This window comes from Tachysurus fulvidraco, chromosome 1, assembly GCF_022655615.1.
Source record: "Tachysurus fulvidraco isolate hzauxx_2018 chromosome 1, HZAU_PFXX_2.0, whole genome shotgun sequence".
Classification (NCBI taxonomy): domain Eukaryota; kingdom Metazoa; phylum Chordata; class Actinopteri; order Siluriformes; family Bagridae; genus Tachysurus; species Tachysurus fulvidraco.
Window position 1 is genome coordinate 23,780,645 of NC_062518.1, and position 72,089 is coordinate 23,852,733.

General features: G+C 37.5%; 1 long non-coding RNA gene, 1 other non-coding gene and 3 gene segments (V, D, J or C); all 5 read right to left on the minus strand.

Annotated features, from left to right (window-relative positions):
- Positions 1-19,090: 19,090 nt before the first annotated feature.
- On the minus strand, positions 19,091-19,893 carry LOC113664085. The segment is given in 2 exon segments: positions 19,091-19,672; positions 19,830-19,893. Coding segments are annotated over 2 exon segments (381 nt in total).
- Positions 19,894-21,959: 2,066 nt separating this feature from the next.
- Positions 21,960-22,041, minus strand: trnal-uag. The gene has a single exon. It is a non-coding gene; the product is annotated as a tRNA-Leu (tRNA).
- A 3,620-nt stretch (positions 22,042-25,661) lies between these two features.
- On the minus strand, positions 25,662-26,417 carry LOC113633902. The segment is given in 2 exon segments: positions 25,662-26,162; positions 26,260-26,417. Coding segments are annotated over 2 exon segments (399 nt in total).
- Positions 26,418-34,496: 8,079 nt separating this feature from the next.
- LOC113633908 lies at positions 34,497-35,032 on the minus strand. The segment is given in 2 exon segments: positions 34,497-34,831; positions 34,987-35,032. Coding segments are annotated over 2 exon segments (354 nt in total).
- A 14,780-nt stretch (positions 35,033-49,812) lies between these two features.
- Positions 49,813-51,405, minus strand: LOC125145921. Its single transcript, XR_007144395.1, has 2 exons — positions 50,630-51,405; positions 49,813-50,526 (listed from the first exon to the last, which is right to left on the minus strand). It is a non-coding gene; the product is annotated as an uncharacterized LOC125145921 (long non-coding RNA).
- Between the last annotated feature and the right edge of the window lie 20,684 nt (positions 51,406-72,089).

Consider the following 72,089-nt stretch of genomic DNA (forward strand, 5'->3'; position numbering starts at 1 on the left):
TTTTCTGGTGAGTATTCCCTCTGATGCCCTTGCAGAGATGACTGCATGGCTAATATCAGTGTGCTGGATTAAGTGCTATTCTATAAGCTGTAATTAATAAAGAGTGAAGTCTCCAGATAACTAGTGTTAAAAATTAGTACCTTAAATTATTTACATACATTTTGTTATTGAACTTTGTGACCTTGTGTTACTCAGATCTCCAGATCTACCTTCTTTCTACTTTACAAAGTTTGATGGATAGTCATGGGTCAAGTTGTTCAGCTTTAGTGACACCATCTGTGGATTTATAAATCTGTGGATTTATTCCTTTGGTACTGATTGAGGGTTTTTTCCCGATACCAATAGAGATAGAGAGCTGATTGTTCATATGTGCATGTCAATGTGATGTTGCTGCCTTCACCTGAAAATATGATGGTTTGGTCTCGTGTAATTCTGCTGTCAACAAGATATTGTAACAACAAACATTTCTTTCATTGCTTAAGGACATGTTTAGTAACAGTACAAATCTCCATCATCCTCCTAAAGGTTATGTATAATATAAATGACTTACCAATATTTTTGACAACTATCAATACAAAGAAGAATAATATGATTGCTCTGTGTTTCTCTTGCAGTAGATATAAATGTCAGTATCTCTGTGAAACTGTCTAAACCAGGGGTGTCAAACTCAAATTCACAGTGGGCCAAAATATAAAACTGAAATAAAGTCACGGGCCAAACTGAATATTTACTGAAAAATTGACTGCCACTGATATGAAATGTTCAACATTTTTCATATGGAAACATACTTTAGTTTTGCTTAAAGACAGGATTTGGAACAACCAGAGCTTGATATTACAAACACATAAGAAATTAAATATGAAATAAAAGACACATCAGTGGTGTTCATTTCGCAAACTTTGACCATACACTTTCTAACAAACTCTCCCTCATTAAAGGCCGGGCAGATTTTGCAATCTCTGCTGCCACAATAACGCTAGCCTTTATAGCAGCTTCACTTTTTGATTTTGCTTTCATGAACATAGTCTGCCGGGAAACCAGACCTTTTTCATCTTCTCCGCCTTCTGGAGCTTTTGCTTTACGTCCAGGTCCTAATAGTTCTCATAATGTTTCGTTTCATAGTGTCTTCTTATGTTATATTCTTTCGTTACAGACACGTTAGCTCCACACACTGGTCTGTCCTGGCAATTCTTTATGTAAATGAACATGAGCAGAGCAATAGGAAATATCAGGGATTCATTAACCTCCATTGTGCACAGTCGTGGCTATAAACATGTTTCATGAAGATGCCATTAACTTCATACTATTGTCTGATTTCTGTTAAACCCCAACACTTTATTCACTGCTTGGTATAAGAGCTGAATTAATGCTACTGTTTGTTAGAAATTGGTGAACCGTGTCATGGTAAACAAAGAAAATTGGAAAAAAACATAAAAGTATTTTTCCGAAACTAGGTAACTTTATCTTAAACCTATGTTACAGTTATAGTGGGAACAGAATAGAGTTAACATCAGAGACATCTGTAATCTTAGGGTTTTTTTACATCTGGTCACTTCATGCGTTTTCTGTGATCCGATAGCTATACGATCGTAAAAAGACCAGGTGTAAATGCCCTCCGAAATGGTTTGGAGACGGATATAAATCCGATTGCTCAAACCACTTCAGGAGGTGGTCTGGGACTCATTTCAGATGAAACTGGACAGGTGTAAATGCATGTGGTTGTTCAAGCCACATACGTCAGCGCTATACTTCTCCCAAACTATACTCCTCCCAGGTGACTCGTGAGTCGTGCATCGCGCCAGAAAGAAATATGTTTTCCCACAAGTGCTGGCTCCGATCTTTTACCATCTGTGTGTTCTGAGTTTGATGACAGTACAGTGTATTACAGTAAAGCTATTGATTTTTTAATTTGATGAAAAATCATAAAAAATCAAGAAAAAGACATTTCTCCAAAATAAGTGTTTTAGTACATGTATTAGGACATCAGTGATGTGTGAACTGAGTTTGGTGATAGTATAGTGTATTACAGTAAAGTTATTGATTTTTTTAAATTATGAAAAATCATAAAAATTAAAAAAAAAGTCATTTCCCCAAAGTAAGTGTATTAGTATATGTATTAGGACATCAGTGATGTGTGACCTGAGCTTGGTGACAGTACAGTGTATTACAGTAAAGTTATTGACTGTTTTTTGTATTCGCTTTTCGGGGTTTGCACTTTGCAGACGGTCCCTTGGAATCTGTCTCTTTGGTGTTCGCACATAGAGAATTATGTATTTTGTCCAACGCGGAGGAAAGCTGATATTGAGGAAGATTAGGTTGTAGCTGCATTGTAGCTGCCTCTCTACATTACTAAGATAAAAAAGAGGTGTTATTCGTGTAGTAACACCCTTTAGCTCAGGAGCTATTGACTCAGGAAAATCGAATCTGGGAATATGGGGCCAACTTTACTTAAGTGCTACACAGTACAGTTTAACGTTATTTACGTGTTAGATTGATAAATGTACATGAATGAGAAAATCGCTACATGCTTTAGTTTAAAGGGAATATACTGTATGCAGTAGGTCACTGCTGTCTGTAATGTCAGGAATTGAGTTCCCTTTCAAAGTTTATTGCAGTAAAATGGTCAAATACAAACAATGTATTAAAGTTATACAATTGATGCGTGTGTAATCCGTGTATTTGGTCTTAAAGTGACAGCAATCATTAAAGTTATTCTAACAACAAAAGAGTAAGAAAAAAAATCGCACAGAAGTTATTCAGACTTATTCAAACCATACCTACCAGCAGTGGTGTAGTCTAGTTTTTTGTAGTGAGTATACTGTGATTTTTTTTTCAACCTCCCAGCCTCATACACACCCATTCTAGAGTGACACCCCATAGGCACCACCACACTCACTAATGCATAAAATATGCATCTACATGTAATTTAGAGAATTATTTAAGACTGCTCATGTGCCATCAACATTCCAATTTATTATAAGCAACAAGACAGTTATACAGCAACAAGATAAAACCTGTGCTCCAGGTCCCATATCTCTTAAAGGTATAGTTCACCCAAAAATAAAAATTGTGCTATTTCCTCAACCTCAATTTGTTCCAAAACTATGAGTTTCTTTCTTCTGTTTAACACAAAAGATTATATTTTGAAAAATGACACAATTTTCATTTTTGGGTGAACTATACCTTTAAGAGTTACATTTAGCCTTAAATGTTATACAAATATGGGCTTTTATCAGCTGTCAATTTTCAATGTACATAAGAGAGAACAATAAACATTTGTTCAGTTCTATCACCAACACTCTTTCATTGCAGAATATTGTAAGAAAGATTGCCAATTGGAATTTGGGGTTGTTTTAAATTTACCCGCACCCAATACTCGTTGAGCTTCTGAATTAACCCTGCAGAGTACTCGCTGAGGTGTACATCAAGGTCCCCTGTTCCCAATGCCTGTTTGCCTCTTCGCCAAGGTTGGGGAAATGGTCTCCCCATCACGAGCTCATAGGGAGACAGGTGATCCAAAGCCACTTGTACGGTCATTCTCATATCTGCTAAGACGAGTGGCAGTGCACGTAGCCAATTTTTGGAACCGGATGTGTGCATTGCTTTACGAATTTTGTCTTTTATTGTGCGATTGGCTCGCTCCACCATACCTGATGACTGTGGATGGTAAGGAATGTGGAAATGCCAATTGATCTTTAACTCTTTACACAGAAGCTGAGTGACTTTAGATGTAAATAGAGTTCCCTTGTCCGAATCAATTCCTACAGGGATGCCATACCTAGGAATTATTTCAGTAGTTAGCTTCTGTACCACAACTCTAGCATTTTCCTTACTACAAGGGAAGGCTTCTACCCATCTGGAGAACTTATCAACCATTACCAAAAGATATCTGAAAGGAATCAGTCGCACCCTGACTAGTCCAAAATTCGCGGTCAGCAGGCGAAGCTGAAGCCTGCAGCGAAGGGAGATCCATGTCAGGTAGAACAGCACTGATCATGGTGTTAACAGAGACCATGGCTGGAGATAGGCTTGGGGGAAGTGGGCGTGAAGCCGCAGCCTGTTTAGCCATTCGGTCAGCGAAACTGTTCCCTCTCACTTCATCGGTGTCACCAGAGGAATGCGCCCTAGTTTTAACAATGGCCACAGAACGAGGCAGATGACAGGCGGTGATTAAATCCTGCACTAACGAGGCATGGGAGATAGGCTTGCCGTCAGCTGTAGTGAACCCACGAGATTGCCAGATGCGGCCAAAATCATGAGCTACTCCGAAGGCATAACGAGAGTCAGTGTAAATAGTGACGTCAGCAAGAACACAGGCACGAGTGAGAGCGAAGAGTTCAGCTGCCTGCGCAGAGGAGAAAGGGAGAGAAAAAGATTCAAGGACAGTGTTAGGTAACCGACAAACAGCATAGCCACAAAGATAAACACCATCACTAGGTTTGGAGCAAGAGCCATCTACAAAGAGGACATCAGCTGTCTGTAGGGGAACAGAGGAGAGGTCAGGGCGAATGCTAGTGGCATGGACTATTTCAGTAAGGCAATCATGATCAGAGTCACCCATACAATCTTCCTGTGCATTAAGAAGGCGCTGCAGGGCATGCGCTACAGTGTCAAGAGAGGATGATGGACGTACAGTTAAATGCTCAGTGGCCAATAACACGGTCTCCTGAACGTCGCTGGGATGACATGTGCTATGTGTTTAAATTGCATAAAATTTGCGTTACCTGATGTGAGGTGTGTAAGATCAAAGGATGAGATAAAACGATCTTTTCAGCATCAGTTACCATCAGAGCACAGGTGGCAACAGCACGTAGACAGGCCGGCAAACCCTGAGCCACAGAGTTGAGGGATTTAGAAAGAAACGCACAAGGTTGCATGCCCCCCCATGTTCCTGGGCAGCACCCCAGAGGCTGTTCCTGGCTGAGTCGCAACATACAGGTGGAAAGGGAGGCTGTAGTTGGGGAGTCTCAGAGCAGGAGCTGTACACAGGGCCCGTTTCAAGGCCTCAAAAGCAGCCCGCATTTCTGGAGTCTGCTTCACCGCAGCACACAGACATTTGTCATACAGAGAGCAGTCTGGGATCCACTGGCGGCAGTATTTGATGAGGCCGAGGAAGGCCTGTAAAGCCTGTTTAGTGGCAGGCCGCTGAGTGTCCATGATAACTTGTATTCGTTCAGCAGTTAACTTCCTTGAGCCCTGAGAGAGTTCATAACCCAGGTAGCGGACAGTGTTCTGGCAGAACTGCAGTTTTGACTTGGACACCTTAAAACCTTTCTCAGCCAGGTGTGTGAGTAGAGCAAGGGTCGGCAGGTGCTTGGCAGGTGTCATAATCGGCTGCAGCCACCAGGAGGTCATCTGCATATTGTAAGACCACTGAGTCTGGGGGAAGGCAGAGGCTTGACAGGGCGTTCTTGACCGTGGTCGCGAAGACCGCGGGGGAATCGATGTAACCCTGTGGCAACCTGGTTCACGTATACTGCTGTCCCCTGTGTGTGAAGGCAAAGATTGGCTGTGTTTCCTTCCCTACAGGAACACTAAAGAAAGCAGAACAAATGTCAATCACAGAAAAGACTCTATGTGTACATGGAATAGAGGCTATAATTGAGGATACATCAGGGATAATTGGAGCTACAGGAATAATCAGTTCATTTATTTTACTCAGATCTTGGGTGAATCTCCAAGAGCCATCTGGTTTTGGAACAGAATTGACAGGAGTATTGTATGGGCTAACATGGCATTGCCACTCCCTGCTGTAAAAGAGAATAAAGAATAATGTCAATTCCAGCGGCTTTCTCATGAGACAGAGGATACTGTTTAATATACACAGGTGTAAGGTGTTTAATTCTGGCCTCATAAGGAGGACAGGAAACGCAGTCCATGTCATCCTTGTGTTCCGCCCACAAAGAAGGAACAGACTCTAGAGTGGGAGAGAGAGCAGGGAGAGAACAGATAGCGTTAACTGCAGCAGCGTTATGTGGAAGTACACAGTCAGAGAGAGTGAGAATATCTGGAACAGAGGTATCGAGCATTTGTACAGTCATGTGGGAACCTCTAAAAGCTATAAAGAGTCCCAGGAGACTCATAAGATCACGGCCAAGGAGGTTAAAGGTCGAGCACCATTCCTCCTAAATGTTGCCACACCTAAATCGAGGCCAAAACACAGAGATGGACTCTCCCTTTTCCTGCTTACAGTTAGTAACCTGAGAGAGATCACGATTAGCATGTTTAATATTAAGCAGATATTTAGTGAGCTGCCGACACAATTGGTCTAAAGCATCTTTATTATCCTTACAAAAATACGTGGAAACAACTTGAGTTTCAGTTCTTTTTCTTCCTCTTTTTTCATATTTACTACTTCATCATTCTGAGGTTTTAACACAGGAACTTGTTCAATTAGTTTCTCTTCATCATACTGGTCGCCTAATTTATTCTGGAGAATAAATAGATAATCTGCTCCTGTAAGCTGATTAGCATATCAACAATGTAATGGTTATCTGGCGAGGTAGGCCGATTAGAGGCCAACGGGACCTTTTTCTTTTTCTTTAGAGTAAGGTGGTGGTTCAACACTCCCACTGTGGATCTCCCATACCCTCAAAAATCATGCGGTATGCGGAGGCTAAATAACCAAGATCAAAAGTACCATCACGTGGGTATGGTGGAATCTGAGGATTGGCCTCAGTCCAGCCAGCCAAATTCTCAACAAATGGTTGTGCATAATATCCTAAACCACATCGTATCATCCAATCATACGGTGTTTCACCAGGCATAGGCTTGGGATACGAGTTCCCCATTATGAACAAACAAAATATTACAACAGGCAAAGAAAAGAGGCGCGGATAAGTCAAGAGAGGAAATATATATATAGTGCACTCTGCTTAGCTTTTCCTGCCAAAACTAAGGATAACCCTCTTGGCTTTCTCAAACGAAACCAAGGATAACCTTCTTGGCCTTCTCAAACGAAGCCAAGGATAAATATCCCGTCAGTATTGGGATAACTTCTTCCTAGTAATACTGCCGACCATGTAGTCAATCAAACATGTTTTACCTAATCGAGAGTATCACGTCGGGGTATAACCTTCTTGGCCTTCTCAAACGAAGCCAAGGATAAATATCCCGTCAAAATGGGATAACTTCTTCCTAGTAATACTGCCGACCAGGTATTCAATCAAACATGTCTTACCTAATCGAGAGCATCACGTCGGGGTATAACCTTCTTGGTCTTCTCAAACGAAGCCAAGGATAAATATCCCTTCAAAATGGGATAACTTCTTCCTAGTAATACTGCCGACCAGGTAGTCAATCAAACATGTCTTACCTGATCGAGAGTATCACGTCGGGGTCACCAAACTGTAAGAAAGATTCCTCCTCGTACTCATCCGCGTCTCTTTACCTCCGCAAACAATAGGAGCGCTCCGGAGCACTGAGAGAACAAACCACACGAGTGAAATCAAATCTGGTTTATTCCAAACAGCTGCTCAAAGAACTGAGCTACAGAACAGAATATATACGCAATGAAATACAGTAAGCTATGGTGTATGAGATAAGGCGGAGGCCAAGTTTTGTCAACATAGATAGGGGTATGCTAGAATGCTGCTTCCTCACAACTCTTATGCAAGCATTGAAGGTCAGAAGGCCTGTACATGAGCAAAGAGAAACTGAGTGTCCTGCGAGTAATCTCACAAGCAGGTCAACCTATCTTGTCTTTTCATCTGGTCAAGAGCACTAAAGGAACAGGATAGATTCAAATCAAGAACATTAAATCAGAAGAGGTGAAGATGACATAACTTATAACACAGAAATACATTTTTACATGACAGAGAATCCTCGTTTTCTATTCCCTTAAGATTATGGTTACGTTATCTGCAAGCCTTACCATCCTGCTTATGTTTGCAGAAACACAGGGTACAAAAACAAGAAAGCAAGAACACACTTATCACAGGTCAGGATGACCAGAGTGGGGGGAAGAACCCATTCATTCCGACATAGAAAGAGAAATGTGGGAAGAAAATGAAATCACAAAAATTAATTACCATAAAGAAAATTCATTTTAACAAATATTATTTTACAAAGCTTTCCAAATACATTTGTACTCAGGCATCTGAGGAGTGCATTGCCTCCTTGCTTGTGTGGCAGAGCGATGGCTTCTCAACCACGATGTAACATACTTCATTGGCTCAAAAAGTCTTAAAGGGGGCCCATTGATGCTGATCATCATCAAATTACTAACATTTGCCAACAACAGTGTAGATCTTTTGTCTGTGCATACATTGTTCATGAGACTGAAGCCCCTTTCACACTCGGCAGTGCTGCAAGGGAAGGTCTGCATGCATCGTATGAGTGGTTTTAGGCTTTCAGGCTCACTGTCTGGGTGCTCAAAGAAATCTCTCATACCATTAACTGCTTGCTCTTCACAAAGATTGAACCGCCTACACAGTCGTTTCACTTGTGCCTCGCCATGCCGTATGCCAGGTGTTGATGGCCAGTTGTCTCTATCCAGAATGCTGAGATCGTGAAGCATTTCACCTTCGAATGAGAGGCGTTTCTCCATGTTGTTGATCAGACTTTGTAGGAACTGCTTTGCATTGATTGGAGTGAGCTTTGAATTGGACACTAGGGGAACTGATCCAAAATGTCTCAAAGCCTGTGCCGTCAGTGCCTCCTCTGATTTCTCTCCTGGGGAGTCTTTGAATGATGCCAGTACTCTGATGGTGCGCTTCAGAAGCTGGTCTGCTCTCAATAATGTGATTGAATGGGCCTGGAGTTGCTGAGACAGGTTTGCAAGTTCAGACAGTGCATCGTACATTAGTCCAAGGTCATACAGGAATTCCTTGCTTTGCATATGACGTGCCAGGCCACTGTAAGTTTGTCTCTCTTTGCCGTTTCTTGTTTGGTCTCCTGCAGCATTTTCAAAGTGTCTGTTGAGTGCTTCATATGACCTCCACATAGCCTTTACAGAACGGAAACTGCTGGCCACCCATCGAGTACTCAAAACTCTGCTAATTTTCTGGACTTGTGAACCCTCTTCTTGTGCTGCTTCCAGAAGCTCCCGGGAATTTTTATTGGACTGACTGTAGAGATTGTGGATCTTCTCCATGAACGCTTTGAAGTGGTTGACTGCCTGACCCTCATCCACAGCATCAGATACAGCCAGTTCCAAACGTTGGTTAATGCAGTGCCATGTGAAGAGGTTAGGGTATCTTGCAGTCAGCCTGGTTGCCACACCAGTGTTCTTGCCTAACATGACACTGGCTCCATCAGAAACAAATGAGACCCAGTTATTTTGAAGCCACGCTTCACTGAAGCCTGCAGTGTCCAAACAGTTAAGTAGAGCTTCTTCTATATCCTCTGCCCTTTGGCTCTCCAGCTCCACCAGTTCCTGGAACACAAATTCATGAGTAGCTCCATCTACTGAGGCTTTCACGTTGACAATCAAGACAGATTTGTGGCTGAGAGATGTAGCCTTGTCAATGAGAACAAACAACGTGCTTGAAAAAGACACAATACTGTGAACTATTTTATTCTGCATCTCTGTTGCTATGTGTTCCACAATTTTTGTGGAACTGTACCTTGAGTGCAGACTAGTGCCCATGTTGACACCATTTATTTCCTGAAGCTCAATGAGACTGTCATGGTCAGTGAAAGGTCGGTTCATCTTCACAAGATAGTATGATGTTCTGAATACAGCATCTGTCTCAGCCAACACTGTCTCTGACACAGTTCTCACTAAATTTCCGAGTAAATCCTGTCCACCCTTTTCAGTGAGTTCCTGGGCTATTTCGTGTGCCCTGGATGTCTCATGTCGTCGTATCTTGTTCCTCAAAGAGGCCAGAGATGTTCTGTTTGCGTTTAAGGACTGGATCTTAAAATGCAGCCACTCCTCAGATATGGACACTCTTTTTTTCTGTGAGGATGCCTGTTGATTTTATTGCGCTGAAAACAGCACAACCTGCAAGTAAACAAAACCATGACTAATTAGCATCATCATAGAAGTTTTGTATCTATATTAACAATAACATATGCTAAACAGGGCCAACATTTACTCAAAAGTATTTAATTAACTGTTTACAATCATCACACCATGGCTGACAAATGCATGAAAAGCATGTGAAAGGAGAACAATTTTCCACTCTTTTCAACAGCTAATTACTATAACTATTGATAACTAATATCACCATATAGTAATTTATTGGTGTAAATGTTTTAAATTAGACATGTGCCAGTATCTGTAATACAATATATATATATAAGGATAATGAACATGCACTATATTGTTATCGTGGGCACTTCAAAATATCGTAAATAATTATTTATTACACATTATTTAGATTTTTAGAACTCATTATAAGAATACATATCCCACATTAACCTTTTAAAATGCACAACACCACTGTATTCTAAGTAATTTAATTACTTGGAATGGCAACATAAGTGTTGACCAACACCAATAAAGTTATACTTGAATGTGTGAGCTTATTGATGTACAAAACATTTAATTGTAGGGCTGGGCTCATGTATGTGATATAGTCACATTATATTTCGGCAGATGTGGGTTACTGATGAAAATGCGATCGAGATGTCCGTACAGTGTGTATGGCTAAAATAGTCCTGTTAGCATATGGGTGATTAAGCAAGCACAGTACCAGGAGGGACCCGAAGTTTCATCATGCCATATAAAATCTTAAGCAATTGTCGCACTATAAAAAATAATTGATACCATCACATGGCTGTTTTAAATTGATGGACATTTAAGGTGACCATGAATTAACTCTCATTTGCAGTCACTGACAATGATTTTTAATTGTTTCTATCAGATTTGCATGTGTGCCTATATCTACCTAACTTATTGTCCCTCCACTCACTCTAACCAAGGATGCCTGTTTTTAAATTCCATAGCCTGACTTTCAGTCCACAAGGCTGGCCAGGAGTTCTCATTTCTCTCATCATCTGAAATAACAAGGAGATATAAAAATTGTATTCCACAATGTTTACCACGCACACACACACACACACACACACACACACACACACACACACACACACACACACACACACCTATTATCTCCCCTCTTCTGCCACATTAATTGATCCACCACACTAACGGTAGTGAAGTTAGCACGTTCTGGATAAAATTCAATATACCAACAATCCCCTGCTGTTACAGTTACATTTAATGATAACATGTACTGTATGCTAGCTTTACATACCAGGTAACGTCACGATAGCATCAGCCTTCTTCTGCAGCTGAAGTGTCACCCGAAGCTGCTCTAGCTTTTGGTGCAGGCTTCCAAAAACACCCAAAGAGTGTAGTTTGAGTCTGTTTTCATTTCATCTTCTTTTTTTTTGCGTCAAAAAAGACCGCCAAGCAACTGATTTTACTCTTTGGTAGGTGACTTCAGATCAGGTCACAGGCCACGGAAGCCCCAATGGTCCAAAAACGTTAGTGATTCGCAATCGCAACCACAGTCTGTGTTCGCAACACAGACAGAGTGAATTTATGAATGGAAGTTCTGTCACAAAACGATATTGTTAAGTATCCTCACGCTTTTTAAGTGGGTATACGGAAATCCTTGGCATTTCCTAGTGGGTATATGGCGTATACCTGCGTATCACGTAGACTACACCACTGCCCACCAGATTATTCATTTTCACAAACGTCTCTTTTCCTAAATGTAAATACATTTTATTGAAAGAAGCAGCTAACATTAGTAATGTCATGTGTTGTTTTAGTTTTAAGAGGCCTAGTCAGATAAATTAGTTAGCTAACTAGATTATGTTGTTAACCATGTTAGTTTAACTAAGCATAGTTCAGGTGTAATTCTGACCATTTCTCCTCTAGAAATGGTAGGAAGAGGAAGAAGGGAAAAGAGGAAGGCCAGTCTAACTGACTATTTTGGAAGGTAACTAAATGAACTAAACTAAAGGAAATATAGCAAATAGTGCCTTACATGTTGGGTGTTGATCTGTCAGCCATCAGAAAACTGTTTATTTTCATAATCTGTGTGTCTTCAATTATTGTCTTAAGAAGATTTGAATTCTGATTTCTAATCATTACATGTTGTGATATATTGTCCAGAGTAAGAGAAGCAGTGTAGGCCAGTTGTTCTCCAATTTATTAGAAAAGTCAGAAGCAGAGTCCAGCACAGGCCAAAGTCAGAGCAGCAGAGCCCAGACCTCCAGCACAGTCCAAAGTCAGAGCAGCACAGCCCAGAACTCCAGCACAGCCCAGACCTCTAGCACAGGCCAAAGTCAGACCAGCACAGCCCAGACCTCTAGCACAGCCCAGACTTCCATCACAGGCCAAAGTCAGACCAGCACAGCCCAGACTTCCAGCACAGGCCAAAGTCAGACCAGCACAGCCCAGACCTCCAGCACAGGTCTCTCCAAAGAAAAAAACTAAATTCAGTTCATGTCCTCATGAGTAGAAAAGTATTATATAGTTTATTATATAATAATAGTACCTAATAATACTTCTCTCAGCATCACAAAGGTTGTGTGTTCGATTCCCAGGGAACAGAGATACTGATAAAATGTATGTAACTCAAATGCACTGTAAGTTTCTTTGGATAAAAGTGTCTGCTAAAGGCATAAATGTTAATGTCATGTAAATGCAAACATTGACTTCTGTGTGTTGTTATTGCTTTTCTTGTTTTGGCAGTGTGGCAGGGAACAGGGGGTTAAAAGGGGCAGAGGTGGGCAGGGGTAGTAGTATACCACTTTTTTTTTGAGGACTACACCACTGCTGTAAACATATTGTGGAGCGTTTGCTTCTTTGCTTCTTTATTCATTTATACCACAAAATGACCACAAGAATTGTTTGTGTCTGCAGTTAACTGATAACAGGTTGGTAAAGGGAGGATCTTTGATGTGGTTTTATAAGTTTTTGTAAAGCCTTTCACTGACTGTATCACTGTGTTCCAACTCTTAGAGCACAATGATAGAGAGCAGAATCTGAGAGCTTTAGACCACTGATAGTAAGTTCAGTAGAGTCCCGGCTTGTTTCTGTCTCTAATCGAGTGTCAGTAGGATTGCTTGCATAACTATATGACCTTGCACCTTTATACAGTAAAAACTTTGGTGCACTGTTAGGATATTGTTTGTACCAGTAAAGATAAATGTATTCACTGCTTGTCTCATATGAACATTTCAGAGTAACAGAGTCTGTTTCTTTCACCACAATGTCGGCATCTTCATCCTTTGGTCCAATTTTATCAGCAAAACTGCCTGGAGTGAAAAAGAATATAAAGAAATAAATCTGCAATGATTTTTTGCAATGAACAAAAGCAAAATTAACCTGGTAAATTAGGGAATTACTATATGATTTAGAAAACAAACAAAAATGTTATATAAAGTTAATTATCTGTAACTAGACTGAGAATCAGTGGTGTGTATCTCACTATGTACAGTAAGTTGTATAGTTGAGCCATTTCTGAACACAGCTCTGTGACGATTCTGTATAATTGTGCTGTATGTGCTGAACTTTACATGTCTGTAGAAGGCCACACCCAGGAAGTGACACTGTTGTGTTGTAACTTTGTACAGATCATCACTTCACAGTATCAGAGATAATGAACTATTTCACTTGCTTTTTATTCTGAAGTATTTCAATCAATGTCAAAAGCACACTGGTTAATCAAACATTCTTATTATTCAAGACACAAGACTAAAGTAAACCCGCAAACATGTTAAACACACACACAAAAAAAAACAACATATAAAATAATTAAAATATATTATCATAATTCCTGTAATGGTATGGCACTTCGAGGCATTTCTATCTTGTCAACTTTACACTGTTATTCACTAATGCCCTTTTTCCACTGAGGCAGTTTGAGTGCTGGTTCGGAGCCTAATTTAGAACCAATTCTTTCTTTTTCGACAGCCAAAGCACCGGCTCTGAACCTGGAAAAGTGGTTCTTAATTAGCACCAAAACGTTGCAAAAAATCAGCATCTTATATTATTTAAATACATATTGTTAGTGTAATTTGTGTTACATTTTCACTACATCAGGAGAATAACAATATAACAGCATGGAACTTAGAAGAAATAATTGTTTTTGATTAAAGAATAAAGGATTTATTCTCTGATATTTAAAGCAAATAAACATTAAAGTCTGAGAATTAAGAAAGAATCTGTATTTGAATGAAACAGGTAAACAGCTCCCCCTGCTGAGAAACAAATATCAAGCTTGACTTTTTGTACAGTCTGTTAGAGTTTTGTGTCACTGTGGGCTCCATGGTGCAGTAGTACAGTGCAGAGTCTGATACTGCAGCAGGAAAGATCTCCAGATCTACTTTATTCTGCTTCTTACGCGGTTTGGTGGATAGTCATGGGTAAAGTTGTTCAGCTTTAGTGACATAATTTGTAGATATAATAATCTGCAGCAGAAACTCTGGTCCTGATTGAGGTTTTTGTTGATACTAGTAGAGATAATCAGCTGATTGATCATATGTGCAGGTCAGTGTGATGTTGCTGACTTCACTTGAAGATACGATGGTTTGGTCTGGTGTAATTCTGCTGTCAAGAGCACCTGCTGTAAAGACATAGCAACAACATAAACATTTCGACTTTCATTGCTTAAGAACACAGCATTTTTTTTTCAAGTCAAGTAGCTTTTATTGTCATTTCAACCATATATAGCTGTTGCAGTACACAGTGAAATGAGACAACGTTTCTCCAGGATTAAGGTGCTACATAAAACAAAGACAGGGCTAAGGACATGTAAGTAGTCTTAGCCACATAAAGTCCAACTGTGCAACCTGGTGCAAACAGTGCAGGACAAGGCAAACAAGACAGTGCAGGACAAAAAACAGTGCAAGACAAAAAACAGTGCAGACATAAAGTTACAAGACAATACAAAAAGTACAAAAAATGCAATACACAAAAGACAATAAACAGTAACAGAAACAGCGCCGACTGACCAGTGTAAATACTGAATGTTCAAACAATATTTCGAGCAGGTCCTTTGGATAATATATAGAGTTGTGCAAAAAACTGAAATATCAAAATGACAAATATTGTAAAGTATGTGCGTAATGGCTGAGATATAGTACAATATGTGCAAAAACAGCTGAAATGTTGGACAGTATGTGCAAAAACAGCAGAAAAGTGTGCAAAAAAGTGTGTGTGTTTTGTGAGGGTCTATGCAGTCCATACAGATGATGTGTGTGTATGTTGTGCTCAGTATAGTACAGTTCAGTAATAAATAAATCATCATGTTTAGGTAACAGTACAAATAATCAGCATCCACCTAAAGGTTATGTGTAATAAAATTACTTACCAATATTTTTGACAAATATTAATACAAAGAAGAATAACAGTGTCAGTATCTCTGTGAAACTGTTTAAACTGTATCTCACCACATCTAGCTCCACCTACTGAGGTGTAGTCATGTCAATTCTGACATCAGTCCCTCAGCCTAGAATTTACTTCTCATGTCACTTCTGACCTCATTTACACTGATTAATTTTAATCTGTTTATAATCCAATAATTCAAATAAATATTTAATGATTTATGATTTGTGTTCATTCTCCTGATGTTTGCACATTTTTCTAAATCTTCGAAAATATTATTTAAAATGCTTAAAAGAATTATCAGCACCATTCCTGTCTTCAACAGACCTGCAGACTCATGTATTGTATTAATCTTGTGTATGTGTAGTTTTGTGCATAATAGTGCATATCTATGGATTTACACACGTGGGAATGTGTGTATAGTTACGCATTCTCTTGACCATGTGTATGCAGGTAGAAAAGTGACATTGCAGGTATGATTCTAAGCCGCTTTCCTTCCACTAACTGTAAGTCACATCAACATAATTTGTATTATTGAGTATATAGTGATTTTGAGTTAACACGTGTTTTTAAGAAGTGCAGGAACTTTTTACTGAAATGAGCTTCTCTTTTTAGATATTCTGTTATGTCTACAGCAAACAGTAACCTAAGCAGCCTAATGGGGAAGTTGTTTAGAATGTTTGGTCATTTCTTTAATGTAAATGAACACAAGCAGAGCAACAGAAAATATGTAGGATTTATTAATATACTTTGTGTACAGCTGTGGATATACACATGAAACATAATAATACTTCAGCTATGTATGTTGGTTGTTAACACCGTTAAATCTCATATGCAGTGTGTTAGCTGTAGAAGATGTAAAAGCCAGACAGTCACAGTAATTAACTATATGCTAGTGAAGGAATATTGACTAATTGATTAATAATCCTTAATTATTTACTAACAAAACAAAAGTAAAAACTAAAAGGAGTCAGTTGTGGGAATACATTTTAAACCTCAACAACTAAACTTGTCCATTGTCTACTGAGAAATCTATCAGTTCACAAGGCATACTTTTTGTCCTATCAGGGGACTAAACACACAAAATTCACTTTAAGGGAAATCTCTTAAGAGGAAATAGTTTAAACTGATAGCAAAGAAAAAAAAATCAATAAAATAGCTGAACTAATGAATGTGGAAGTGAGTGTGCATTGTAGGAAGTGGAGTGCAAAAAACTACAAAAAAAAATTTGTAAAAACTAATCCAGAACAAACCAGACTCTCTACTTTTTCTTTATATAATGGCATGCCGTTTAGGAAATTATTCATGAGAGAATTGAATGAAAAGTCTGAATATATTGAATGAATCCTGAATATATCAAATGAAAAGTCTGAATGTATTAAATAAAACGTCTGAATATATTGAATGGATCCTGAATATATTGAATGAAAAGTCTGAATATATTAAATGAATTCTGAATATATATATATAAATGTTTAAAATCTTCCATTTTTTAAAATGGCATTTGCAGAAATACTTCAATACTTTGTTGAATTGGAAGATTTTTTTGCAACAGCTGATTGTAATTCAAGGGAGGTAAACCATCTGGAGCATTTCTCACATCACTATGAGGATCATATTTCTATTATTGCAATGTTCATTATGAGTAATCATGTTGAACCAAACAATGCAGAAACAAATTTGCATGTCATTCTTGAAGGAATGGATACGGAGTTAAGGCCAATAAATCTCTTGACTGGTGATGGAAATCATGGAATAGACCTTTTTGTCACAGCTTGCAACTTGCTTCAAGTAAGGGCATAACCTTAGCTTAAAAAAGGATTTTTCTCGATACTTTACACTCCCATCATAAATCTGAGGTCAGATGTTATTTATTTGCAAAATATTAATTGCATTATTGGAGAAAGGTCAGGACTGTACAGGGGAGGGGATATGGCAATAACTACCAGCTGAATTCCTGTAATGTGAAAGTGGTGTTTGTGAATGATTGCATGTAGAGTTCTTACAGATGCAACTCTTCCACAAGTTTGCGGCAAGTTATCCATTGATTTAAAACAGAGGTATTCAACTAAAATTTAAAGAGGTCCAGTAAGAGAAAATTACTTGAAGAAAAGGTCCAGAAGATCATAATGTCTAACTAGTTAGTGTGATATATATTTAAGTAGCCTAGTAGTTGTATCAACATCTGCAAGCAATCAATACAGTACCTTACTGTCAAATCAAATCAATTCAGTACAATTCAAAAACTTTTTGACAATATTTATTGTCACGTAACATAGAACTGAACATATGTATGATTGCAGATATGTATAATGTTCTCTCATTAAATAAATAAAGGTAGAGCCACATTTCAAAATAAGAGAAAATAAATAAAATGTGAAAATTGTGAATGTTTAAATAAAGTGCTTAACTTTCCCTTTCATATCTCAGTGAGAGAACTGAGTTCTAGCTTGGCTTGGAAGGATTTTAAACCTGGGCTTGAATGGAGTCAGGGTCGTTCTCATACACGGAGGTGCTCATTAGTGAGCCTGGAATAATATTTAGTTTTGATTATGTCCATTGTAGAGAAAGCTGCCTCGCAGTTGTATGTAGAGCCTAACATGGTCAGGATGTATAGGGCTACTTTCCTCAGACCTGGGAAAGCTGCCTCATGGATCATGATCCATGTCTTCAGATTTGAGTGGATACAGTATGTTTGTTCAAAACCTTTGTTTTGTCTCATAATGGCGTTTCACATTGCCACTTTTAATAAGTGAAAAAAATAAAAATAAAATAAAATACAAATTTAGTGTCCGCAACACTGTTTATAACTCATATTTATTGGATTATTAAAAAGCAAGCAACGTTTCGACCCTGGGTCTTCTTCACTTTAGCAGTTTATTTTGTCCAGCACCTGCCAGAAGGTGGGATGTGCACACAATTACTTGTTTAACCCTTTTAATAAGTGCCACAGTTTCTGAACATATGAGACACACTGGTTTAGTGCTCCCAGTGGGAAGTATGGACAGAAATCAGTCTGTATTAAACACAAATCAGTTACGTATTAAACATACAACATTAGTACATGCACTCAGGGTTATTATAATAAAAGAAAATTGATGTGTGTTTATTCTTCTGATAGTTTAATTCTATGTGCTCATTTGGGGTTAAGATCACACTTGTGATTTGTAGAAGATGTGGAGTCTATATCACAGAGGGTTTATTGTGAAACAGATGTAAAAAGAATGTGAGCAGGTTTATATGGTGCTCTAATATATATATATATATTAGCCTAGCACCATTACCTAGTTTTTTTATATTTTGACTGTTAGGTCTGTTTAAAAAAAGCACCAAGCATATTATATTTTTGCTATGGTTATTCCTTTGACAGCATTTCATCTTTCTTTGGTGAGTCTAGTCTCTATGTTGTCCTGGTTTTAGGTTTGTCAGTATAATTCTGTCAGCCAGCAATCCTTAAATTCTGTTTTTCTAGCCCTTACCCTAGGTTTTTGCCTTCTCTGGGAATGTTGAACTCATAAATTATTACTTTTTTCAGGTAAACATATTTTTTTTATTCTTTATTGCATAGTTAAACACCAATTTTCTAAGGTATTTCAGTTAGGTTAGGAAAAACATCTGCTGATATTGATAATACTATGAAATAAGGTGTGTGTAGTTCCTTAAAGGTAAGAGAGACCCTGATGTTTCCAGAGGTTTTTACAATCTGCTGTAGGTTCTTGTGCTCTGAGATTTTAGGGTTTCACATATTAAACAGTGGTGCAGCTTTTCAGGATGCTAGCAATATTTTCCTGAATGTGGTGATGATGATGGAAGGGAGGTGTGTGTTGTTTTGTCTCTGCAGAAAATCTAAACACTTTTAGATTTGGGTGACTTCTGGGATTACTGAGAAAATATATCACTCTAATGGAATCAGCTGTATCCTAATAATCACACATGTGTTACAAATCTAAACTATTAATAACAAGAGAGAAAGGATTTCCAATATGGCCAGTTAATTTAAAATCATCAGTAGAACTGCTTTCAATATAACAAAACTGTTTTAGTGTTTGTACAGTGCAGCTAGATTTCCTGTCACTGTGGGCTGCAGAGCACAGTAGTATAGAGCAGAGTCTGATACAGCAGCAGAGGAGATGATCAGATCCACTTGTTTATCATCAACTTTAACAGACATTCTTGGTAGAGGGTCAGAATTGAAAGCTCCACTTTGAGTAATATAAAGAAGGAACTCAGGTTTAGATTTTGGATATTGTCTGTACCACTGTAGGTTGTTGCTTCCTAAAACACTGTTAAATGTGTATCTACATGACAAAGTAACATCATCACCATCATCTACAACTTTTTGAGTCAAAAGTGTCTCTATTGAATCTGCCATGGAGTCACCTGTCATAGAGAAGAGAACATAATGTTTTTAACCTTTAAATAATCAACAGGAAATACTTAAGTCAGACCCACACATTTTCACACTACATCACCACACAGACTAATATTTAATATAATCTACTTAATATATAATAACAAAAAGTCAATGTTAACTCACCTAGTGAAAGCCACAGATACATGAATATAACAGTGAACATGATGACTGGTCTTAGCTCAGTGAAAATAGCCTAGATCTTTCTGTAATCTAATATGTTAACACCATAAAGCTTTAAAGAGCTCCACCCCACAGCATCACATGACATTGTCACCAATGTTGTTGTCAGATTGTTAATTCTTACTGAAACATTTTGGCTTTACATTCAGATTTCCAGAGAAGTTTCCAGTTTTCAGTGTTTCTGACACAGCAGGTGCTTTTGTATGACAGAGAAATGACATTAGATGAGTATTTATTCTTATGAGAGTTTAGTCTGAAGTGGACAGTTGTGTTGTTTAATCAGAATGGTATCTCTGAAATGAGTTTAGGCACTATTAACCAGGGCAGGGGTTAGGATATTATATCAGCCAGAGCCGATCGACCTTATACGCTCACTACGCAATTTGAGTAGGGCCCCGCAAATTACGCAAGGCCCCACCTCCCCCTGCCTCATTTTACAGCGCGTGTTAATATTTACTGTGTAGATGACAATATAAAGCGGAGCTATCCATCTGGCAATGAAAAGAAAAAAGGAAACAAAATGAGATTGAAGTCCAGGAAAATCAATCAGGTAAACGTGTGTTCTCTTCAAGTTTGATGTCAGCAAGAGCAAATAACAGTAAAGTTAAGTTGACTATCTGACTAGTTAAATTAATTATTCAGGGCTTCCAGTGCATCTCTTTTCCTGTCTGTTTGTCACACAACAATTTATTGCGTGAACATTCGCATGAATAAACGCCCGTGTTTATAAATGGCAGCTCGATAACAGTGCCGCACGTGAATGTGTTCCTATGCGCGTGCAATTGTGCACGAAATGACACGCGCACTTTCCAGCAACATCTGTGTGGGGACCAGTACAAAAAGCAGCGTGATAGCACTCCTAAATGACAATGTTTATAGTCTCTTAATTAAGGTTACAACAACGTTAATGCAATATGGAAACCAATAAGAATGCACATCCCTCAGTAAATAATAACCATCATGGATCAAGTATTGCTCTCATGCATACTATAAAACAGTGATACGGTATGGCAAGCTATTTTAGCTTTTATACATTCACATAATATGGATTTTTGATATCAAGAATTCAGTTTTCAATACTTAAAATGTAAATATTAAGAGTGTGATTTCTAGTAGTAACCATATTTTTTATATCATGAATTATATTTAAATTCACTTCAACTCAAAATTCTATTTAAAATATTCCATTCAATAAAGATTTGTTTATCCCTTGTACATTTAATTCTGTATTGTTTTACTCTTTGACCGAGAGATGGAGCAAATTTTTTTAAAAGAAGGGAGGTTTGTAGTGTTAGCAGTGGGGTGTCAAGTGTGAATGCGTGGCAAATGGTTTACATGGCTCACGGGTCAGGTAGGAGGGCCCCTTAGCAGAACTTTGCTTAGGGCCCCAGGGAGGTCAGGATCGGCTCTGATATCAGCAGTATGTATGATAGAACAACATGTATACTCTATGACACAAAAGTTTTAGTGTGAAAAGTAAAATCCATCATCTCAGAATGTGAGCAGGTTGTGTGGTGCTCTAGTACTTGACCCACTATAATATAAGTGACTGCACCATCTTGTATTCACTGAAGAGAAAAACCTTAATACAGTAATAAATAAAACCCTGCAAACAAGTCATACAGCCTCACATGTATGCTCTGGATTAACCATTTTATATTAGACCTTATAATTAAATTGTATTTACAACTCCAGGTAGTTTGTGGTATCTTTATCACATTCATGTATTTCTCTCTAAAGGAAACTGTTAAAATGTAAAAAAAAAATGTTAAAGATGTTAAAATTACTTGTAAAACTCAACAATTAAACTGATTACATGCACTGTGCATTCTTCCATAACATAACACAGATCATTTCTTGAATCCTGCACACAAATTATTGTAAAAAACATGTCCATCTTGGCATTTACACAAAGTATTTAAAAATTACATAAAGTTATATTTTGAAACTCCATTGTGCTTTGTGTAAGTTACTGTGCAACAAAATTATACCATTGCAAATACAAATACACTGACTGAGCAGACATTTAGGTGACATAATAAAAAACTGTCTAAAAGGAATATGCAGTATCTTTGGTAGCGGTGGGATCTGAACCAACACCTCCAAGGAGACTGGAGCCTAAATCCAGCACCTTAGACCACTCGGCCACGCTACCCAAGGACAAGGAAGCATCTGTGTTCAACCAGCATGGAAATATGGCCCAAAGTTGCAGACACAGTGCTAACTTACAGTAGTCCATCACCTCAACCTCTCGGACACCTATCAGAAAGAAAAGCTTCCAAAACATGCTATGAATGCATGGGGTCTTTAAATGTATCTCTCAGACCCACTTTCTTTTCCAAATGGGCTTGTCGAGAACACCAAGATAAGAAGACAAAAGAGCCTTGCTAAGTTTATTGGCACTCCCTAGCCAATTTAGCTTGAATATATGAACGCACACCACCTGTCTCCAAGCAAACCAACTGCAGAAATCCAGGATTGAAGCAAGGACCATTAGATCTTCAATATAACACTCTTTTTTTTTGTTTTTTTTTTTTCAAAATTTTTCAAATTGTTTAACAAATTATTTATATAACTGTGCATTGCATTTACAAGATTTTTCCCAATCTTATTCTATAGAACTATGCCACACACACTGTCTCATGTATGGATACATTTCACCTCAGCCAGTGTTGTCAAAATGTCATTTTTAAAAAAAATCTATATTTGATTGACGGTTATAGTCTTATCACTAGTAGTAACTGACTTCAGGGTAGAGGTCTTCTCGGGTCTAAAGAAATGTACCCGACCCGAAGTGACCCGAATCACTTTTTCACCCGAACCCCACGTGCAATTTTTTTTTTTTAAAAAAGACCCGACCCAAGACAAACCCGAAAAAATTAGACCCGAGTCCGACCCGACGGCAATTTTTTTTTAACCCAAATGTTGCATAACTCTACACTAAAATATCCGCTACAGCATGGATTCAAAATTGATTGACAGGTCTGTTTCAATGAAAATTAGCTTACCGCCAGCCACACGTCACCAGCCACATGTCGCAAGCGGTCTTGGCAAACAGAGGAGAGGTTGCAAAAGGAGTCAAGTCGATGCACACACGCGAGATACAGTAGTTCGGGTCTTCTCGGGTCCGTTCGGTAAAAACACATTCATTTTAAATTGCCCGAGACCCGATGCCGCTATTATTAGACCCGACCCGTGTCCGAGGCACACGTGAAACTTTTAGACTCGAACCCGCTCGGGTCTCGGGTCGGACCTCGGGTTTTTCGGATCTAAGTGGAGCCGTGAATACCTCTACTTCAAGGTGATGCAAGTAAAATTTATACACAATACACAGACAGATGAAACACTGATAAATGTATAAACAAATTATTTCTTAATTAATAATTAAATAGTAAAGGATTATTGGTCAAGAATAATATTTGTTTTAAAGATTTATGTTTTTCAGGAGTCTATGATAAATACAATCTTCACCTCTTTGCTCGTGTTAGAATCTGTCAGTTTTGAACTGATATGAGGTTGTGAATCCTGTCACTGTCCAATCTTCTGCTGTAAGTCTGTTTCCTGTTTAACCTCAGAGTCCTGTTCTTCATTGACAGGAGAGAAACCTGATGTCTTGTTGCTTAAACACAACAAGAATAGACATGTTGTGATTTTATATATGCTTCTTTTCTCACTGTATTGTTAATTATTTATAGACTGTTGTGCATGAAAATCCAGAAGATTAACAGCTTCAACATGTTCTATCTGGATGATCAGACTCACATCTGCTCTGATTGTTTGTAAAAAGTCATTGTCTTAGCACACATCCAGCACATAACACATGAACGAAAATTAAAAATTGAAAATTCAACAGAACAGAAAATGTCAATAACGTTCATTCACAAGAACACTGCAACAATGCCTGACCCATTTTTGCCTGAAACATGTAGATTTGTGAATGTCTTATGATTTACTCTGTAGTTTTCATGTTTCATGATTTATGAATCTGCAGCAGAAACTTAGGTGCTGATTGAGGTTTTTGTCGATACCAGTGAAGATTGTATGCTGATTTATCATATGTGCAGGTCAGTGTGATGTTGCTGCCTTCACTTGAAGATATGATGGTTTGGTCTGGTGTAATGCTGCTGTCAACAGCACCTGCTGTAAAGACATTGTAACAACAAACATTTCTTTCATCGCTTAAAGACCTGTTTAGGTAACAGTACAAATCTCCAGCATCCACCTACAGTAAATGTTATTTATAATATAAATGACTTACCAATATTTTTGACAACTATCAATACAAAGAAGAATAACATTATTGTTCTGTGTGTCTCCTTGCAGTAGACATAAATGTCAGTATATCGGTAAACCTGTCTAAACTGTATCTCACCACATCTAGCTCCACCTACTGAGGTATAGTCATGTCAATGTTCTGACATCAGTCCCTCAACCTGGAATTTACTTCTCATGTCACTTCTGACCTTATTTACATTAGATTTAAATCTGTTTAAAATTTAATAATTCAAACAAATATTTAATGATTTATGATTTGTTGCAGTTTATAATTTGTGTTCTTTCTCCTAATGTTTGCACACTTTTCTGAATCTTCAAAAAACTTTATTTAAAATGCTGAAAAGAATTTTCAGCACCATTCCTGTCTTCGACAGACCTGCAGTCTCATGTATTGTATTAATCTTGTGTATGTGTAGTTTTGTGCATAATTTCTGCATATCTATGGATAGAATGTAATCTATAAAGATCCTGTGGGTGGGAATGTGTGTATAGTTACGCACACTCCTGACCATGTGTATGCAGAGACCTCTAGTGGTAGAAAAGTAAAATTGCAGGTATGATTCTAAACCGCTCTCCTTCCACTTACTGTAAATCATATCAGTGTAATTTGTGTTATTGAGTAAATAGTGATTTTGATGCTCACAACGTTGACAGTTAACACGTGTTTTACTGATAATGATTTATGCAATAACTGCAGCAAATTATTACCAAACTACCTTCAATTAACTCAAAAGGTAAGTAAACTTATGATTATATATATTTATGTACAAAGGGACATATTAAAATAACTGAGTATATGTAATAAAAAAATCAAAAGACAATAAAATAAATAAACCTGTTGTGTATATTTTTCTAAACAGACCCTTTAAACTATCCGCTCAGAGATTTACAGGTTAGATTTCAAAATAACTCACAGAAGATGTAAGAATGTTACACTAAATTACCTTATAGTAACAAACCCCAGATAAACAATGTGATGATATTCAGTTTTAAACATATACTTAAGTCATTTCATGAACATAAACAGTAGCATTAAACGCCAAAACTCCAGTTAAATAGAATACTTAATATCAGAATTCACAGACAGAACACAAGCGTGTGCCAACACATCAGTTACCCTATCCTGTTGCAGGCCTGTAACGTTGCTGGGGAGCGTGTGGTGGCCTTCAAAACAGTAAATGGCCTCTTCACGCTTATGAGCTGAAATAAAAGAATAAACAGATCATCTGAACGTCTGAAATTTGACTTTGAAACAATGCAGTGTGTATGAGATAGGAGAGAATGAACTGATTATACTTTTGAAATCCAGCAGAGTGATGCTATTCTGGACAGGACATTTGGAGTGTGTGAGCTATAGCATGATGGATCTAGATGACAGGTTTGTACAGAAATATTCAGTTTTGAGCTCAGGTAACTTTGTGGAGTTTTAAATGTTTTCCAAATATTCAAATTCCTCCCAGTGTTTCCAGGAAAGTCTCTGGTAAATAGTTACTGAAGAATGAATGAATAAACGAAAGAAAGAAATGTGTCAATAGTGTAAAGTGTAAACTCTTTAAAAATCACGAGAAAGAGACTTTTCTAAAAAGGTCAAGTGAAATTCTCTAAAGAAATGTCAGAATATATGTTTCAATATAACGAAACTGTGTTAGTTTTTGTACAGTGCAGCTGGATTTCCTGTCACTGTGGGCTGCAGAGCACAGTAGTATAGAGCAGAGTCTGTCACAGCAGCAGAGGAGATGACCAGATCCACTTTCTTACTTGTTTTATCTCGATCATTATTAAGTTTTATAGACAATCGTGGATGAGGTGGTTGAGCTGGTGTGACATGTTTACTGCTTTCAGCAATGAGCAGCAGAAACTCAGGTCTTGATCCAGGTTTGTGTCGATACCAGTGGAGACTGTAAACTGATCCAGTATACGTGCAGGACAGTGAGATGTTGCTGCCTTCCGTTGAAAATACATTGGTTTGTTCTGGTTTAATGATATTGTCGGCAGCCTTTGCTATAAAAACATAAAAATATTGAGATATTTTAATCATAAATGACATTATGTGTCTTAATTAGAAAGAATCCTTTTGTGTGCAGTGTATTTGACTTACCAACATCAGCAAGAGTGAAAAACACCATGAAGAGGAGCAACATTGTTTTCCTGAGTGTCTTCTAGCTTTAGAAATAAATGTCAGTGTAATAAAATTACAGTGTTACCATTTGATGTACATCTCCACCTCGAGCTCCACCTACTTGTATTTATGCATATTCATGACAACTGTGCTGTTCTGTATACTCTTTGTAGAAATCTCTGAAGAAATATTTTACACTGATAATAAAATGTGGTCCTTGTCTTGTATGTGTTATATTCAGTTTGCCAGTTTGTGTGAGTAAAGAAAAGCAAGAAGAGAAGTAACTTTGTTATCCTGAGTGTTTAGTTCAGGTCTCTAGCTTTAGAAATAAATGCCAGTGTTGTGTATTTGAAATGTGCCGTTGATATCTCCACATGTAGCTCCACACACTCAGATTTATTCATATCCATGACTATGATGCTTCATCTTACACGACACAGGTACAGTAGGTGAACTACTGCTGTATTAAAGATTACTTATTTTTCTATTTTCTTCTAATTTTTTCACCATTGGAAATGAATAAGTAAATGCACTGGGGGGGCATGAATTCACATGTTTTATTTACTCTTTTCCTATGATATTAATTTTATTAATTTTTTCATCATCATCATTTATTCCTATAATTATCACAGACTACAAAATATATATAAACCCCCATCTATCTTATTAACAATATAAGTGGCCAGAAAAGGCAAAAGAATTCATAATTGAATTCTATATCAAATGCACTGAGTAACAACTGACACTAAATGTTCTATTAGCGCCAGATAAAATATAGTTTGGATGATGTAAATGTATATGAATTGACTGCAGTATTTGTCATTGTTTGCTTTTCATACTTCAATTTCTTTTCAGCTGCATGTTATCACAAGTGTTATATGTGTCTGTGTTTAACTGGTAAACTGGCAAAAATAAAAGGAGAGTAAAGCTGTAATGAATTCAGCAGCGATTCCCTCACCAGCCCACCAGAGGGAGCCCTCACCTGAATAGTAGTGCTTAAGCCCAGCTACTTCAGGGTTTTGTGCATTTAAAACAGATAACACTTTCGTGCCAGAGTTCATTGAATGCCGTGTGGTGCTCCATGACCTCTGATATCAAGCAGTAAAAAAAGTCTAGCTCAAGCTCTGGTTACAATTTTAGTGACTGATACAATTAAATAAAATTAAAGGGCATTTGTGTGATTTCTGCTCTATATATTAAAGATGCTGACTGAAGTGAAGTGACATACGGCTATGTACGGTGACTCATACTCAGAATTCGTTCTCTGCATTTGACCCATCCAAAGTGCACACACACAGCAGTGAACACATGCACACACACCGTGAACACACACCCGGAGCAGTGGGCAGCCATTTATGCTGTGGCGCCCGGGGAGCAGTTGCTGGGTTGCTCGAACCCACAACCTACAGATTATGAGTCAGACTCTCTAACCATCTGTCTAATAGCTATATGTTGACAGTAGCTGCTTTGCCAGCCTTCTCTATAACACAAATTTACTCCAGTTTCCCAGCACTGGTAATGATGAGCAAAACAATCAGTTCATTTAAATGTACATAAAGACGTACACTGACTTAGTGTCATTTTTTTTATATTATGTCTTTTCTACACTAATGAATAATTATGATAATGATAATTAAACTATAAAATAATAAGTGTCTTAAACGTGACCAACAGTCACGACCAACTTTTTATATGAAAGATAAATGTCCAGTTGCAGCTGTGATCAATACAGAACACTAGAAGCATATTTTAACAAAACTTCACTTTAAACTTAATTCTACTGTGTTTATGTTCAAAGTATTAAATGGTGGACACTATATCTTTGTTCACACCAGGAGAAAATGGGAACTGGTTAAAAAGTGAGGAATTAATAAACAAATTTCACTACACCACCATTATGTAGCATCTAGAAATGTGACCATAATGACAAAACCTATTATTATTATTAGTATTGGTTGATTGATTGGTTGATACTAGATGTTTAATAGAGGATTCTAAGTGCCCTTATTTTCTATTCATTCTGTTGTACATTATGACAGGAGATTTCTTGATGCATACAAATCAGCATGTACTAAGCATTACCATAGTGTAGGCATTCCACTAGACCAAAGCCACAATGTCTCAGTATAGAGCTCTGTCCTTCCAGTTGGATCATAAAGTCACCTTTAACATCATACTATTGTCTGATTTCTGTTAAACCCTAACACTTTATTCATTGCTGGCTATAAGAGCTGAATTAGTGCTACTGTTTGTAGAACATTGGTGAACTGTGCCATGGTAAACAAAGAAAAAATGTCAAAAGACAAAGTATTTTTCCCAAAGTAAGTTACTTTATCTTAAACATATTAGATGTGTAGGTGGTTCACATTCTACAAAGTAATATGCAGCTGTACATACATGCATAACACACACATGACTGAATGACTAAATGAATGCAGCATTTAATTAATCAGTAAATTTTAAATGACTATTGATTACAGTGTATCATGGAGAAAACTGTCAAGAAAAGTTCAATGAACTTAATATCATGTCCTGTGCACCTGTAACACACTGTGGAGTGTTTGCTTGTCTTTATTCATTTATACCAGAAAATTACCAGAAGTATTGTTTGTGTATGTGGATAACTGATAACAGTTTGTTAAAGGGAGGATCTTTGTTGTGGTTTTATAGGTTTTTGTAAAACCTTTCACTGACTCTGTATCACTGTGCATCAACCCACAAAGCACAATGATAGAGAGCAGAATCTGAGAGCTTTAGACCTCTGATAATAAGTTCAGTAGAGTCTCTGCTTGTTTCTGTCTTTAATCGAGTGTCAGTAGGAGTGCTTGCAGAACTATATGACCTTGCACCTTTATACAGTAAAAACTGTGCTGTGCTGTTAGGATATTGTTTGAACCAGTAAAGCCGAATGTTATCACTGCTTGACTCATATGGATACATTTCAGAGTAATAGTATCTGTTTCTTTCCCCACAATGTTAGCATCTTCATCCTTTGGTCCAATTTTATCTGCAAAACTGCCTGCAGTGAAAAAGAATAGAAATAATTAAATCTGCAACAAATTTTTCAAAAGCAAATATTAACCTAGTAAATAAGGAAATTGCTATATGCTTTAAAAACAAACATATATAATACAAATATTATATAATACAATGAATGACCTGTAACTAGAGTGAGAATCAGTGGTGTGTATCTCACTATGTACAGTAAGTTATATAGTTGAGCCATTTCTGAACACAGCTCTGTGACGTTTCTGTATAATAGTGCTGTATGTGCTGAACTTAACACGTCTCAAGAAAGCCACACCCAGGAAGTGACTCTGTTGTAGTGTAACTTTGATCATCACTTCACAGTATCAGTGATAGTGAACTGAGTCACCAATAAATCAGAACAATGCCAGTGATACTTCACATCCCATTGCATTATATGTGCTATTACACCACTGTTAAATATATATTCCTAAATAATAGGATATATTAAAAGGTTAAGAAATTCAAGACGTTTAAGAGATGATTTTGTCTTTTTTTATTTTCCACACTTTTGCCAGAGTCTCTACTTGCAGTAGTTTAAGACCATACCTAATAATCTGTGGTCTCTGTGTTTGTAACAGTGTTTAGTGTTAAACGTGAATTCAATTGAACTTTCTCACACTGAACACTGTGCAAAAGAGCAGAAAACAAATGATGCACTAATAAGTCAGTTCTAGTCACGTGTATACTGTATAAATACCATGAATTGGTTTGTAGTGGTTTTACCATCTGTAGAGATAATGCTATGTGGAGAGAAGTTTTCCTGTGTAAAACTGTAACACAAACATATTAAAGTACACACATCAGATAAAATGAAGCAACAACATTTTAACTCACATATTGCAGTGGTAAATTACAGAGACTTACACTCCATCTCAACAGAAGTGACAAAGCATGTGAGGTCTAATTCATTGCTTGTCTGAGTGAATGGTGTTAAATGCTTTATATAGTTCAGTGTTATATATGTGGAGTCACGGCTTATCTTTAGTGAAATTTAATTACAAATTGCTCCGAACTACAGTACATCTGGAATAAATATTCCATTTAAATCCAATCTAGCTTCTATAGTAACCAAATGAATCTCTAAAAACTAGTTAATTTCACCTAGACAGGTTGTTTATGGGTTTTTTCTGAATCCATCAAACTAGAATAGAACAAATAAATAAAATGTAGAATTAATGTTCTAACTTTAATAATACACTTTTTAATACAATTTACTGGGTTTCTGATTTTCACTGTTTACTGGGTCTAGTAATAACCATTCACAACCCCACTATTGTGTTCATTAAAATACACTGTTTCTACCCATGATGGTTAAATGCTGGTTAATCTGACAGACTGATGATGAAGTGAAGGTAAACGTGTAAATAGCTCCATCTCGGGAGAAAAGCATGGCTCTCCTGATCCAGTATATCTGCAGGACAGTGTGGTGTTGCTGCCTTCACCTGATAATACACTGGTTTGGTCTGGTGCAATGCTGCTTTCTAAACCTTTCTTATAAAAACATTACAATTATATTGTGACATTTTAATCATAAATGACAATATGCACATGGAAACTGTGCTTCATGTGTAATGATTATGACTTACCAAGATCAGTCATAAGGAAGAAAACCTTGTTATTTCTAACTTTAGAAATAAACCTGTATTGTGTCTGTAATGTCTCCACATGTAGCTTCACCCACTCATATTTATTCATCATCATCACTATTTTGCTTCATCTCATTTTATTTATTCGGTCTACTTTAACACTCGAAAACTAAAAAAATTGATTTCCATCAGCATTTAAATTACACTAAAACTAAAGTTTAAAGTCTTCATCGTTTCACTGTGAATTCATCGTTTTACTCCTTTCTTGTAATGAAAATTTGCTTTGTCATTCATTACTCACTCTCTCACTCATTTTCTACCGCTTTATCCGAACTACCTCGGGTCACGGGGAGCCTTTGCCTATCTCAGGCGTCGTCATTCATTAGAAAAATTAAAAATGTACCGTTTATTCAGGTAAAGTAATATTTTCTCATATCTTTGCTGATTTAGGATATCATGCCTTATTGCAGTATTGCAGAAAAATGTTTAAAGCCTCAGGTTCCCAAATGCATTGTTCCCTAAGTGAATGAATTCCCCTTAAACCTTTTAGATATACAGACCAGCTATTATGTCTTTGACTTTGATTTATTTGATTCTCCTGATTTCTGCAGGCCGTAAATTCTCCTTCATTGTGCTCAAACCACTTCCCAGGTAATGTTACTTGAATGTAATGATCAAATTTGAACATTTAGAATTCGCGAAACCGTGAAAGCCTGCAGAAATCACCCAATCGCAAAGCGGACTGGCTCTGTCTCCATAGCAAAGGATGCTGAGGCTCACGGGTAATGCGGGCGTCGGCATTTGCGATTGTGTGATTTCTGCAAGCCGCAAATTCTAAATATTCATATTTGAATGTTTAAAATGTTGAGTAATGTAGTGCTTAATGTTTAAAAATGAATAGCAAATAAGCAAAAACAATGCTTCCGAGTGGCAGAAAGAAAAACGTGGTGCAGACACGAAAGATGCTTCCTATTGAAATACATTAGATCGAAAGTCGTGCTTTGTGACCCGTAAAAAAGGGAAATATGTCTCCTCGAACACAAATCAATAGACTACATTTCGCAACCTATGTCACGAACTGCCATGAGATTGGGTTGTACAGTAACTCCACTGGGCATAAAGCAGGAAATAGATCCTAGATGGGACACGAGTCCAAAGCAGGACACTATGTACACACAATTTTACACACTTGTTCAACTTAATAATGTGATCATTCAGACAATCAGATACAGGAAGCTTTGATAAAGTTGGAATCATAAATACAGAAAAAACATCCATCTGAAAAAGGGTAAAGCCATCCCTGATGACATAATTATGTTTTTGATTGTCTGTGTATATTCATCAAAGTTGTGTACAAGCCATAAATCATAAAACCATAAATCAAACAACAAGGGAAATGTAAATCCACTGACTCCTTATTCAAAAGTTTCATCTTTATTGTATCTGTACAAGCCAACTAAATCTGACAAACACATTTGCATATAAAAATATTCCTATGAATGAATGAATCAATCAATCAATCACCATTTCTGAACACAGCTCTGTGACGATTCTGTATAATAGTGCTGTATGTGCTGAACTTTACACGTCTCTAGAAGGCCACACCCAGGAAGTGACGCTGTTCAGGATGAAATCTTTGCTCACTAATAACAATGAATAAAACTTGAATCAAATATAACTTCTGTATAACCTGACTTATTTAAGAACTAAAATGAATGAAACCAAGTTACAAACAGAGCTCAAAATATCAACTTGGAAATTAATTCGGATTCTATATCATTTTAAACTTACATAGCAGTCTATATACTGTACACTTACTATACACTAACATTGTCCAAAAAACCTGTAGGTATTTACATGTGAATAATTATTTTCTGTCTACAAATAAGATTATAATTTTAAAAATGAATGTATAATGATGGGCTTGAGGTTTTTGATTAGATATTGTTTTATTTATATTAGTTCAATTACTTAGCCTGACTATCAGGGGTCAGCGATCTTAAACACTCAAAGAGCCATTTGGACAGGTTTCCCACAGAAAATAAAACATTGAGCCACAAAACCCTTTTGACATCTAAAATGAAGATAACACTGCATATATCCTTTTTTACCTTTGGAAAGTATAGAAGTATAGAACTGTAGTGTGTTGCATTCATGAAATCAATGAACTGCTACCGAGTAAACAAAATTTCATTTCTGCAGGCAAACAAAAATACCAGAAAATAAAAATGCCACATATTAGGCATACTGGGAAGCCACTCTCGTCAGCAGAAGCAAATTAATCTGTCCACATCTCATTAAATGTTCTGTTTTCTTCAGAAACTTTTCTTTTCTAGCATTTATCCATGTTTGCCTACCTGGGGTTGAAAATCTTGATCTGAATTGATTGGAATTTTCAATTTCGCACTGGCGGATTTTGCAAGTCGGCAGTTATGACACATATTTTGAGCGACAAAAAAAATTAAACACGGTTACAATACACGGTTTAATGTTACAAGAGCACCATATTCTTAGAATTTAGAATTATATTTTATTAAAAACTAACTAACTAAATTAAAATAAATTTAAATTAAATATTTATTTTCCAAATCTACAGGGAGCTGCAGCAGAGGGATGAAAGAGCCATTTGTGGCTCCGGAGCCACGGGTTGGCGACCCATGGTCTAGGGGAAGAAGCTGTTACAGAGTTTGGCAGATGTTCTGTCCACATGTTCTCATTCCTTTTTCTAGTCTGGTAGAAGAGGGGAGGTGATGTACACAAAACTAGAAAGTAGACTTTTTGGTATGAATCCTTTGTTGAAATAAAAGAGACCCTGATGATGTTTTCAGTGGTGTTCATTATCTGTTGTAGTGTCTTGTGCTCTGAGATAGCATGTACTTTTCATATTAAACAGTGCTGCAGCTGCACAGGATGCTCTTTATGTCTCTCATGAATGTAGAGAAGATTTGAGGTTGGTGTTTTCTCTCATATGTCTGCAGGAAATAAAGATAAAGCTGAGATGTTCTGCCTAAGACTTTAATCCCGTCTCAGCAGAGCATCACAGGTTGATCACTGTCCTCCTGAGAACAACAGTCATCTCTCTTGTTTTGTCAATGAATTGTTGCTTCTACACTAGTCCTCACACTTGTCCACCATCTCTCTGTATGGACACTCACTATTTTGCTCATGAAGCTCAACACTGTATTGTCATCAGCACATTTGAAGATATGAAACAAGCTGTGCTTTAAAGCAGACTTGTGTGTCGGCAGAGTTTTCATGATCTCAGGAACTGTAGTGTTCAGACACATTTAGCAGTTTACAACTTATGCCTAAAAACAGTGAAGACTAAAAACTAATAAAGATTATCAACATCATACTCGACAATACAAATTAAAAAAGTAAAACACAGACTAATCACTAAGGATCACTAGTGATAGATTTGTCTCTAAATGAATGAGCTGTCTCCAATAATAATAATAATAATAATAATAATAATACAACATGTGTCAGATTTCTTTATGAATCACAAGAGAGACACAATTTCCTAAAAATTTGCATGTAAATTCAAAATTATCAATAGAACTAAAACTTTCAGTATAACTAACCTGTGTTAGTTTTTGTACAGTGCAGCTGGATTTCCTGTCACTGTGGCGCCAGAGCACAGTAGTATAGAGCAGAGTCTGATACAGCAGCAGAGGAGATGATCAGATCCACTTGTTTAGCTTTATCATCAATTTTAGCAGACATTCTTGGGGGAATGTTGGCACTAAAATCTCCTCTTTGAGAAATATAAAGAAGGAATTCAGGATTAGATTTTGGATATTGTCTGTACCAGTGCAGGTTGTTTCCTGAAGTATAGCTTGTAGGTTTGTAGCTGCAGGACAGAGTAACATCATCACCTTCATCTACAACTTTCTGAGTGAAATGTGGCTCTATCGAATCTGCCATGGAATCACCTGTCATAGATAGAAGAACATAATGTTTTTAACTTTTACATAATGAAGCCACAACAACATAAGCAAGACTCATAGTTTGCCTTTTCTTAACACACAGAGTAATTAATCACTAATTCAACACAATATATTTAAAATAACAAGAATTTAAAACTCACCCAGTGAAAGCCACAGACACATGAATATAGCAGTGAACATGATGAATGGTTTTATCTGAATGAAGATATTCTTTCTGTAAACGTTAACATCATAAAGGTTCATGAAGCTCCACCCACAGCATCACATGACAGTGTCACTAATGTTACTGACAGATTATAGATTCTTACTGAAACATTTGGCTTTAAATTGAGCATCAAATGTCATTCATATAACATGTATCAGGAATAACAAAATACTGAGAAATGAATCTTTTTATTCTGTAAAAATCTAATATGACTTAAATTAATAAATATTTAAATTATTAAATATATTAAATAAATGAATAAATTATTAATAAATTAAATAAATATTACTAAATAAATTATTAAATAAGTTATGTCACTGTATTAGGGGCTTCAGCATCATCAGAAAAAGAAAAATATTTATATAAACAAATGAATAAATAAATAAACAAATCCTGTCTTTTAATAATTTTCAATATCATGGTGACCCAGAAGGACCAGGCACAAAAAATAGATTTCAACTGTAAAAAAAAATCATACAATCAACAGTAACAAAATAAGGAGCAACTTTAAATGAAATCTACCAAAGGAGAGAATTAACCTTCTGGGCCACTATAATTAACCCTTAAAGGAGTGTGGTAAATATATTTTTATACAGAATTACTGGTATTAATATAGACAGCTCAAATACTTTGGTATTTAGAACACAATGAATTACACTTTTATTGATTAATTCTTAATAAATAAATAAAGAAATAAACCCTTAGAGTGAAGCTGTTTACATCTTCCGTAACATTCTTGGTTGGTCTTTGTTCAGAGAAATATTTTTATGTATTATAAAGATTATAAAGGACCAGTTCACAAATAACAGTGTATTATTTAAACATGCTATAGAATAATTTATAGCATTTTTTTACTTACCAGTTCTCTGTTTATTTTTATTTTTTATGAATGAATAATATTTTTGTAGTGATGACAGTACTTTGGGCTTTATTGCACCCAAACAACAACAGTTGTTTATTGGTCCAGAAATTATGGATGATCAAAAACAAATTGACATCATAGACAGATGACTGAAGAAATGAGTGTAAACATGTAAATAGCTCCATCTTGTGAGAAAAGCATGGCTCTGCTCCAGTCATGTGTAGTGCGGTAGGGTTTCCTCCTGAGTTTTAGTTGCTGACTTTATCTCTGGGGTTTTCAACACTAAATGTGTCTGGAAAGTCCTGCTTCATTGTTCTTTGTAAGGAACACTGTTAGTGATTAAAGATTATATAGATTATTGTTTTTTCTCACTTATTTGCAATCAGAACATTTATCTAAATGTCAACGTTTACAATGCAGATTTCAGTAGATCCGAATAGGATTATTTCGGTTTTATTTTCATTTAAGTTTAAAAAATTATTAAAGAGCCAGATCTTAAGTTCCTTCAAGCAAGGCAAAAGCGGTTGTAGGCTGTTTCAGTCATTATGTTTTATAGGGAAATAAAGCTGTATGTCGTCACCATATAAATGAAAACACACTTCATACTTATTGAATATAGAAGCAAGTGGAAGCATATATAGAGTAAAGCTATAAAACTGGTCCAAGGATTGATCCTTGAGGAACTCCAGAGTTAAACGGTATGGCAGAAGAGGAGTACTGACCTATCCGAACATTGAACCATCTATTTGTAAGATAAGAGCGAAACCATTGTAGAACAGTGCCACAAATGCCCACAGCTTTCTCTAAGCAGTATCTCTTCATCAACTACGAAGTATCTCTTGATCAACTAAATCAAAGGCAGAGCTAGGATCTAATAAAACTAAAGCCACAGATCATCCAGAGTCAGTTTCAGAGTCAGAGCAGATTCAGTACAGTGCAATGTTTCCTGTTCAAAGTTCATGTTTTGATAAATTTGCAGTTGAGGTAATACTCACTCACTCTCACTCATTTTCTACCGCTTATCCGATTGAGGTAATACATTTTTTTTTTCATTTATCTTGGAAATAAAAGGCAAATTTGAAATGGGACAAAAATTTGAAAATACAGCGGAATCAAGATTAGGTTTCTTTAAATAAGGTGTTATCACCTAATTTTTGAGATCTTTTGGAAAAGAGCCAGTAGACAAGCATTTATTAATAAAATAAGATAAATACGAGACCTGGACCAACAGTGTCAATAAATTGTCTGAGAAAGAGGGGTGGAATCACATCCTGGGGACAGATATCTAATGTGTCCAGGATGCTATCAGTCTCCAGAGAGTTCCGTACATTAAGATAGGCTTTGGAGAAATACTGACTGGATCGTTTGGTAAAACAGCGAGTTAAATGTATTGTTGAGTTTCTAGTAAAATGACTTGTAAGGGTAAGGGTAAAAATTATGGGCTTGTGCTCAGAAAAAAAAAGTACTAAGATCTGTTGAAGTCTCCCAGCAGCAGTATTTTCCCATACCTGGAGGCCAAGTCCCCCAACAGTTCAGCAATTTCACTTAAAATGTAATTGTTTTGTTGAGGAGCGCGATATATTAATGCTATACCAACTGGGTTTATGGAGACTAGTTGAAAGAGTTGCACTTCGAAGCTGTTGTATACGCCAATAGGTAGAGATTGACAGTGCAAGGTGTCTTTAAAAACAGTTAACAAACCCCCACCATGGCCAGATAGATGTGGGGAGTTAGAAAAGTACAGCCATGCAGGGTATACAGGGTGATAACTCACCCGGTTTCATTCGCAATGTATAATAAATCCAATGTTTGTGATGTAAAAAAGTCATTTAAAAGAAAAGTTTTGTTTAGCAGTGACCGAGCATTTATTAGCGGCATTTTCAGTTTTAGTGGGGCTGTATCCTTCTGTCTTACCCAGAGTAGTGGTCAAAGATTGTGCAAAATTAACTCCATCTCGGTGTGCATGAGGGAAAGCCCCGAGTAGTCCCAGCGAAAGATCCAGGGAAAACAGGGTGCAGCCATCGATAAACTACTTCGTGGAGATTCCATCCAGCATTACACTGTCGAGTTTGTTCAGATCCCCGCAGAAAAGGGTAGGACCGAATGCCACAGTCCAGCTGAAGAGCCAGCTTGAGTTGCACTATGAAACCTCCGCGCTTACCATGTCTAACATATACCAAACCTATTTCCGTCTAAATATTCCAAAAATATATTTTCTATAAATATTCCAAAGTCATGAAATTCCTCAGAAATACTGCAAGATTGTGAGCTCAAATAGCAAAAAAATATATTTCCTTCCTTGAATTTTCCAAGATCTTGTCTCAAATTTGAACATTTAAGATAATATCTTTCTATATTATAAGTTCGATATTACATTTATCCTTTGCTTTGAGCCATTGGATTGAAGAGGTAATGAATAACCGAGTTAAGGAACAAATCCAAAAGGCTCTAGAACATGAGAGAAATAGAATGAGGGCATACACATGTAGTGTCGTGTACCAGTCATTTTAGATTTCATGTCCCAGGCACCCTAAATTTCAACATCTACTCCTCAATTAACCGATGAGCAACCCAGTTTTACACCCACACCTGGCTCCCGAATGTCTGGAGTGTCCACAAAGTCCAGATAACCCCATGCGGCTCATTGGGGCCAGCAAACAGAACACACACACACACAACACAATGAGACATTCCGTTTACTAATAAAACCCAAGATAAGGTACTCTAAGGTTCTCATTCTTATAACCCTTTTTGTAATGTGTTTCTTCTTTTAAGGCTTGCCTGACTTAAAATTATTTGCTCCTTAATTTCCTGACAAGGGTGTATTTTATTCATGTGTCAGAAAACAACATGTATTTTAAAATCCGTTATACTCTATCATCATATCTTACTGATCATAGCGTGTTAATGTATACCTGTTCTAATGCTGCATGCCCCTTTAAGGTCTGATGTCAGAATGTATACGAAGCTATCGTTTTCTTTTTACTTCCCTAATGAAAGTGCATCTTGTTTATGTTTCATTTTTGTTTCTTTGCCTTTATCTTTGCCTTGATTAATGATCTATGTATGTAATGTACCGCTACCTTCATACCGTCATTACCCTTCATGTTTAGTATCCAAATGACCACAAAATTATCGGTTACTCATTTTTCAAGCACTGGTGTATTTTATTTGAGCACGAAAGGCGCCATACCATCTTAATACACCCTGGATCAAACTTTAAAGTCATCTAAAAGTTTGATAGCTAAACCACGCCCACAGACACCTGAAACAAAGGGAGTTTTTCCCTTCAAAATCCTGACCGAAGTATTTGTCATCTTCCCAAAGATGGGTGGAGTTCGCGACCTTTAAATTGTCAGAAACACCACTAATCCGTGGTCAGACTTTTGGAACAGCTTAGAGACGACTCCATCTTCCTTCATAGAACCTCCGGCAAGCTCCACTCTCCAGAACCTCCAAGAAGAACGCCTGACCCCACTCTGACTGAGATTTCTCCGTTACATCCAGATTCTTGTGCCGCAAACCAATGCAAGTAGCCATTCCTCTACCAATCAATTTAGATGCGTAATTTTAAGTAGGAATCTTTCATTGAATCTTAAGGTGAATTTAAGTTTCTGTGACGATTTCCCAATTAGGGTGTGATTTAATTTTGAAGTCTAAGCTTGCCACTCCTTTCCTTCCTTTCTCTAGTTTCTTCTTTCCAGTCTCTTCCTCCCTTTTCCCAATTTTAATTTCTTTTGTTTTATTTTATTTTCATTTTCCCTATTTCTTTTGTTTGTTTGTGTAGTTAGTTTTATGTTGTGTTTGTCTCATTCATTAAATGTCATAATTTTGAGCCACAGGTGATTTGTCTCTGAGTATCGCTCACAAATTAAGGTACCTGCAATATCTGGTCTGAACTACATGCTCTATTAAGTTAATTTAATTTAAATTACGGTATACAGTAAAAGGAAAGCGAATCTTTCTTGGCCAGGAAGATACCGCCTTCATAGAATTAATAAAGGTACACGGCCTGTTCGCCGGACGAACAGACCAAATAAGCGTAACGTTAATTCCAGTACCGTTAATTTCAACTTAGGTTAAAATATTTGGAAGTCACTATAACACGTTTTAGTTGCTTATAAATATTTACCTTGCTTCGCGAGCCAAAATCGCTACACACAGATGCACCAAGAGCACTTTTTAGGTGTAGGCAATGTAGAAAAACTCATTCTTTTATTGTCATCACTAAATTGGATGATAGATTTTGTGCCCGGTGTTGGCGTGAAGACTTTAAAGAAAACAGACTTTACATTGATGAAGTAGCAGCATGGGAATGCAATGACATTAGGATGCATGACAAATTTCTTTGGTTTATATAAAGTCATTATCAATCCAATTTCTCAGTAAAACGTGTTGATCCCTTTCACCCATGGGACTTAGGTAATTTGAGAACTATATATTGCACGCAGCCTGTTTATGACCCAGCCCGTCCTGGTGTTTACTTGAATGCCATCTCTTTCAACAGAGGCAAAGTGGTGTGGACTCCCAAGGGGATCCAGTGATGCTTGAACTCATGGACCTTGGGACCTCATCCAAGTCGTGGTGAAGGAGAGGGGGCATTACGGGGGACATGAGGTAAGACGGCTGGGGGTCATGAAGAGTCCTGCGTGGGATTGTGACTATAGATTACCATTACTTAGTACACCAATGTATAAATCTCAAATTGACAAGTCTATGTGGGATGATGAGGGTGAAAGTTGGGACGAAATTGCTCTGTTAAAAAGAGACTGTTATTCGATCCTTTGCTGGGTAGGTGAGGGCTGGATGATGATTTCTGGTAAAACTGAATCTGCTGGAACAAATTGATTCTATAATTCCCTTGAGATATAGGAGACAAGGGACCAACCTTCAGTGGCAAATTAAAGATGAGGATGAGTATCAGGCTATGTGTGCTGCTGGAACTCCAAGAGGGGGTGTTGTGAGCCAGCGGCATGCAAGAGATGTTAGGAGACACTGGCATGTACGGGATGGAGTTACAGGACTCTACATACCTGATACTGGTTTTCTTAATACTCAGCAAATAAATAATAATAAATTCTCAGCAAATAAATAATAATAAATATCAAGGTACACCACGACCAATTATTAACTTATCCGTCAATAGACAGACGGACATAGATAATACAAAGAGAAGGAGAAATAGGGAAAGAAAAGCGGAACGTAAGGGGAATTAACAAAGAAAGATTGATGTAAAAATCCAAAAGGTTGAAGAATTGGTTGGAGTTGAAAGATTTGAATATGAGTGTTTAAAAGAAGACACTGTACCTAGACAGCTGGAAGAAGATTCCAAAAGAAAAAGAAGATTATAATGCAATATGTGTTATTATATTTTATTTTCAGAATGTTCAAGAAAAATTCTGAAATGCTTTTCTTTTACTTATAATCATATATCCTCATGTAATAGAGATATTAGATTAATATTGTTTATTTTACTGTAAACTTTCTAGTAGTAAACACTTATAAAGCCTACTGTGTATTACAAAGAGTATCTGCACACAAGTGTTTCAAGGCCTGCTGTTAAAAGTAAAGCCTTCTGTGTATTCGCGGGGAGTAATCTGCACGCTCAGTGATTTATAGCTTGCTGTCAAATTCCATGGCAAGAGAAAGCTTCAGTTCTATACAATCACAGCCTGAGAAGTTACAGGAACTATGACCATATATAGAAGTGTTAACCGTGAGATTAGAAAAAAAAGACATTAGCAGAGCACACAGAGTCGGCTGGCGAGATATGTTTGGGAAACCGAGAAGTATTTATGAAATAAGATGGTAGGCGTCTAAAAGGCACAAAGCCAACCAAACCTGACAGCCAAATCCATCTGGCCACAGTAAAAAAGTATGAAAGCTCGCCTTGAATCACATTGAGTATGTGTTCTATTGTAAGCAGCCTAGTGCATGTTATACTTTAGTTGCATCATAGAACAAACGCAAGTTTACACTTGGAGAGTGTTTCTTGGTTTTTTATAATCTTTGCATCTTAATACCTTTTACTTATTCTAGTACTGTTTGATCAAGTTTTTAAGTATAAGATAAGTTTTTATTCGTAATCTTTTTATTTTTATTTTACATATATTACACACACCTATTTTTATTACACTACTTTTAATAAAAACAAGGCCTCCCATTGTGAGGATCCTGAAAAGACAAAAAGGTCTAAGTCTGCCTCCTTCATTTAAAGATTCAAACAATAGTTTAAGTAGAAGATCTTCTAGAGGAGCCATTGTTAGAAGACCGAGGGGACTTCGAAGGACAACTTTGAAGGACAACAAGGTAAGAACAACTTTTAATAGTTGATCTTGTGTTTCCAACACGACCCCATGCCAATTAAGATAAACTCCTTAGTGGGGGCGCGGAAGGTTTCCTACGCAATCCGAAAACATGTGTCGCTAAGGGGCAAGTATGTCAGTATAATTACTTCAGTAGTTTAACTTTATACAGATCATCACATCACAGTATCAGTGACAGCGAACTGAGTCACCAATAAAACACAGACGTATTCAACTGTTGCTGATCAACGCAATGTATTAAGTGTGCTATTTAATCATTGTTAAATATTTATTCTTAAATAATAGTATATATTTAAAGGATAAGAAATTATTCGGCTTTTTATTCATTATAAAACATTCAAGGCGTGATTCGAGACGATTCTGTCTTTGTTTCACACTTTCTTTTGTCTTTTCCACACATTTGCCAGAGTCTCTGCTTGCAGTCCATTACATGACAAGATCATACCTAATAATCTGTGGTCTCTGTGTTTGTAACAGTGTTCAGTGTTAAAAGTGAATTAAATTGAACTTTCTAACACTGAACACTTGCAGAAAACAAGTGATGCTTTAATAAATAAGTCAGTTCTAGTCAATTGTGTGTAAATACCAGGAATGAAGCATTAACAATTTAACTCACACACAGTGCAATGTTTAAACACCTCATGCATTGCACGTTTCAGTTACTCAGAGAGCATCAAAGGGAATGAAATGCGTGCCCTTTTATTGATGATTCTGTTGATGAAGAGGCTGTATTAATTCGTAGGGAGTTACGTTTATATCGAGAGAGAATTTTGAGGCCCAGAGTGAATGTTTTGTCACTTCCCTATAAATTTTTATTTGAGCGGTACCGTTTTTCTTTACAATCAATAAGATACATCTATAATCTCATCCATCCATATATCAAAAACTTCAGTCATTGTAGCCGTGCGCTTACATCTGAGCAGATGCTTTGCGTTGCCTTATGCTTTTTTGCAAATGCTAGTTTTCTGTATAACATTCGGGATGCAGAACACATTAGTAAGGCTACTGTTTTCAGAGCGGTCAGGAAAGTGTGCCTCGATTTCTGACAATTTTTGTATTGTTTCCTGGGCACAAACCAGTGAGAGTCATCAAAGAGGAGTTTTACAGGATGAGGCTAACCAGATAAATGACATTCATTTAAGAATATCTTGCTGCGACCCCTGGAAGTAACCTAATAATTAGAATTCCCTTTAGGATTTCCGAATGTGGTTGGATGCATTGATGGCACTCACATTATGATCATTGCACCCTCTGAAAATGAAGCGGATTATGTCAACAGGAGATCCATCCACAGTATTATGTGCAGGTACACTGACAGCCTACTATTTCTAATGGTCAAAGACATCATAATACTGTAAATGTCTCATTATTTGCATTGTGCACTGATCATATGTGATGCTGCACATATAATCACAAATGTGGAGGCCAAGTGGCCTGGCTCTGTTCATGACTCAAGAATGTATCGGGAGTCAACCCTGAGCAACAGACTGGAAAGGGGTAACTAAATGTCCTATACACACATTTCAATGTATGCACTACACACTTACAGGGGAAATTCTGTGCAGCTCTATAGCAATGTGAACTTTGTTACAGGAGAGATTGATGGCTTTCTCCTGGGAGACAGGGGTTATCCTTGCCGACCAAATCTTATTACCCTTTACCCAGAACCTGAACCAGGCCCCCAGCAGCGCTTCAATGTGGCACACTGCAGGATATGAGTATTAGTATGAAGGGTATGAGTATACACATAATTGGAGGTTAGAGATTAAACAAACAAACAAACAAACAAACAAACAAACAAATAAATAAATAAATAAATAAATAAGGTTAGATTTTAATATAGTTTCAATACTTCCTAGAATTCACCTATGACCATACACTCACCCTTAGCTTTTCTTTCAAAATCTCAATTTCCAGATCTGCTTTTTGGATCTTTTTAATAAAAAGAAGTTTATATAAAACTTTAACTGGCAACTGAAAATACAGTAGATTAGAGTTAGATAATGTAGTTCTAAAATTCTACAGAATTAAACTGTGGCATTTACTGAACTGTGTTCATCCGTGCACCAGAAGTTGGTGGACCTTCCTCCTGCTGTTCTTCCACACTCTGGGGGAGATAGATAAGAATTACCATTTATAGATATAAACTTAGATCCTATAGGCTACTCCACATAAAAATGTGAAGAAATGTGTAGATTGTTTGATGTGTAGACACATTATATTAACATTACCTTTGTAGGCCTCTCTGTGGCAACAGAAACAGTTTCTTCATCATCCCTATCATCCTGTAAAGATAAGCATTCCATAAAGTACACTTTATAACACTATTTGTCATAATTTATGATGTATTGCGTAGGCTACTTACAACTGCCTGGGGTTCTGTTGGGACATGAGGCTCCAAGAGACAGATATTACCATGTGAATCTCTTGGGACCAACAAGTAATATAAATGGAAAATCACAAAAAGTGTATATAAAAAATTACACATACTGTAGGTAGACTTCTTACATTTTATGAAGGCACTTAAATCTTCTGGAGCCATTGGCCTTCCAGCATTCAGGCTCAGGGCCATCTCCTCTGCATTTTTTTTGACATACGGCTAAGTACGGTCACCCATACTCAGAATTCGTTCTCTGAATTAAACCCATCCAAAGTGCACATACAGCAGTGAACACAAACACACCGTGAACACACACCCGGAGCAGTGGGCAGCCATTTATGCTGCGGTGCCCGGGGAGCAGTTGTGGGGTTCGGTGCCTTGCTGAAGGACACCTCAGTCGTGGCCGGCCTGAGACTCGAACCCACAACCTTAGGATTACGAGTCAGACTCTCTATCTATTACAGTAGGCCACGACTTGCACGATTTGTCAGAGGTGGTGGTGCAGGTCCTCCCCCTGTTTTGGGAGCCTCTGCCTTCTTTCTGTTGGCTGAGTAGTCAAATGAGAATGAACATTTAGACCCATGATAAAAATGCTGCTGCACTGCTAGACACTGAATGCTATTTAGTTATTTAATGTCAACTGTTTGTAAAGCCAGGTACCCTACACATATGATATGCTCAATGCTTACCTGATTGAATTATGTTTTTATATTTCATTTTATTTTAATGCCTGCAGGATTGCACCTATACATGAAAATCTGTTCTTCCAGTTTCACCTCTGATATTGGGAATTTACTCTAAATTAGTTCTTAATTACTAACTACAAATTACATCTTCAACCAGTCTAATTAGATTAACGTAATAATTACTATCTCAAGAAAGTATTGGTCTACTTACATTTGATGTAACATCCACTATTGTTTTATACAGAATTATTTTATAGTCTTCTCTCTAGATTACTTAGTAATTAATTACACCCAACACTGTATAAAAGTAATTCAAATGTAAACTCAAGCAGCTATTTTCCCCCAAGCTAACTCTCTGTCCTTCAACGCTGCAACAGTGTTGCTTTTTTTTTATTTTTAATTTGTCTTCATATTCGCCATATGCTTGCATAAGCACTTCCAGTTCTGCTGGTGTGAAATACGCAGACCACTTTTTTCCTGACGCTGTTTCCATGGTGACTCATTATATCTGTGCTCCATTGATAATGGCTTATTATAGTTGTGGTGCACGTGGTTAACTCCGTCAGTCAATTTAGAGTTGATAAAACTAACTCTTTTCAGCTGTTCTGACCCCTAAAAAGGGCATGTAAATTTTTATATAAATAATTAAACTGTGTTAGTTTTTGTACAGTACAGCTGGATTTCCTGTCACTGTGGGCTGCAGAGCACAGTAGTATAGAGCAGAGTCTGATAAAGCAGCAGAGGAGATGATCAGATCCACTTGTTTATCATCAACTTTAACAGACATTCTTGGTTGAGTGTTGGAAAGTAGAGTTCCTCTTGGAAGCATATTGAGAATGAACTCCGGTTTATATTTTGGATATTGTCTGTACCACTGCAGGTTGCTGTTTCCTGTAGCACTGCTGAATTTGTATCTGCAGGACAGAGTAACATCATCACCTTCATCTACAACTTTCTGAGTGAAAAGTGTCTCTATTGAATCTGCCATGGAGTCACCTGTCATAGAGAAGAGAACATAATATTTTTAATCTTTAAATAATCAACAAAAATACTTAAGTCAGACCCACACTCTGCATTTTCACACTGCTTCACCACACAGACTAATATTTAATATAATCTAGTTATTATTTCTGCAATAACAAAATGTCAAAGTTAACTCACCTAGTGAAAGCCACAGATACATGAATATAACAGTAAACATGATGACTGGTCTTAGCTCAGTGAAAATAATCCAGATCTTTCTGTTATCTAATATGTTAATACCATAAAGCTTTAAAGAGCTCCACCCGAGAGCATCACATGACAGTGTCACCAATGTTGTTGTCAGATTGTTGATTCTTACAGAAACATCCTGGCTTTACATTCAGATTTCCAGAGAAGTTTACAGTTTTCAGTGTTTCTGACACAGCAGGTGCTTTTGTATGACAGAGAAATGACATTAGATGAGTATTTATTCTTATGACAGTTTAGTCTGAAGTGGACAGTTGTGTTGTTTAATCAGAATGGTATCTCTGAAATGAGCTTAGGCACTAACAGTAACCAGGGCAGGGGTTAGGATATTATATCAGCAGTATGTATAATAGAAGAACAAGTATACTCTATGTCAGAAAAGTTTTAGTGTGAAAAGTGGAATCCATCATCTCAGAGTGTGAGCAGGTTGTGTGGTGCTCTAGTACTTGACCCACTATAAGATAAGTGGCTGCAGGGTTTTATTTATTAGTGCATTAAGGTTTTTTCTTCAGTGAACACAAGATGGTGCAAACAGGTCATACAGCCTGGATTCATAATTATATATTAGACCTTGAAAACAAATGTAAAACTCAACAACTAAACTGAATTGGACATTGAGAAATATTTTCTATTCACATGACATACTTCCTGTTCTACCAGGGGATTACACACACACAATTCCCTTTAGATACATTTATTTGGCTGCTTGATTATGAATCAACATAATATTTTAAACCAACATAATTTTATGAAATGATTATTTTCTTCAAACTTTCTCACACTGAACACTAATAGATCAGAAGACTACACTGCACTAATGAATAAGACATTTCTAGTTACTTGTATAAAAAACACAAGGAATTGTTTTGCTGATAATAAGATAATCCTTAGTTTGGAGATGTTCTCATTCTGTTGAGGTTTTACTTGTTGAAAATTGGGCTCTCTTTGATTAGATTGACAATTATATATACTGTATATATATAATGTGTGTGTGTGTGAAGTTACTAGACTTAAACAATAAAATGCTCTTCATCTGCAGTGTAATTCGTCCAGTCAGAACAGAGAGGCTCATGTGGCTCATTCTTACAAAACCCAACAGTTATGGATCAGCCTTCCAATTAGTGTTCCGCACTCAGACACAGTCTCTGTGTTTTAGTGAAGAGTGAATACACATTTGTTTAGTCTAGGTTTTATAAATAGCTTTTCTTAGGTATTTCTTTGTGGAATAAAGCTTTAAAAAAATCCCCAGATCTGCTATGAGACCTACAGATTATATAATAAAGTTTAAACCCACTCTGTTTTATAGACAATATAAGCAGCTGCTTATTGTCCTGCAGCTGCAGACAAAAGTGTTCATTCATTCATTATTCATCTTCAGTAACTGCTTTATCCTGGTCAGGGTTGTGGTGGATCTGAATTATATCTTAACTCCACTGGGCATAAAGCAGGAAATAGATCCTAGATGGGACATGAGTCCAAAGCAGGACATTATGTACACACACATTTACACACTTATTCAACTTAATAATGTTTAAAAACTTTATTAAAGCTTCCTGTAGCTGATTGTCTGAATGATCAAAAATAAAGTTGGAATCATAAATACAGAAAAAAAACAAAAAACATCCAGCTCAAAAGGCTAGAGCCGAGGTATTCAATTAAAATTTAAATATTTTATGTAAAAATTTCTTGAAGCAAACGTCTACCTAGTTAGTGTGATATATATTTAAATAGCTTTGTAGTTGTCTCAACATCTGCAAGCAATCAATACCTGACTGTCAAATCAAATATATTCAGTACAAGTCAAAAACAAAATATTTATTGTTCAATTCAATTCAAGTTTATTTGTATAGCGCTTTTTACAATAGACATTGTCTCAAAGCAGCTTTACAGAGCATAAACATAGAGCAGAAGGTAAACATAATTAATAATAAAGGAGATAACGAATAATAAAAGTAAAGGAATTGACAATAAAAAATTCTAGATTATTGCCACATAACATAGAACTGAACATATGTATGATTGTAGATATGTATAACATTCTCTCATTAAATAAATAAAAGTAGGGCTACATTTCAAAATAAGAGAAAATAAATAAAATGTGAAAATTGTGAATGTTTAAATAAAGTGCTTAACTTTCCCTTTTATATCCCACTCCCCCAATTTTTGCTCAGTGAGAGAACTGAGCTCTAGCTTGGCTTGCCGGTATTTTAAACCTGGGCTTGAATGGAGTCAGGGCCGCTCTCATACACATGTGGAGGTGCTCATTAGTGAGCCTGGAATGATATTAAGATTTGATTATGTTCATTGTAGAGAAAGCTGCCTCGCAGTTGTATGTAGAGCCAAACATGGTCAGGATGTATAGGGCTACTTCCCTCAGACCTGGGAAAGCTGTCTCAGGGACGCTTTTTTTAGATTTGAGTGGATATGTTTGTTCAAAATCTTTGTTTTGTCTCATAATGGCGTTTCACATTGCCACTTTTAATAAGTGCCCCGGTTTGAAACACTGGTTTTGTGCTCCCATTGGGAGGTATGAACAGAAAAGAATCTGTCCTTAATTAAATGAATTAAATGTTTTCACGGGTCTACTTGTCTTTTTTTTTGGAGACTGACATTTGTTCTTTATTCTTCCTTTCTCCGTCTCAGTCATCTGTTTCTCTCCCTTTGTTTTCTACATGTATCGCTATCTTTCTTTCATGAGTAACTTTACTCTAATTCTCTCTCAACTGTCTTGCACTGTTGAGTCGCAGTTAGTGATGGCCAGTTCGTGATGGCCAGTTCGTGAACAAATCATTCTTCTGAACCAGTTCACCAAATCGGACTGATTCGTTCTAAACAGTTCGCATCTTGAGTCAGCGCTGATCCACAAGTTACTAAAGTACTCACTTTTGGTCATGCCTGACAGCCCCTCCGACTCTAAATATACTAATATCCCGGAGTATATGTAACTCCTGTACACTGAACTGAGACATATTGTGCTGAGAGAACTGTGAGCTCAAGATGTTGATACTGTGCATGCGTGAATCACTGAACCGATACAGCAAATCATCAGTACACTGAACTGAGAACTGTTTCCTTCGGATGCGTCAGACATACTGAAACCGATGAGCTGTTGTTACTGCGCATGTGTAACCTTCCTGGTTAAGGCATTAAGAATGGAAAAAAAAGGAACCGACTACGCCACCTGGGTTACCCAGGAAAATAAGTTAAACCAAAAATAAGTTACAATAATATGAAGGACCCTGCTGGTTCGAATGGGATTGAGGACAGAGACGTGACTTTCCAATAAATGAGTACAACTTTATTTTACAAAAAAAAGATAAAAGGAAAACCATTTGTTCCTAAAAACATTAAGATACAAGTGTACAGTTTACCAATTAGTTACCAACAATGGAGAAAACAACTAGACTAGGTCCGCCTTAACAAAGAGGGACACACCACACAACAAAGCAGTGCATAATAATAAACACTGATAAACCAAGGAAAAAAGGGATGAACCAAAAGGACGACAAACATACACTCCCTCTGTTAAGCCTCACTAATCACAGTTCGTTGTCCGATAGTCAGAGGTGGATATATATGCGGTAAACAGACACTCAAACAAAAGACGCAAAAGAAAAGAAAACAATACAAATGACAGTCCAGTGATAACCGGTAAAAACAGATTAATTGAAAGAGCACCAAAACTGTTTGAAAGAAAGAAATACAAAACCGGTTAATTCGATAAACTTGTACTCAGAATAAACATACAGCAATGCAGTACTGACGTATCATCCCAGTATTCAAGATATAGTGTTCACCGCTGCAACGTCCGCACTATGCCGACTGTAACCCAATAATGAGTCAAGTTTAAAACAGCTCATAAAAACAAACAGCAATAATCAGAACAGCAACTAAGAAAATAGCCGTAATAAAACGGCAGCTTAAAACAGCAACTAGAAACAGCAGCTAGAAACAGCCATTAGAAACAGCAGCTAGCGCTCTTTGGCCGCACCTGAAAAACAGAAAAAACATTTCAAAAAGGTTTCCCCCTTCCCAAAGAGAACCCGTTATGCTACGCGACTAAAAAAAAAAGGGGAATAAAGCAGGTGACTCACCAGGGGAAAGCGACAGGAAAATATAGCCAAAAGACCTTTTCTGCCCACACAAGATGCACACGGAAGAGAAATTAAACAGCCCCACTCCAATGTGCTTTTTATAAAACCACTAGCATGCTGCACTAATTATGTGTCACAGGTGTGCTCCATGTTGATGCGCAGCTCAGCAGCAGTGGGCGTGTCTCCGGACCCGGAATCCCCCCATTAAAATAAAAACCAAACCTAAAAAGATATTGCACGTCACACCTGCATAAATCACTGAACTGATACAGCAACAAATGGAAAGGTTATGATTTAATGTCTTATCAACATATGAGTGTTTTAACTCAGTTGCATTAGTTTTTGAAACAACTGATGGAGCGAAAGAAACATTTCAAAATTATGCTTTTTTTTGTAAGTTTTTGTAATTTGATGAAGATTAGTTTATTAACTTTATATCTTTACGACATGTACATGTAAAACACCCACGTTTGCACATCAATGCCTGTACTGGGTGTTTTAGTTGCAAAACTTAAATGCAAGAAACGTATTCATCTACAGTTATGATTACAAAGAACTTTTCAAATGTGGTAAATTGATTGTATTATTATCTGCCAGCAGAGGTGGGATGAAGGAATTTACGTCATGATGTCATTGTGAATTACATCATGAACTGGATTATTGAACTGGTTCATTAAAATGAACTGTCCGAAAGAACCGGTTTGCGGAAAAGAACCGGACTTCCCATCATTACTAGCAGTGTTTACTTCAGAAATGCACAGACTTGATTGGCTAAATGGTATCACGTGGTATGGCTTAACTCGCATGCAATTGTTCTGTGCTTTTCCAGTACCACTACCATAAATATTGCAAAAGCTGCACCGGTTAAAATGGAAGCACCCCATCAAGTCTTAAATCATAACCTTTTGTTTTGGCTCTAGGTCCGGGTCCATATTGGACAGCTCCTGGACCCGGACCCGGACCGCAGTCCGCCTGTTAGTGACCTATGGGCTAGAGCGGGCATCACCAAATGGCGGACCGCGGCCCGGATCCGGACCGAGTGAAGGGTCTGCCCGGACCCATTAAAATTCTATTATCATATTAAGCATCTGTTGTAAAAACATCTTAGTAGAAATAATTAAAATATTATTCCTTACAATACTATAACCAAAGTAAAGTATTAGGCCTTGCAAAATATTACAATTGCTGTCATAAGACATATGTAGGTGATGTTGTAGGCCAAAGATGTTTATTGCAACCAGATTCGGGGCTGTCAGGCCTAGACAGTCTGAGCACATTTGTAATAACAACTTGTTATGTAGAAGGGAAAAGACCATGGTTCCCAGACCTTAGCTCATAAATTGTTATGGAAAATGAAGAACACCATGGTTCTCAGACCTTGGTCCATAGCAATAACATGTTATGTAGAATGAAAAAAACAGTGGTCCACAGACCTAGGCCCTGAAAAATAAGGGGATGAAAATCCATAAATGGGCATGTGATGCTCATAAACTTGTTGTGCAGACTGAAGAAGGCCCAGGTGTTTAGTCTGAGGTCATGAAAAATAAGGGGAGGAAAATCCATAAATGGGCATATGGGTGAAAGGTAATGGGAGGTCAAGGTGGGTGTTTTTATTTTTGCAAGGACGTCGCGAGAGTTCTTGTTTTTCTTGATTGATTTTGCATGACATGCTCTTTTTGGGGGTTTTCATTTGTTACTTTTAATTTGGCAACTTTGTTACTTTTAATTTGGCAATTTCTCTTAGAATTTGTTGGCTGATTGACCACACTAAAAAAGTCATTCTCATTCAGGTCTGAGGAGTTTTCTCAGTATTTTTGTAGTAATTATAGAGTTAACAGTTAAGTTTAACTAAAACAGTCTTTAGTAACCAAAAAGTCTAAGTGTGGAGATCACCCTGCGATGTGTCGAATTGGAGACCGGCTCTGAGTTCCGACACATCTCCTTATTATAATCTAATATCATAAAATTATATAAGCTCTTTGATATTAATAAAAAGATAAATCTTTCATTCATGTGCAGTTAATCTAGTTATTACGACAGGAGCGTCATCAAAAGCCAAGCCAAAAACAGATTGTTTTTGTTCCATACTCCAGAGCAGAAGGTGGCAGTAATGCACCTAATTACGCTGGCAGGACAATTAAGATTCAAACTGCTGACAGGACAGTTACATGCCCATTTCTTTCACTAGGATATGGAAAATGGAAAGGGAGTAAGGAGAGGTGCAAAGGAGAGAGGAAAAAGGGAGCTGCTCAAAGCTCTGCACTTTTCTTTTATTCAGTAAATTCTGCCCTGTTCTATTTTACATGAAATGTTCTTTTGCCTAAGGTTCCTGTGTTATTAATGTAGTTAATGTTTAAAAAAGGGGCAGCTCAAAAGTCTTTTGTTTCATTTTTTTCTTATAAAAAAAGGTACAAACTTCAACTTGGAAATTAATTCAGTTTCTACATCATTTTAAACTTACATAGCCATCTATATACTGTACACCTACTGTACACTAACATTGTCCAAAAAAGTTAAAAAGGGGGGTTGAGTTAACTTTAAGAAACCTCAATTTTTTAAAGTTGTTTCAACTTAATTTTCTTCTTTTAATGTAGAGCTTTAAATCTTCTATTCAAACTTCTTCCACAAATTCCTGTATGGCATTCACTTTAAAAATCCAGACACAAATTCTGCCAAGCGACACATTTTGTGTCAACATGAACTGCAAAAATTGGACTCAGATATAGTTCTACACCAGTCATCCAGTCATCAAAATAAAATAATTAAAAATAAAATATATAAAATTGTAATAAAATAAAAGGCAAAAAAAAAGGGCAAACTTGTAATGCCTTTAAAATGCTGGAGTAAAACAACAAAAAAATGCTTTTAAACTGTTGAGAAAAATACTAAAAAATGCATTTACAGTAAAATGCTGGAGTAAAAAAAAAAATTGTTCTCAAAGTGCCAGAATAACAATCTTAAAATGCTGCAGCAATAAACAAGCAAAGTTTCGACACATGCGCCAGAGCAATCAAGTATTACAGCTGTTAAAAACTTTTGTATGCTTCTTTCACTTAAATACTAGAGATTCTATTAACCCCAGCTCATGTTGATCAGCTTAAAATACAGTTTAATAGTTCTGCTGCTCTCTTGGGCCATGTCAGCCAGTAGCTGGCTTTCCAAAAAATCCACAAGGACGGTCAACTGCTAGAACAGTTAGTAAGTTCTACGGGATTGAGGAAGAGAAGGTCTTCACAGAACCTAAAATGTTTCATGATCACTCAATCCCAAAAGAATAAGGCTGTCAGGGTGCAGGGGGGTATGGACCCAAAAATGCAGAACATATACGACTTCCACAAAAATAGATTTAATAAGGGAATGTATATAATGTCAGGGAATAATCCAACACAGAAATAAATAGTCGCAGAAAAAACAGACCAAGCAAAATGTTCCAACAAGAGACTAAGAGAAGAATCCACAAACAAAATCAAGAAGAGCGAGTCCAGGAAAAATTCTTGAAGAAAACAAATGAATAATCCAACAAGGCCCTTAAGTCCACAGAAGGAAAAACAAAAAATAAATCCCACCAAAATGTCAGAAAAATAGGACTGATCCACAAACGAAATAAGCAAAAATACAAAAAAGGGTCTCTGGCCGACAAAGGCAAAATTGAGTAATCCAAAAAATAACAAAAGGGAAAATCCATGGTTTGACACACACGCGGAGAGCAGGCCTGAACGGGCTTGAGGCGAGACATATGGAAAGTGGGATGTATACGTAAGCTGCTAGGAAGCTTGAGACGTACCGCTACTTTGAGTATCTTGGCAATGGGGAATGGTCCGACAAAGCGAGGAGTGAGCTTGCGACAAGACCCCTTGATAGGAAGGTCCTTGGTGCATAGCCATACCCTTTGGCCGACACGGTACTTAGGTGCCGGACACCGGTTGCTGTTAGCCCACCGGGCATAGTTCTGTGAGGACTTAAGAAGCACCTCACGAGCTCTTCTCCAGGTGTGACGGCAAGGTTTGGCTAGGGCGAGAGCAGAGGGGACAGAAGCCTCGAATTCTTGGGATGAAAAAAGAGGTGGTTGGTATCCATAAGCAGCTTGGAACGGAGACATGTCTGTGGCTGAGGAGGGCAAGGAGTTGTGGGCGTACTCCACCCATACCAACTTGGTGGACCAGGACTCAGGTTGCTCAGCACATAAGATGCGAAGACCTGCCTCCAAATCTTGATTACAACGCTCAACCTGACCATTGGTCTGGGGGTGGAATCCAGATGACAGGCTGACTGAGGCCCCCAGTAGTCGACAGAACTCTCGCCAGAATCCTGATGTGAACTGAGGTCCTCGATCAGAAACAATGTCCCTAGGCAAGCCATGCAGTCGAAAGACGTGCTGGAGGAGGAGCAGAGCAGTCTCCTTGGCAGAAGGGAGCTTGGGTAATGATACAAAGTGCACCATCTTCAAGAACCGATCCATGACAGAGAGGATGGTGGTCTGGCCAGCCGAGGGAGGTAATCCAGTAATAAAATCCACGGCAATGTGAGACCATGGTCGACGAGGGACAGGAAGAGGACGAAGGAACCCAGCAGGTGGAGTATGAGAGCTCTTATGTTGAGCACAGGTGGTACATGACCCCACAAACTGGCGAACGTCCCGGCGGAGGGTGGGCCACCAGAACCGCTGTTGAACGGTTGCCAAGGTGCGGGACACACCGGGGTGACAGAACAAAGGCGAGCAATGACACCCCTGGAGAACCTGGGAGCGTAGACTATTGGGGACAAAAAGTCTGTTTGCAGGACAATTGCTGGGAGTGGCTTGCCCAGAGGTGGCCTGACGGACCTTCCTCTCGATATCCAGTTGAAGAATCCGGACGGTCACTGAAGTGGGAAGGACACTTTCGGTGCTACAATCCTCCTCTTCTGGGGAGTATAAGTAAGTATATATGTACCAAATCAAAGATCAATGAAATGAAATATACCCATTTCATTAGTGTCTTCATTCGACTTTCATCCCCAATTTTCCCTATTATTCTGTAGAGCTACAAAGGATGGAATGTAATCCATTGCAGAAGATTAATAAAAAATTATTATTAAAAAATTATTTGTAAATCCTTGCAAATATGACATTAGAACACAACAAAATAAAAAGCTAAAAACTGTATACGTAGCATTTAACTACCTGAATATTGCTGACACAATAATGCTACTACTTTCTGATAGTGTGGCTGCTGGGTTTTCCAAGGTTATGTCAGTGCAAGCGAAAAGTAATTCTCCTTTCTATTACATTAAGCCTACCAGAAAAACACCAATAAAAGGGCAAATAACTATAACTGCTAGAGCTCCATGTCACAAGCAAGCAGGTGTGTTACATATCTCCACAATAAAATCACTTTCTTGTTTAGGAGGACATAATATATGATGCTTGTATTCAGGAAAAAATGGATATACTGTATTACCCAGTATGCATCCATGAAAAAAATCTATCACCTGAGTATGCAATAGGTCAAAGCAGCAAATTCACAGCAATAACTGCAGACTTGGTAATAATGTACACTTATAATCTTAGCACAGACAGCGGCATATATTCCCATCTAGAGCGTATCTATTCTCTCATGGAGAGAAATCCATGCCTCGCATTGATCACTGAGAACAAACGTTCAAATCAAGTTAATGCAAGTACATGAATTAAGCTGCATCCATGTCCTATTTCTCTTCCACAAGTCCATTTTGCAACAAGACATCTTTAATTCCAAAAATATAAAAGTACATTGCAATCCAACTGAATAACTAAAACTTCAGACTCCACACCTTACTGGTAATTTATGCAATATTTCTAATACAAAATCTCAGCTGTACAAAGAGCCCCAGTGAGGCAGATGTAGCAGTCTTATATATCATAGAGAAATGAACATATTGTAACTCTCTGGAAATGAGCTATTGATTTGAAGCTGTAACAATATATAATTGTGTTCATAACGTTTGCATACATGCACGGTTCTTGCTACAGGCATCGCTTTTGGCTGCGATCCATACTTAAAGCAGAGTTTATTCATGCAAGCAAAAAGTCATACTTCAAGGAACACTTTGTAGTTATCAAACATGTGTTGAAGTGTAGCGCTGGAGTAAAATAGATTTTCTTCTGTATGGGTTTTACCCAAAACATATGTCGGTTCTTTGAATGTTTCAGTTTTCATTGCAGAAGTATTTATATATTTTTTAATTTCCTGAAATTCAGGCTGTTAATTCAGCACAGACTACAAGTACTTTTTGTATTGTCTTGTAACTTTATGTCTGCACTGTTTTTTGTCCTGCACTGTCTTGTTTGTCTTGTCCTGCACTGTTTGCACCAGGTTGCACTTTATATGGCTAAGACTACTTACATGTCCTTAGCCCTGTCTTTGTTTTATGTAGCACCTTGATCCTGGAGAAACGTTGTCTCATTTCACTGTGTACTGCAACAGCTATATATGGTTGAAATGACAATAATACCTTCTTGAATTGACTTGAAATGCAAGATATGAGATACATTAAGAGAAACATGGTTCTTGGCTTTTTGACAGACGTTCACTGTTCGTTTTAAGCAGGGAAGAGTGTGAATATCTGTTCATATCCCCTTACGCTGTGAGTGCATTAAAACAGGCAAGTCCTGGTTTAAAATCGCTGTTATTTTTCAATATAAGGTGTGATGATGCATAAACATTACCAGAGTAATTCAGAGTAGCACACAAAATACAGATCCTCAATTCTTTTCTTTTTTTTTTTTGTACACACTTAACCACCACAGGGGGATATATTAGCTGTGCGTTATATTTGAATGGAATCACCAGGGGGAGCCGTGCCTAGTAATTTATAATCTGTCAACAGTGCCCATGAGAATTCTACCAAAATCACATCCTCATTTCAACTCTTCTGTCTCTGTGAGTGTAATCATATCTGCAAAGAGCCGAGTGAACAAGGGGAAAACACCTTCTCCCTAAATACTTCTATCGGACTGCATTACCACTCACGGAAGGATTATCCACGCAGGAGATATGGGGAATATTCCGTGGAGAATGGGGAATATTCGTGCATACATTTAATTGATATTATAACCTTGAGCTACGATGCTAGTGGTGTCGTGTGTATGCGTGATTGGTGTGTTTATACTGTAACTACTGTACTGTAACTACTTTGACTCACAGAATCCTAAATGACATGTTTTCTTTTGGATTTGCATTTGGAGTGCAAATGATTCTATGCTAAATCCCTGTAATAGACCAACTTTTTGTTCTTTTCACTTCTCAGCAACTTATGTTTTATTTGACATTTTGGTTTTTATTGATTTGCTATTTCAATTTTCTTTTTTTATTCCCCACTATATCTTCTCAGTTATCAATTCTATAAACATTTTAATAAACACACAAACCCCTTTTATGCCTGGAGATTTTTCTGACAGTTTGTGTGTGTGTGGCCAAATGAGAGATGGATGTCATGTTCCATGGATTAAAATCACTCTTTTTTTTTCCCGGTTTTACTGTAATTGTTCAAATTGTTCAAATGATAATTCAAATCATACATAAAAATTATATTTTATTAAATAAATTTCTGAAAATACACAGTTTTCCTTCTGAAATGAAGTTTTCTTCTGTTTCAAAAATATAACCTGTCTTTATAAACAAGGAAATTTATAGAATTTTAATAAAGGTAGAGATTCCGTTCCGGCTCCTAAATGGTGAGGGCATGAGTTCAAGTCCCAGATATCTGTCGCCAGCAGCCAAGACAGCAAAACTATCCAAGCTCTCTTGGTGGGAAGGAAAGCATAGTCTCTCTCTCTTTCACTCCCTCCCTTGTCACTCAAAGGTTTCACTAACCAATAGCAGGTGTCTATTGCCTCTTTTCCACCGGAAAGACCCGGGTGCTGGTTCAGAGCTAGCGCTAGTGCTGGTTCAGAGTTGGTTCCACTGGTGAACCTTCTAAGAACAGGTTTGCCTTTCCACCAGCTAGAGAGCCATCACAGCGCCGAGTGTGACGTCACTGTATACGTGTCACGTGTCCCAGCAACGTTAGCGCAGCAGCGGCAAACACAAACACAACAACAATGGCAGATGTTGCTTTACTGTTAATGCTCATGGCTTTGCGAACCTACATTGGCATCCAAACGCGGCGAATAAAACGTGTACGTGCAGCTCCATGTAATCTGTATAAACGGAGGTTGTAATCGATAAAGTACATAACGTTATTTTATCGTTAACACAGAAAAAAAGTTAGCCTTAGCATGTAGCTACCTACTATCATGTGTGCTGATAATGTATCATATCGCGGTAAAGTAAACGTGCATTAAACATTAGTGTACTTAAGGTACATTATCAGTTTGCGGTCATTAGCGGTTCTTAAGTCTAGACCAGCAACGTTTTGGTGCTACTTAAGAACCACTTTTCGTGGTTCGGAGCCGGTGCTTTGGCGGTCGAAACAGAAAGAACTGATTCTAAATTAGGCTCTGGCTCCAAACCAGCACTCGAACTGCCTCGGTGGAAAAGGGGCATATGAGCTCTTTCTGAAACTTTCTAGAACTTTCTGTCCAACATGTTACTCTGCATGACCAGCAGTTTAAAAGGTTGGCTCCACGTTGCCAGCACCACTTTCCATGGTTGGTAGATACCATGCAATGGGGTAGAGACGGGAATTCGCCAAGGTCAAGTCACTGACAGATTCTGTCAGTGTGAAGAAAGCATGGGTAGAAAGCAAGCAAGTGATTAAAGCATCTTCAAAGAGTGCATCTCTTGGCCTGTCTGTTACACAACAATTTATTGCGTGAACATTCGCGTGAATAAACGCCCAAGGGCAACAGTATTTATAAACGGCAGCTCGATAACCACGCCACGCGTGAACATGCGTTTATATGCGCGTGCAATCGTGCACGAAATGTAGGAGGGCCCCATAGCAGAATTTTGCTTAGGCCCCCAGGGAGGTCAGGATCAGCCCTGCGTGTATGTTAAACTGGCTTTATATTTACTTAACATGTTCTTTACAGAATGATTAAGAAATATTAGTCTGTAGTACTGCAAATAAAAACATTTCTACACAATTTAATATATTTTATTTTTTAAGCTTTGATGGCAAATTATGCTAAATGATTGTATTAATGTTTCTAAAGAGACTTTAGTGTGTAGTATGTGGTTTGGGATGTAGTCTAATATTCCTTGAATGTGTATCAACTTGCTCAACTGTCAAAACTGTGTGCTGGATCACACAAAGTCACCTTATGAAATAAGGTGCGAGTAGCTTTTTCTACTAGAAAGAGCCTGAAATCCCCAGATACCCAAAGGTTATATCCTATCGCATCAAACGGATTTCATTAAAATGAAAACTTCAGAGAAGCTCACCTTGGCAGAGAGTGCCGTTCTCGCCTTCCTTGTGTCCAGCTTTGCACATGCAGCGCCTGATAGGATCCAACCACTCGCCATCTCTGTTGCAGTAAAGTTTAATTGGCACATCAACTTCCTCTGCGTTGGGTATGCATGTCCCTCTAGCTGCAACCAACAAAGTTTTCTCTGCTCCTGTCAAAGTTTCTGGGAAGACAGCTCCGTTCCGGACAACACGGGGACACTTCCGGAAAAAAACCCGCACAGCAGTAAGATAGATACAGGCGCCGGTGTCCTGAAAGGCCAAGTAGAAGCAGTTGTGAGACAGAGGACCAAAGCTGCGTACCTCTGTGTTAATCAGTATTCTCCGGCCACCCAGGTCCACCTGTGAGGTCTCGTCGGGTGCGATGGTGCCCACCTTGATCCAGGGGTTCTTCATCCACTGAGGGTAAACTTTACTGGCCGTGTCCGAGTCAGACTCGAAGTAGTAGAGGTTGAAGGTCTCCTTGCATGATAGTTGGACATTAGGGATGCTGCCGCAGTCTCGCACTATGAACTTGATCTCGACTTGCAGACATGGTAGGCCTGGATAGTGTTCATGTGCTCATCATAGACACTCACCTCCTCCCACTGGGGAAAGAGTGGAGGCATTAGTAATGGGAAAGAAAACATCTTTGACAAATCCTTAGTGTCTCCTAGCCACTGATCTTATTTTCCAGGAGTCAACGTCGAAACACCCCCCCCAACACACACACACACACACACACACACCAGCAAATAAGAACGGTTTCATTACATTTTATTAGTCTTCATTTGGATTTCATTCAAATGCCCTGCAGGGGCTGAATATCACAAGTCATTGTGCATTTGTGCAGTCAGGCGTTGAGTTTAGATAAGGTAAAACAGCAGAGCGTTCTGTTTACATATGGTAAATGGTCATACAAGGGTAGGTCAGCTAAACAGTGCTCACCCCTACTGATGGGTATATCGTCCAGCCCAGCTCTGCTATTGCTGTTGAGTCCATTAACACATCTGGGAGGGGGAAAAAAAATTAAAAATAAAAACCAGGCATAGACTCATGAATATAACATACTCCCAATTTCAATGCAGCTGCAGTAATTAATTTTTTTTTTCTCTATAGCATTCAGGCATTCATAAGGCTGTTAACTCTACTCAAGCCTCTTGACAATAATTGCGGCCCATAATAAATGGCTTTCCTGCATGCCAAATTACTGACTCACATTGTGCCGTGTGGAAAAACATTTTTCACCAGGTCTAAGAAAGAAGTGTCTGAATTATTCACACACACAAACTAGGCATTATATCTTAAACAAAGATTATAAACTGAAATAAAAACTGCGATAAATTTAAAAAAATGCTAGATTTCATAACAACGAATTTTGGTAAGTATCTAAAATTATATTTCTATATTGTTGATTGTGTTGGCCATGTATAGTATCTCCAATAGATATATAATTATTTGCTTATTTATTTGTATGCTTGCTTTAATTTGAATTGAATTGAAGTACTTTTTTATATTTTGAATTATCTTTATATGCATTAAAATGGGTGGGGGGGGGGCACGGTGGCTTAGTGGGTAGCACGTTTGCCTCACACATCCAGGGTCGGGGTTCGATTGCCGGCTCCGCCTTGTGCGTGCGGAGTTTGCATGTTCTCCCAGTGCCTCGGGGGTTTCCTCCGGGTGCTCCGGTTTCCTCCCCCGGTCCAAAGACATGTATGGTAGGTTGATTGACATCTCTGGAAAATTGTCCGTAGTGTGTGAGTGAATGAGTGTGTATGTGCCCTGCGATGGGTTGGCACTCCGTCCAGGGTGTATCCTGCCTTGATGCTCGATGACGCCTGAGATAGGCACAGGCTCCCCGTGACCCGAGGTAGTTCGGATAAAGCGGTAGAAAATGAGTGAGTGAGTGAGTGCATTAAAATGTAAAGCATATTGAGACACTATATAAGTACAGATGTTGTTGTCATTGTTATTCATGCTTTTGTTATTATTGTTGTTATTATTCATTTGATCACATGGCCTAAATTTTTAAAGTAAATGTCTTTAGAACACCTATATCAAGTCAAGAGGCTCACAGCACAAAAACGTCCTGTTCGTTTTCTCAGCACCTCATTGTCGATTTTTCAGCCTTCTGCCATAACATATTTCAGTAGCCAATACGTTTTAAGAGTTTTAAGCCTAGTTTTCTTGCAGTGTTTTCCTCGCTTGTCAGTGTGTAAGGGAAATGTCATAGACATCACTGAAGGAAATCTGTACCACAAAAGTACACACTTCTGTCAAACCCTTTGCTGAGCCATTGTTCTTAAACATGTCCATGACATGAAAAGAAAAAAAAAGTTAATTTTTAAAATAAACATATTTCCTTCCTGAGATTCTATCAAAATTATTCAGCAGGTTTGTTTTCTGAACAGGTTTGTGTTGAGTTTCCCACAAGCTTATTAGCTAAAAGAAATGCGTCCTACTGAATAATTACGGCCATTGTTTGGATGGCAGTTGTTGCTGTGATCATTATTGTTAAGCCATTATCTCCCCGTTACAACTTTGTCTATATTTAAACTCCTTACTCTCCTTTGCAGTTCAGAAGAATTAAAAAAATTATTTCATATTCGCCAACCAGTAAATAGTTAAATCCAATTACTCTGTAAGAATGAGCACACTAACATCAGTACAGCACACGGTCGTAATGGGTGATATGACTTCCAAAGACTGGTGGTCTCTAAACTATCCATATCCATTTCAAATTACATCTGCGCCTTGGTGGATATTTGAGTAGATTAGTAGCTTCAGGCCACCAATCACTCTGAGTAGTGAACTCTTGCATGTTTGCCCACAATTCTCCTTGGACCAAAAGCTTTTGGGTCAGATTGTAGGTTCAAATGTGACCTTATCAACAGAAAGAAAAAAGGTACAGAGGTTCAGTAACTTTATAATGATAGTTATGGCACTAAGATTTGGATGTGAATGTCGTAAATCTTTGGTCACATATCAAAATATGCTTTTTTTTCCTGCCGATTGGCTGAAAAAATTATTTGGGGCTTGATTGTTTTTTCATAGTGCTCAGATTTACTGTATGTTTGTAATTGTGTAACTCTGAATTTTAAATATTTTTACATTTAATGTTTTATAAATTCAGTGCCTAAAATGCCGGCTGAAAAAGGAGCATTAAACAAATCTGCAGATCCAAATCCGACTTTTAGAAACACAAATATCAGTCAAGAAAATGCTTCCAGTTTCATCATGGAGATAGTGTGTGAGAGGTCAGAGGATTCTTCATTTTCTTTCACAGTATCCTCCTAAGCATTAGTTCTACTGCTGTGATAAACTATTAATGCTATCTATAGTGATTCATTTCCAAATGATGACTCTTTCAAAAAAATAATAATAATTAAACGTTCTTTGAAGCATGCTCAAATGAAAACAAACAAACGAACAAAACAAAAGGCAAAAAGCAAACGCACTTCTGCCTTTAAAGATGATATTCAATGTAAAAGTCAGAATTGGTTCAGTTCTACACACTGAATATTAAAGCATTGAAAAGGAAAAATAAAAAGTGAAAAATAAGCATTTCCAGCCTCCACATTCTTATTCATCCGGCCAGTCTTTATCAAGGCTTAACACATAACTGTGTAATTTAAAACTAGAAGTGACTTCTACATAGGCACATTACATAAGCACTATTAACTGAAGAATATTCACCGACCTCAGCACTGACCTGCGATTATGATAAAGGTCTGAAAAAAATTTTGGGTCTGAAAAAAATAACCATGGAAGTTTAAAGGGTAGTTCCATAAACGTGAAAGGAACTCAGATTGTTCCTTTATTAAAAGCATTGATCTAGTTGTTAAAGAGAGAGAGCTTTTAGTGTCATGCTCAATAGGTATGAAAATATAAAATCAGTCTTCTATATGCACAGTAAAAGGGAGAGAGAATTTCTGTGTTTCTCATTTCTTATGAGCAGATTATAGTCTTGGCTATATAAGATTATTTTATTGACATTTCTCAGCATTTCTTTTAAATTAGCTTTACTGGTCCCTTACCTTAATGTGGCAACTTATACATTGTACAATACATTTCACTGTATATGTATTTGGCTGAGATGACAGTAAAATTAAATTTTATCTGACATTATGACTGATGGTGTTCAAGCACTGAATATTAATCACCATGAGGATGTGATTTGGAGTCATAAAATGTGAATAAAAAGAAAATGATGAACTATTTCAATTGCCATAACCTAGTTTATGGCTTAACAATGTCGCAACAAAGTTGTGTGGATGTGCAGACATCATGGTCCATACAGACTTTTTTAATCCACACTTGTCAACCGAATCTATTCCTAAACGCAGTGACTCGTGAGAACGCACACGTCTACCAAAATTTATTTCTTCCATTTAAGGGATAACTTTGTTTTTCATTCTGCATTCAGTGTCAGTGTGTCCACTTCCATGTCTATTTAGGCAGTGTCTGTTGTCATGGTCACCTAATTGTAGCCCCACCCCTTGACATTAAAGATTCTGATTGCCTGATGTGGTCATGCCCCTATCAGAGTTTAATTTGGGATGATCAAAGATTTCAGTAATAAATAAGCAGTGAATAAAAAAGTTACTGTTTTGTCGTTTTCATACATAAAAGTATTATAATAATAACAACAACAACAACAACAATAATTATTATTGTTGTTGTTGTTGTTGTTGTTATTATTATTACTATTATTCTAATTCTTCTTCTTCTTCTTCTTCTTCTTCTTCTTCTTATTATTATTATTATTATTATTATTATTATTATTATTATTATAGTCTTTTTTCCTATTTAAGCTTAGACAAAAATGTATAAAATTTAATGCGGCCTAGGGCTTTTGAGCCAAAAGCATGGGCGTCCCGGGTTGCCCCCCTCCAAAAAAAAAAAATTTTTTTTAAATATTGCACTCTTTATTGTGAAAAAATATATGTATGTATACCTAAATACTTTTGTAAGTAGAAAAAAAAAGGAAAACGCAACAAATGCATTTAGAAACAGTTGAGTTCCCCCTCCCCTTCCCCACAGTGGTTTGACTCACTGCCTGCTTTCCCAGTTCATCTCACCTACTCTGCACACACGAGTCAGGTGTGTGGTTGCTGCTCAATTAATGTTGAGCTCCCTTAAGTAGGGCATTTTATTCACCGCTTCGCCCCCCTTCGCGAGACGGACCGCGACACCGTGATCATCGGAGACTCCATCGTCCGCCAAGTCCATGCTACTGTGTCGAAAGGTAAGGCTTGGACTCACTGCTTGCCTGGTGCTCGTGTTCTTGATGTCGCTGCACAGGTACCTAAGGCCATGAGCAGAAACACCGGAGCTGTGGTTCTTCATGCTGGCTCGAACGACACCTGCCTGAGGCAGTCGTAGATCCTGAAGAGGGACTTCAACACCCTGGTGTTGACAACCACAGCGCCCACAGCGAGGATCATTGTGTCTGGACCGCTTCCAACATACCAGCGAGGAATTGAAAGGTTCAGTAGACTTTTTGCTTTAAATGAATGGTTACAGTCATGGTGTCAGACTCAGAATCTACTCTTTATTGATAACTGGAATGTTTTCTGGGAGCGTCCTAGGCTGTTCCTTGCTGACGGCCTGCACCCCAGCAGAGTTGGAGCGGATATCCTCTCAGACCACATCTCCAGGGCGCTGCACACCTTCTGACTGGTAAACTACTCCTTAAATTTATATTCCAATAGTCATCCTTCACCTCAACACATTGACACAAATGCACACAGTGTTCACCCTATAGAACCTCTGTCTGTTCCCCGAGCAGTGAGATCAAAAAGTAAATACGTGAGAAGTTCTCGAAATAATCTTACTGTAATTAGACCAGAAAAATGCCATTTTATGACTGATTTAGATTTAGTTCTTCCTTAAGGTTACACTATCGCACTTGCACACGAAGAGATCCCTGATGTCTCTTGCTCTAGCGACCGTGTATAGACCCCCAGGGCCCTACACCGATTTTCTTAGAGAATTTGCAGATTTTCTTTCAGACTTATTGGTTAACTTTGATAAAGCACTAATTGTAGAAGACTTTAACATTCATGTTGACGATACAAACGATGCTTTAGGACTCACATTTATGGACTTACTAAACTCACTTGGGCTTAAACAAAACATCACTAAAGCAACTCATCGTCGTAATCACACACTAGATTTAATAATATCACACAGAATAGATGTCACTGATATAGATATCATAACTAAAAGTGATGACATCACAGACTTTTATCTAATTTATCTCATAATAGACGCTATATTCACTAGCACATTAGACACTGTTGCCCCAGTCAGATTACAGAAGGTTAGAGATAAAACACTTGCACCATGGTATAATAGTCATACTCACACCCTCAAAAGAGAAACCCGTAACCTCGAGCGAAAGTGGAGAAAAACTAAATTAGAGTTTTTTAGAATTGCGTATAAGGACAGTATGTCCAGCTATAGTCATGCTCTAAAAGCTGCTAGGGCTGAGCACCTGCTCAAACACATAGAAAATAACCAGAACAATCCCAGGTTTTTATTTAGTACAGTGGCTAGTTTAACAAAAAACAGAAATCTGAACACACTATTCCATCACAGTTCAATAGTGAGGACTTTATGAGATTCTTCACTGATAAAATCGAAAGTATCAGGAATAAAATAGGTGACGCTCAACATACGAGAGCAATTAGTGACCCAGTCTCACTTAAGGCTCTAGACACTACAGTGCTTTACAATATCCTCTAAGAGTTTCAGTCAGGTTTCAGGCCCCATCATAGCACAGAAACAGCACTTGTTAAAATTACAAATGACTTGTTCTTAGCTTCGGACCATGACTCTATGTCCTTATTAGTTCTACTTGACCTTAGTGCTGCATTCGACATTATAGATCACAACATTTTTCTAGATCGCTTACAAAATTACACAGGTATTCATGGACAGGCTTTAAGTTGGTTTAGATCCTACCTGTCTGATCGATACCATTTTGTAGAATTAAATGGTGAATCCTCCATTTTATTACCAGTTAATCATGGGGTCCCTCAAGGATCAGTTCTAGGGCCTCTTCTTTTCTCGATATACATGCTTCCATTAGGGAACATTATTAGAAGACATGGGATTAGTTTCCACTGTTACGCTGATGACACACAGTTATATATCTCATCAAAACCAGATGAAATAGCCACAGTGTCCAAATTAACTCAATGTCTTAGAGAGATAAAAGACTGGATGAGTTGTAATTTTCTGTTGTTAAACTCTGATAAGACAGAAATACTACTTATAGGTCCAAAAACCAGTACACAGAAACTTTCACTTAGAGGGATGTACTGTTACTAGTAGCTCAACAGTGAAAGACCTGGGTGTTATACTAGACAGCAACCTGTCATTTGAAAATCATATCGCCCATATTACAAACACAGCCTTCTTCCACCTTAGAAATATTGCCAAGCTGAGAAACATCCTGTCTGTATCTGATGCTGAGAAGCTAGTTCATGCCTTCATGACCTTTAGACTGGACTATTGTAATGCATTACTAGGTGGTTGTCCTGCATCTTTAATAGATAGGTTACAGTTAGTCCAAAATGCAGCCGCCAGAGTTCTCACTAGGACAAGAAAGTATGACCATATAACCCCAATTTTATCATCTCTACACTGGCTACCTGTTAAGTTTAGAATTGATTACAAACTGCTGCTACTTACGTACAAGGCTCTTAATGGTTTAGCTCCCATGTATCTAACTAGTCTATATATATCTTAATTGTTTACTATTTTAATTCTTTTTTCTCCTTATGTTTAACTTCTGTTCTATGTTTATGTTCTGTAAAGCTGCTTTGAGATGAAGCCTATTGTAAAATAAAATTGAATTGAATTGAACTTTAAATAAAGCGATTCTCTGTATTCTGTAGTTGATGCAGATTCATTCATAAATTAGTTGCGGCAAAAATGCTGATTACCGATGTAATTTTCTATCTGCTATATTAGCGAATAAAATATTACTTCTCTAGTTAACGTTAGCTTGTTTACAATAGCTTGTTGCATAGTGCACTGCAACTAACATTTCCCATGCATTGTTTTATTTGGGACAACTTGGCATAATGTTAACTTGACATTAACGGCCACAATTAGCATATTGTTTAGCTGTGCATTTACTAAATGAGCACTGTGCTATGACCCCACTGTATTTTTTTTTTTTTTTTGTATAATCAATTTCTATTCAGAAAAAAAATTTAAACCTTTTTTAATTCCTTGTTTTTATTGTTTATTTATTATTTTGATTGATTAATTATTTTTACTTTCTTTATGTAAAGCTCTTTGAATTACCATTGTGTATGAAATGTGCTACAGTATAAATAAACTTGCCTTGCAGTGTCATAGACTAGATAAAATGATCGAGAAATGGAAAATTTGAACCTGAGAAAAACTTTGAAAATAACCATAATGGCATGTCTCCGTGCTACAATAATAATGATAAAATCAAAGTTTTTCACTGTGGGGACATATCTTTATAATTACAATTTGACTGTATTATTTGTGTCCCCCTTCAAAAATTGCTCATAAAATTGTATATATATATATATATACCTACTGTTAAATGAAATTTATGCCCATGGCCACATGCACCAAATTTGGATATGTTGTAGACCCTGGTCTGAAGTTTGTTGCTATTACTTTTCTAAGCGATTCTAAGAGGTCTAAAATTGGCCTTTTTTTCCCATAGACTCCCATTATAAACTTTGGAGATTTATAACTCGGCAAGCTTTCGGACTATCTACACCAAACTCGGCCAGCCTGAATAGTAGGGTGATACTCTGAACAAAGGTTTAAATTGGTGTACTGACTGGCCTTTCGATTGTGCCGCAGCCCCACCCCCAAAATATGCAAAATAAAAAAATTTGCACAAAATGGGCATGTGATATATCAAAACACTCGGCACAATGAGGGGAATTGCCTCGCGGTGTATTCTGATGACATCACGTGACGACACATGATGTCATGTGAAAATCGCGTATCAAAACACTCAGCCCAATGAGGGGAACTTCCTCAGGAGTATTCGAATGACATCACATGCTCGTCTCCAAATGCTTTGGCACCCTATCTTTCTGTCCACTTGCCTCCAAAATTAACACTGACCCTTATGTTCATTCACCTCTAAAAAGTACCGGCCTTTGCGAATACTTGCCTCGTCAAAGCCAACATCAAAGTTTGTCGCGACAAACTTTACAAATCTAGTAAATATTTATTACTAATACTATTTATGCCTGTGTTAAGATCTCAGATCAACAGTGCCATCTGGAGTTTGGTTGACAGGAAAGAGTAGGGGTACATAGTTATCCATTAAATTCTCATTTGTTCCTCATTCACTCCTTATCGAAGCACTGATGTGAGGAATAAAATTGGTTTACATCTTTATATCTGTTCTCACTGCTTTTGACCCTATGTGTGAGGATTTAACATGGTGAACACTCAGATGTGAAGACCTTAATACTTGGCTTGTACAATTTTGATAACCATGCTAGCACACAAAGGCCAGAAACATTTATTTTGTCTAGTTGTGTTATTTCATAGTCAGCCTCTTGGCATGTTAAGGCCTGAAAAGGTCATGGATGAAAAATCTTTATGGACAATCTTTACGGGCCTCACTGCAGAAGCAGAATTTCGGCATATAAAAAAGTATAACAATTTGTTTTAAGCTGATATATATATTTTGGCACTGATGTTTAATTTGAAGGAAGGAAAATTCTTGATGTCTCATACAGGACTGCATTATATATGCATTATATATTTATGCCACACCAGAGCAATGCAGAGCTGTGAGCAAGAGGTCAGAGAAACTAAACAGAAAGGCAGAAACATAGATAGACTGGGGGAAATAGAGCAGAAGAATATGGAGCTGACATAAAGGAATCTAGGATAATTCAACCTTAAGGTGAGTGGGAGCTGAAAACCAGCAAACTACAAGATACAGGTCATTGCCATAGAAACCTTTGCCCGGAGAGATCGGCGACCCTCCTGTCCCCTAATGTGAGCACAGTGCAGATTGTAGGTCACATACTGTATGCCACCAGCAACCCAATCACATCTAATATGTCTTTGACTTGTGGGTAACAGATTGTGCCGTGAAACTGGTCTGTTCTGGCATGTAACAGTTAAGTAAATGCATAACATTTATACAAAAGAAAAATGATAATACAGATTATTAACAATAAAATCAAATAATAATCAGGATGAATAAATTAAAGAATTAATTAGTAGACTTGTTATTGTTGTGTTAGTGGTGTGCATGACAGGAGGCTGGAGATGTGGACATGACATCAGTGCCTGGATATCTCTGCAACCATCAGAGCAGATAAATATTTGTTTATGCTATTATATGAGCTGCCCACAGGGGGCAGGGGTAGAGGAATAATTTGGGTCATTGACACAAGTCATGGAGGAGGCAAGTACAATTGTACACTGTGTGCACAATTATTAGACAAGTTGTATTTTGGTGCTCTTGGTCAATCCAAAATGTTAACAAACCCTTAAACCTGAACATTTAAGTAGTAAAAATGAAGTTTTAGCTTTCTTAAGAGAATATCTATATGTACACCGTTATTAGGCAACTATTAGTGTGCAGAATTATTATGCAACTAAATGAAAACCAAAGATTTTCCCGTCTTACTTGTTAATTTTCACCTGTTTAAGAGAGAATAGTAAACTCAAAATTTACAAATAAACATTACTGAAATTAAAAAAAAAAAAAAAAAATCCTCAGTGACCAATATAGCCACCCTTCTTTTCGATAACAGTCACATGCCTTCCATTCACAGAGTCAGTCAGTTTCTTGATCTGGTCAGAATCAACTTTTTGTGCAGCCACAACCACAGCCTCCCAGACACTATTCAGAGAGGTGTACTGTTTACATTCACTGTAAAGTTCCTACTTAAGAAGGGCCCAAAAGTTCTCAATAGGGTATAAGTCAGGTGAATAAGGGGGCCGTGTCATTAGTTTTTCATCTTTAAGGCCTTTACTGGCCAGCCACGCAGTGGAGTACTTTGATGCATGTGATGGAGCGTTGTCTTGCATAATAATCCAAGCCTTCTTGAAAGATGCAGATTTTTTCCTGTACCACTGCTTGAAGAAAGTGTCTTTTAAAAATTAGAGTTGATTTTTTCTCCATTTTCAACCCGAAAAAGGTCCAACTAGCTCATCTTATTAATATATTACGGAAAAAAGATGTGCCCTTGTGTGCATCAAATCATAATTATGGTCTAGGTTTAACATAACAGCTAAAATAAAATATAAAAAGGTGCTTTTCTCTGTCTCCTGGTTGGATAAGCTGCAGTGTATATGTATATGTACCTCGTGACCTCTTACCTGGCAGCTCCATCTCCAACATCCTTCTACCAATATACCCATCTTCTTCCTCGGTACATGTCAAAACTATCTCAGTCTAGCCTCTCTGACCTTGTCCCCAAAACAGCCAACCTGAGCTGTCCCTCTGATGTGCTCGTTCCTAATCCTGTCAATCCTCGTCACTCCTAAAGAGAACCTCAACATCGTTTTCCTCACTGCTACAGTTTTTAACCCATACAGCAGAGCTGCTCTCACGACTGTCTTGATTCTAGCTGACACGCTTCTGTTACACAGTGAGTTATAAAAGTATTGTGATTCTGATTTAGAGATTGTGAGCCTTTGGATTTTCTTTTGCCTTACATACGAGTTACTCATCAAAGCTTCACTACACCTTTGAAATTAGATTCAGCTGAACTATCAAGAAAGGCCAGAGCTTAAAAACTGAACTTCACCAGTGAAGAGAGTTCACTGTTCTTGTTCTTTATACTCTGTTCCTTCAGATAACAGGAGTAAAACTCTTTTAGCTTTACATTCCTGGACTGAGTGCTGTGGCTGGTTCTCTTGACTTTAACCAAGTTTAAGGTTACTGATGTTTTGCACTTGTAATGACTGTCAAATTGTTTGTGTTTATTTTATATCCCATATGCTGGGTTACTGTTGTATATTTGTTTTTCTATTTTATTTGGGAATATTTTATATATCTGAGAATAATTTTGGCGTTGTTGTTCAGTGTTATGTCTTAATTGTAATGCAATGTAGAAAATTGGAGTCATCACGC